General features: G+C 49.2%; 1 protein-coding gene across 2 annotated transcripts; it reads right to left on the bottom strand.

Annotated features, from left to right (window-relative positions):
• Positions 1-44,282: 44,282 nt before the first annotated feature.
• LOC125543814 (suppressor of mec-8 and unc-52 protein homolog 1) lies at positions 44,283-66,917 on the bottom strand. 2 transcript variants are annotated; one of them, XM_048707294.1, is made up of 16 exons: positions 66,601-66,917; positions 66,245-66,323; positions 65,960-66,163; positions 65,821-65,869; positions 55,608-55,691; positions 55,403-55,506; positions 54,874-54,960; positions 54,746-54,799; positions 54,464-54,559; positions 53,909-54,036; positions 51,482-51,608; positions 51,287-51,346; positions 51,087-51,194; positions 44,870-44,970; positions 44,723-44,774; positions 44,283-44,631 (listed from the first exon to the last, which is right to left on the bottom strand). In XM_048707294.1, the coding sequence occupies exons 1-16, from the start codon at positions 66,639-66,641 to the stop codon at positions 44,533-44,535; spliced, it is 1,473 nt and encodes a 490-aa protein (XP_048563251.1). In that variant the 5' UTR covers positions 66,642-66,917; the 3' UTR covers positions 44,283-44,532. The 2 variants fall into 2 exon arrangements, with proteins under 2 accessions (XP_048563251.1, XP_048563250.1); XM_048707293.1 differs by having other exon boundaries at positions 65,960-66,323; positions 66,601-66,913.
• Positions 66,918-72,089: the final 5,172 nt, after the last annotated feature.

Genomic DNA, 72,089 nt, shown 5'->3' with positions numbered 1-72,089 from the left:
CTTCAACAGTGGCAGCTCCATCTGCAGTCACAACATATTAAAGATACTAGCATCATGTTGCTCTTCCTATGTGACGTTTACCAGATAATGACACTTACCCTGCGCCTCATCAAGCCTTTTGTTAATAAGCTCGATGTCGGCGTCTGCCGCATCCAACTGCCGTTCTAAATGGGCAAACTCGCTAGTCCGGCTAGCCACCGGAGCTTCCATCACCTGCACATAGAGGAAGTATGGTTATTACCTGGGAATATGATCCTCTGTTTGTCGTCGTTTCCGACGACAACCAGAGTCTCAGGGGCTACTATCTACACGGGGCACACCTAGCATGTGCAGGACTATCATACATTCTTTTACGTGCCTCAAAGCCTGTCAGTAGACTCATAAAAGCTTCATGCAATCCGCTTTCGGCGGACGATATTCTCTCCATCACTGTGTTCATCAGCACACGGTGTTCATCTGAGATGGCCGCTTGCCCCACCAACTCCCTCAGAACATCTGATCACACACCAGACGGTGTCGGACTCTTTTGTCTGCTCTCTTCGGGAGCCGGACACTGGGAGCTTCGGGGGTCAATGGGATTATCTTCTGGCCTCACCGGACTCGGAGAGGCCCTCCGCGACGACACTTCAGGGTCGCCCGCTTCTGGAGCGAAGGAATCCGGAGGAGGCATTTCGCTCTCCATCATCTCTGGAAGAAGATCCCCCGAAGACGAGCTCATTTGAGAGGGGCTAAGGCCCGAACTGCAAAAATATATGCGGTGGTTATTTTCTCAGAAGAAAAAGATGGCATATCTGTACTATTAAAAGTATTTCGGGTCACTTACGACTCACGGGAGAATTGATCCCCCCGCGGACTTTGTGCGGCAACGGCGCCCCCCGAGGTAGGACCCTCTGTGGGAGACTTCTTCTCCCATTTGGAAGCTTCGGCTTCCGAATCCCCGGGTGCAGTCCTTTTCCTCTTCTGGTCGTCTTCCTTCATGGAGACGCTCACTCCCTCAGCTAGAATGGGCAGCGTTGGGGGCCCGCGTCCGCCCGCATTATCCTCCACAGTGTCTTCCTTCAAGGGCTCCGGGCAAGGTGCGGTCTGGAGCATCTTTTCCAATACCAGATTTTCCAAACCCTCAGGGAGGGGGGCCGAACACCGAATCAACTTCGCCTTTGTTAGCCAGCCCTGGTCAAAAAGCGAACTTTCAGAAATAACTTCGTAACAAAGAGAGATAGTATGTTCGGCCGGAAGATGCCCTACCTATTCGGCGGCGCGGTTACTACTCAGGCCCATGTCCTCGATGATTTCCGGACACTCCACTTGAGGTCCAAAGAATGACTTGTACATCTCCTCTTGCGTCAGACCGAGGAAATTTTGAATGGCACGCGGTCCCTCGGGATTGAACTCCCACAGGCGAAGAGGTCGGCGTTTGCAAGGCTGGACTTGACGAACCAGCATAACCTGTATTACCGCAACCAAACTGAAATCTCCATTGAAGAGATCTCGAATGCGGCTTTGCAGTATAGGCACATCCTTGGCTGGCCCCCAGCTCAGACCTCTACTGATCCATGACATCAGCTGTGGTGGGGGCCTGAGCGGAAAACAGGGGGAGCCGCCCACTTGGCACTTCTAGGAGCTGTAACGTAGAACCACTCTTGTTGCCACAATTCGGACACCTCTGGGATGGAACCTTTGGGCCACGGAGCTCCCATCATCTTGCGTATTGAGGCACCTCCACACGCTGCATGTTGCCCCTCGATCATCTTCGGCTTCACTTCAAAGGTCTTGAGCCATAGGCCAAAGTGAGGGGTAACTCGGAGGAAGGCCTCGCACATGACAATAAATGTCGTGATATGAAGAAAGGAGTCCGGAGCTAGATCATGGAAGTCTAGCCCATAGTAAAACATCAAACCCCTTACGAAAGGATCCAGAGCAAGGCCTAGACCTCGGAGGAAGTGGGAGACGAACACGACGTTTTCGTTAGGTTCGGGGGTGGGGACGGCTGCCCTCGGGGAGGCAACCGATGCAAAATCTCGGCAGTCAGATATCTGGCCTCCCTCAACTTTTTGATGTCTTCTTCCATGACAAAGGAAGGCACCCATCGGCCTTGAAGGCCAGATCCGGACATGACTTAAGGTTCGGAGCGCCTGACCTGAACTTCGGGCGTTTGAGCTTGAGGTGGGGGAAGAATTCGATTGAGCATGGGAGGGAAAAATAAAGGCCTTGTCCCCTTTATAAAGAGGGTGAATATCAAGCGTCCTCTCCGTGTCCGTTTGGACTTGCATATAATCTAGGAGTCCTAGAAGCGGTTGGGTAGCCCACGCCCGTATTGATGAGAATCCCGGGATAAGGGGACACGATCTCTGCTTTAACAAGACGTGCCAAGGAAACCGCCTCGCATGATGCGCTGAGGTGGGATAATGAAGCGACTCGGATAAAGGCTTGGCCGTGGTGTGACACGCTACGGAATACGTCAGCGGACTAGATTGGCGTAAATATTATTCTCTCTATGGCAATATGTGGAAACTTATTTTGCAGAGTCGGACACTATCTTCGTGTTCAAAATCTTCTATGAAGTACTTGGAGGAGGAACCCGCCTTGCAATGCCGAAGACAATCTGTGCGCCGAACTCGTCGTCATTGACGACTGGTTCAGGGGCTACTGAGGGAGTCCTAGATTAGGGGGTGTTCGGATAGCCGGACTATACCTTCAGCCGGACTCCTGGACTATGAAGATACAAGATTGAAGACTCTGTCCCGTGTCCGGAAGGGACTTTCCTTGGCGTGGAAGGCAAGCTTGGCGATACGGATATGAAGATCTCCTACCATTGTAACCGACTTTGTGTAACCCTAACCCTCTCCGGTGTCTATATAAACCGGAGGGTTTTAGTCCGTAGGACAACATACACATCAACAATCATACCATAGGCTAGCTTCTAGGGTTTAGCCTCCTCGATCTCGTGGTAGATCTACTCTTGTACTACCCATATCATCAATATTAATCAAGCAGGACGTAGGGTTTTGCCTCCATCAAGAGGGCCCGAACCTGGGTAAAACTTCATGTCCCTTGCCTCCTGTTACCATCCGGCCTAGACGCACAGTTCGGGAACCCCTACCCGAGATCCGCCGATTTTGACATCGACAGACGGCGTTCCACGGACGTAACGGAGCACCCGCTTGATCAGATTCTGGTGACACACACGAGGGTCGTGCATGTGGAGGCAGATCTGTTGGACCGCATAGGAGAGCTCAGGGCGCGTGATGGTGAGATACGGCAGCGCTCCGGCGAGGCTGCGGTAGGCCGAGGCGTCGTCGACAGCAGGCCCGTCAGCCTGCGGCAGCTTGCTCTTGGTGTCCACAGGCGTGGGGGAAGGCCTGCAAGTGTCCATCCCGGCGCGCTTGAGCACGTCCTCGGCGTATTGCTGCTGACAGAGGAAGAAGCCAGCAGCAGTGCGAGTGACCCGGATGCTGAGGAAGAAGTGCAGAGCTCCCAGGTCTTTCATGGAAAACTCACTAGTGAGCTGGCGTACGATGTGTTGAAGAAGAGCCGGAGAAGATGTCGTGAGCACGACGTCGTCAACGTAGAGCAGGAGGAACGCGGCATCCGCGCTGCGTGCCAGCGTGAACAGGGAGGAGTCAGAGCGCGTGGCGACGAACTCGATGGTCTTGAGGTGCCCGGCAAACCGCAGGAACCAGGCACGGGGCGCCTGTTTGAGACCGTAGAGTGATTTGGCCAGTCGACAAACTTGATCGGGCTTGCTGGAGTCGATGAAGCCGGCGGCCTGCAAACAGTAGACCTCCTCCTCAAGCGTGTCGTGGAGGAACGCGTTCTTGACGTCCAGTTGGTGCACTGGCCAGTGGCACGACGCAGCGATGGTGAGAACGGAGCGGATCGTGGCCGTCTTGACGACAGGCGTGAAGGTCTCGCCGTAGTCGACGCCGGTGCGCTGGCGGAAGCCGCGCACGACCCAGCGGGCCTTGTAACGCTCGAGGGAGCCATCCGCCCGGTACTTGTGCTTGAAGATCCACTTGCCAGTGAAAAAGTTGGCGCCCGGCTGGCACGGCACCAGGTCCCAGGTCCGGTTGCTGACCAGAGCCGTGTACTCCTCGCGCATGGCCGCGCGCCAGTTGGGATCGCACACGGCCACATGGACAGAGCTGGGCACGGGTGAGATCGCCGTCGTGGAGGTAGCCATAGCTGCATCATAGTACCGTGGGTTAGGCCGGACGATGCCAGACTTGGACCGCATGAACATCAGCCGCGGCGGCACCGCAGGGGGCGCGCGAGCAGCGGGTGGTGAGGCGGCAGGCAAGCTTGAAGGAGCGGACGGCGCACTGTCAGCGCTGGAGCTAGTGGAGAGCTCACTACAAGCGCCAGTGCCACGCGAGCCGTCGATCCCAGATCCGACGCTGGCGCTTGAATTCGTCGAGCGCGCGTCTGGACGCGAGCCGTCGATCCCAGATCCGACGCTGGTGCTTCAATTCATCGAGCGCGCGTCGGGCGAGGAAGGCGCGGGAGCGTCCGATCGGGATCGTACGCCTATGCTTGAACTGCCAAAACATGCGAGAGAGTTGATGATGGTGCGAGGCGGAGCAGGCACCTGCAAAACAAGCGGTGCGGCAGGCAGTGGTGCGGGCGGTGCGCTGTCAGTGATGGCGGTGCGAGCAAAGGGAAAAGTGCCCTCGTCGAAGAGGACATGGCGTGAGGTGAGAACCCGGCGAGAGGACAGATCAAAGCAGCGGTAGCCGCGATGATCAGACGGATATCCGAGGAAGACGCAGGCGGCAGAGCGGATGTCGAGCTTATGGCGAGAGGTAGCGGCAGTGTTTGGGTAGCAGAGGCACCCGAAGACATGAAGCACGCTGTAGTCAGGAGCAACACCCAGGAGCAGCTCATGCGGCGTGCGCGGTGTGCTGGCATGGAATGGCCTGCGATTCAGCAGGTAGGTGGCAGTGTTGAGCTCCTCAGTCCAGAAGCAAGGCGGCATGGAGGCATGGAGCAGGAGAGCTCGAACGCCGTTGTTGAGAGTGCGCAACACATGCTCTGCCTTGCCGTTTTGCTGACTTGTGTAGGGGCATGAGAGGCGAAGGACAGAGCCATGTTCAGAGAGAAGAGAGCGCACGGAGTGGCTGACGAATTCACGACCATTGTCAGTTTGCAGAGAGAAGATGGGAAGCTGAAACTGGGTGCGAGCATATGCATAGAATTCGTGCAAAATAGGCAGCACATCTGATTTGTCCTTAAGTGGGAAACTCCACACGAAATGGGTGTAATCATCGAGGATGACGAGATAGTACTGATAACCAGAGATGCTTGTAACAGGAGATGTCCATACATTAAGATGTAATAACTGAAATGGAAAATAGGTACAACTCTGAGAGTTCTGAAATGGTAAACATGCATGCTTTCCTAAGCAACAGGCATGGCAGCTATGTGGAGCAGACTTGCTGAAACTAAACTGTTGCGGAGAGGCGATGTGCTGGACTGCGGCAGCGCCGGGGTGACCAAGACGCTGGTGAAGCAGATCGGTGGTGACCGCGCCCGTGAACGAATGCGCGCGCGATGGTGCTGGAGCAGCCACAGGGTACAGATCGCCGGTGGAATTACAGCGCAGGATCACCGCCCTGGTCCTGAGATCCTTGACAGAGAAACCAAAGAGGTCAAATTCAACAGAAACCGGGTTGTCTCTACAGAGTTGTCAAACAGAAAGAAGCTTTTTGATGAGAGAGGGAGCAACGAGCACATTGCGAAGTTGAATGGGGGAGGTGCCCTCGATCAGAGAGCCCATGCCAGTGTGTGTGATCGGAAGGTGCTCACCACTCCCCACAATGATGTGTGAATGATAAGAAGGAAGAAGGGAGTGGAGGTTACCAGAGGAGTTGGACATGTGAGAGGCCGCGCCAGAGTCCAAGTACCAGTCGAAAGTGCTGCCAGACAACGAGGGCCCGGCGGTGGCACTATGCAGGGTGGCTTGGAGGGACGCCATGTCCCATGGCTGAGGAGGCGGGCCAGCGGGCACAGGAGCGTACGTGGGTGGGGCGCCGTAGGCCGAGGCACCGTAGCCACCAGGCGGCGGCACGTAAGGCGTGGCGTACATCGCCTGCTGCGGTGGGGTGCCGGGCCGAGGGCCAAGGACACCAGAGCTCGGCGCGCGCCATGGCATGGGCCACGCTTGAACAAGGCCTGTCCAGGAGTTGGAGCCGGGTGCGGGAGGTGGGAGCCCCCCCTGGGTGCGAGCGGCGCAGACGACGCTGGAGAATTGGTGGAGACGCTGTTGCCACGCCTACGGCAACGCTGACGGCCCCGCCCACGGCCAACGGAGGGATCCACGGGCGCCGGCGGAGCAGGGTTGGAGGGCCCGGCGCCACGGCCGGCGATGAGAGCATGGGCGCCCTGCTGGCGGGCGAACTGCTCGGCACGATGTTCCTCGAGAAGGAGGAAGGAACGAGCTTGCAGGAAGGAGGGCAGCGGGGTACGCGCAGTGATGTGCGGGATGGCGCCATGGTACTTACGGTCGAGCCCGCACGGGAGGTGGAAGACCTGCTGTGTGTCCGACACGGGCTGCCCAAGATCGCGCAGCTGATCGGCGTAGGTTTTCAGCTTGGTGCAGTACTGCATGATGGTCATGTCGCCTTGGACGATGGCGTGTTACTCGGCGTCGACGTACACCGCGCGAGCGAGGTGGTTATCGCGGAAGCGACCGTCGATCACCGTCCACACGGTCAGCGCGGTGTCCTCATGCTGCATCACGGCGACTGTCGGTGTCAAAACCGGCGGATCTCGGGTAGGGGGGTCCCGAACTGTGCGTCTAAGGCGGATGGTAACAGGAGGTAGGGGACACGATGTTTTACCCAGGTTCGGGCCCTCTTGATGGAGGTAAAACCCTATGTCCTGCTTGATTTATTCTTGATGATATGAGTATTACAAGAGTTGATCTACCACGAGATCGGAGAGGCTAAACCCTAGAAGCTAGCCTATGGTATGATTGTATGTTGTCCTACGGACTAAAACCCTCCAGTATATATAGACACCGGAGGGGGCTAGGGTTACACAAGGTCGGTTACAAAGGAGGAGATATCAATATCCGTACTGCCTAGCTTGCCTTCCACGCCAAGTAGAGTCCCATCCGGACACGAGACGAAGTCTTCAATCTTGTATCTTCATAGTCCAACAGTCCGGCCAAAGGATATAGTCCGGCTGTCCGAAGACCCCCTAATCCAGGACTCCCTCAGTAGCCCCTGAATCAGGCTTCAATGATGATGAGTCCGGCGCGCAGTGTTGTCTTCGGCATTGCAAGGGCGGGTTCCTCCTCCGAATACACCACGGAAGAGTTCGAATAAAAGTATAGTGTCCGACCCTGCAAAATAAGTTCCACATACCACCGTAGAGAGAATAATATTTCCACAAATCTAATCTGCTGACACGTTTTGCCAACATGACATCATGCCATGGCGCGGTGATCATTCGAACCATTTTTCTAGCCCCGCACATAACGCGAGGCAGTTTCTTGACACGTCTTGTCAAAGTAGAGATCGTGTCCCCCTTATTACGGGATTCTCATCAATACGGGCGTGGGTAACCCAACCGCGCCATCAATTACGGCGCTTGGAGGATAAGCGAATTTTACCAGGCTAGTGGGGGCGCATAGCTTCCTCTGCCCTTATAAAGGGATAAGGTTTTACCTTTTTCTACCCACGCCTTCTTCCTCCTTGCTCATCCATTCTCGCGCACTCGAGCTCCAACACCCAAGTCCACATCCTTCTCCTCAACCTTCTCCAAACATGTCCGGAGTGGGAGGCAAGTGGATGGCTTCCTCCGTCACGGAGGGACACATCAAAAAGCTGCGCGGGGCCAGATACTTAGCCGCGAATATCGCGCATCGGCTGCCCGCTGTGGGGCAGATCGTCCCTACCCCGGAACCTCACGAGAGGGTATTTTTCCTCCACCACTTCCTCCGCGGACTGGGGTTTCCCCTCCATCCATTCGTCCGCGGTCTCATGTTCTACTATGGGCTGGACTTTCATGATCTGGCCCCGAACTTCATCCTCAACATTTTGGCGTTCATCGTCGTGTGTGAGGCTTTCCTCCGCATCTGGCCCCACTTCGGCCTGTGGCTGAAGAACTTCAATATCAAGCCGAAGGTGGTGGGAGGCCAACAAGCGGAATGCGGTGGAGCCATGGTGGGCAAGATGCCCAATGTTATATGGCTCGAAGGCTCCTTCGTGGAGACCATAAAGGGATGGCAATCGGTGTGGTTCTACATCACCGAGCCGCGCGACACCAACTGGGTGGTGGCCCCCGAGTTTCAATCCAGAATCCCCACGCGGCTCACCTCCTGGAAAGAGAAGGGCCTGTCCTGGGGTTCATCGGTGGAGCTGGACGGACTCCAGAAATGTATCCGGAATATGGCAAGCAAGAAGCTCAAGCTTGTCAACATAGTCCAGGTCATGCTCTTCCGCCGGATCCTCCCGTGTCAACAACGGGATTTTAACTTATGGGAGTTTGACCCGGCCTGGCACCAGACTCTAAGCGAGCTCTTCGACACGACGCACAAGGACGTCTGGAGGGTGTTGTTCAAGGGCGCCGAGATCCCTCCTTCTCTTACCGAGGACCGCGGTCTAAGCGCGAAGCACCTAGCGCATTCAGTGAGTTCTATACATCCGGTAGGATATTTATTTCCCCTAGCTTAACCATGTGTGGGGTCTGAGCTCCCATGCCTTTGACAGGGCTGGGTGGGGGCATCGGAGAAGATCAACTGTCCGGCCCCTCTGCCCGAAGACACTGCGGACGCTCTCCTGACGGAGATGCTGACTCCGGCTCCTTACGAGGTGCCGGAGAAGACCAAGAAGGCCAAGGGAACCCGAAAGAGTTCCCGACGCCAGGTAGTACCGGACTCATCGTCCGATGACTCTGCGACGCACTCCTCCCCCGAAGGCGAGGAGGAAGATGAAGATGCTCCCCCTCTAGTCGGGGGAGATAAGAAAAGGAAGGCCACCCCACCTGGGGGGTCGAAGGGTCCAAGAAGGGAAGGACTCTCCTTTCGGACTGCTCCACCACCACCGCCGAAGACGAAGACGAGTGGCTGCTCACGGCCAAGCCCCTGGCGAAGTCGTAAGTATTCGGATACCAGAGTAACTCATGGCATACCTTTGTTGCACAGCTTCTCCTAATGTCGAATATGATTATGCAGACCGCCCCAAGCCCGTATCGACGTATCTTCGTCGGGCGGCTCCTTGGACTCGTCGGATATGGATAGCGATCCACTTCCGACCGCCACCTCCCCTTTCCCTACGGACAATGCCGAGGTATTGTCTCAAGAGGCACCGGGTCGAGGGGAGACAATCCCGGAGGCGCCTCAAGGCGACCTTCTGGACTCCAGGAGCAGAGGGAGTAAGGCTCTCGAGGGCTCCGAGTTCGGCCCTCGACCGAACACCGCGCCGGAACCTCCAGTGGTTCCCGACTCGGGCAGGCGGCCTCCTTCCAAAAGGGGTAAGATGCCTGTGCCGGTGACCTCTGCCCATCCAGGGGCACTGGACAATCTGCTGGGAGCGCTTCGCAGCGCTTCCATCGACGAAGAGCACCGCACTATTATGAGTGCGGTGATCCAGAAGGTTCAGTCCACCAAGAGCGGACTGACTAAAGCCTGCGCCGGCCTTCTAACAGGCTTTGAGGTAAGTATTTGAAATATAGGAAAAATATTACTGCATAGACAGTAGCCCCTGATGCTCTGTTCGGTGTTCACAAAGAAAAGCCGAATAGAGGATCAAACAATATCGCAGGAGTCTAATATAAGTATGTCTATATGCGTATGCAGGCTTCGCTGCTGGCCTCTGCCGCACTGACTGCAGAGGTCGCCGCACTGAAGCAGGACCTCCAAGGGTCCAAGAAAGAGCTCGGCCTTGCAAAGAGGCAGCTCGAGGAGAACAAAGGTAAGTAATACCTAGTACGTCGATATGTATATATATAAAAGGGATGCGATTGCAAAATGACAGGATTATCTGTGATTTGCCAGGGTCCACGACCGAAGTGGCAACCCTGAAGCAAGCGCTATCTGAGGCCGAAAACAAAGCGGCCCAGGAGCGCACCGAGCGAGAAAAACAAGAGGCACGGGTGGGCGAGGTGCAGCAAGAGCTCCACGCTCTCGTGATGAAGCACGAGGCGTTGGAGCTTGACTTGAAGACGCGAGAGTCCGAGCTTGCCGTGGCCCTTGATAGTGCAAAGAGTGCCAAGGCTGAAGCCCAAAAGGCCCTCCAGGAGATTGATGCGATGAAGAAGATAGCGGCGGGTAAGGCATTCTATATGCAAAGCAAGCATGTGAAAGTAAATTACTTGTTACTTACCCGAATTCGGAGCTCTCTAGGAGCATTCACAGATTTGCCCCGCAGCGTGTCGGATGTCGCACAGTTTTACCAGGCCGGGGAGGGAAGCTCAATGGAGAACCTGTTCTGGTCTCAGTATACTGGGACCGAACACCCGATGCCTCTGAGCGACCAGCTGAAGCAACTGGTCGACCTGCACAAGGCGGCCGAAGAGGCCATGAAGGTCTTTATAGTCCGGATGTGGCCTGGCGACGCCCTTCCCAACAGCTACTTCGGCCTGGTGAGGCGGCTTGTGGATGCCTGCCCATGGCTGGAAATCATCAAGCGGTCCATCTACATCGAAGGTGCACGTCGGGCTTTCGCCCGTGCGAAGGTGCACTGGGCTAAGATGGACGTCGTGAAGCTGGTGAAGGAGGGGCCGCCGTAGGGCAAGGAGCATCGCCACCCCGAGATGTACTATGAGGGTGTCCTGAAGGGTGCCCGTCTTGTAGCGAACGAGTGTGCGAAAGATGTAATATTTGAATAACCTTGCTCGTGTAATCATGTATTATGAAAACTTGTTCATATGCGCTATGCAATGCTTGTCTGAATTTAAAATATTATCTTCTGTTCGGCTGTTTATCAAATCTGAGAGATGGCTAGTCGTCGGCTTCTGCCCCCCATGCCACGAGTGCTGGGGTGTTCGGGATAAACCTGAGCACTCTTGTTCCCATTTTTGGGTCCTTCGAGGGAGGTGCTCAGCACAACGAACAAGGCAATCGGACTATAATGCGTTATCACACTCACTTAGCCATAGAATTCTATAATTTTAAATTTCGGTGAAGCCCCTAGTATTCGGAAGGCCGAATTCGGGGCGCAATACACGCCTTAAGCCGGACAGGGCCGACTCCTCGCTCTAAGCGGCATAAGTCTTTAGGGACTTGAAACCTCTCGAACAGTGACCAGTCTCTCGCCTTATCATGACAGTCAGTTTTAGCTTTCTCTACTGAGGTGCTTAGCCCAGCAGAACCGGGGCACAATCGCAGTAGTTCTCCCAGTGCTACCTTAGCCGATATAGCGGAACGTAAGGTACCAAAACATGGGAGCCGGGCAAACCCAACTATTGACCCAAGACATGATTCGGAGCTGATGCATATAATGCTATAAGTTCGGGGTGCCGCACTATCGAAAGTGTTCGGACTTCTCACGTCATATTATGGGGTATGCTTAAGCCCCTAGCGTATTTGCCGTACCAGAGTGTACGGGTGCTAGATGTCATGAATGAACATATATATAGAGAGAGAGAAAGGAAGAATGCAATAGTAGTCTTAATGCTATGCATTGTTTATTCAAAAAGGTGCGTTAAAGCAGAATGAGTGCGATAAGCAAAAAGTAGGACTGTTTGACATGTCCCTTCCAAGGGCAAGCTTAGGAATAGTATTAAAGCAAATATTTCACTTGTTATCGTAATCCACATGGGAGTTCTGTGGTGTGACATAGCTTTCTGCCTCCTTGGTTGATACATCATGTGTTCGGCAATCATGCTGCCGGACAGGGTTTCCAGAGATTAAAGTCCTGAAAGAGAAAAATAACAAAGCGGGAAGCCCCTAGTGCGGTTTAAGCCGCGACTTGGAGCGTGCCGCAGTCGTGCCCCCTTCCCTGCCTGTGCCCATGGTATTTTTAATGCGTAATTATGTACGCGTGGCACGGATTTCGCCGTTTGGCTGGGACCGGGGTGGGGCCGCATTGCTATGCGAGCTCAGAACGTGCCAGGCGGTCCTGTTGCCGATTACTCCGGGCACGCTTGAAGGTGTCCGGGTCTTTAATCGCCGAACTAGTGGATTGCCTTAAGAGGCTGCTTTGCGCTTCTGCTGCGAGGGCCGCAGTGTGCTCCTCCGTGCGGAGAGAGCGCTCTGTGTTTCCATTGACTGTGATGACCCCCCGTGGTCCTGGCATCTTGAGCTTGAGATATGCGTAATGCGGTACCGCATTGAATCTCGCAAATGCGGTTCGCCCGAGCAGTGCATGGTAGCCACTGCGGAATGGGACTATGTCGAAGATTAACTCTTCGCTTCGGAAGTTATCCGGAGATCCGAAGACCACTTCCAGTGTTACTGAGCCTATGCAATGGGCCTCTACACCTGGTATGACGCCTTTAAAGGTCGTTTTAGTGGGTTTGATCCTTGAGGGGTCTATACCCATTTTGCACACTGTGTCCTGATAAAGCAGGTTCAGGCTACTGCCGCCATCCATAAGGACTCGAGTGAGGTAAAATCCGTCAATGATTGGGTCTAAGACCAATGCGGCGAATCCGCCATGACGGATACTAGTGGGGTGGTCCCTGCGGTCGAAGGTGATCGGGCAGGAAGACCATGGGTTGAACTTTGGGGCGACTGGCTCCAACGCATATACGTCCCTGAGCGCACGCTTCCGCTCCCTCTTGGGGATGTGGGTTGCGTATATCATGTTCACCGTCCGCACTTGTGGGGGGAACCTCTTCTGTCCTCCGGTGTTCGGCTGTCGGGGCTCCTCCTCATCATCGCTATGTGACCCCTTATCTTTGTTTTCAGCATTTATCTTGCCGGCCTGCTTGAACACCCAACAATCCCTATTGGTGTGGTTGGCTAGCTTGTCGGGGGTGCCGTGTATTTGGCACGAGTGATCGAGTATACGGTCCAAACTGGACGGGCCCGGAGTGCTTCTTTTGAATGGCTTTTTCCGCTGACCGGGTTTAGAGCCTTTGAATCCGGCATTAACTGCCGTATCCTCGGTATTGTCGCTGTTAATGCGGCGCTTATGTTTGTTGCGACGTGACCTGCCATTGCCATCCTTGGTATCTGAAGTACCATGGTTCTTTGATATGTTATTGCTGCGAGCCAGCCAATTGTCTTCTCCCGCACAAAAGCGGGTCATGAGTGTCATGAGGGCTGCCATAGATTTTGGCTTTTCCTGACCAAGGTGCCGGGCGAGCCACTCGTCACGGATGTTGTGCTTAGAAGCTGCTAGGGCCTCTGCATCCGGATAGTCGATGATTTGATTTTTCTTTGTTAGGAACCATGTCCAGAATTGCCTGACTGATTCCTCTGGCTGCTGAATTATGTGGCTCAAGTCATCGGCATCTGGTGGTCGCACGTAAGTGCCCTGGAAGTTGTCGAGGAATGCGGCTTCTAGATCCTCCCAACAACCAATGGACTCTGCTGGCAAGCTATTGAGCCAATGCCGAGCTGGTCCTTTGAGCTTGAGTGGGAGGTATTTAATGGCGTGTAGATCATCACCGTGGTCCATGTGGATATGCAGGAGGAAATCCTCGATCCATACCACAGGATCTGTTGTGCCATCGTATGATTCTATATTTACGGGTTTGAAACCCTCTGGGATTTGATGATCCATTACTTCGTCTGTGAAGCATAGGGGTGTGCGGCGCCTCTGTACTGGGCTATGTCGCGACGCAGCTCGAATGAGTCTTGCCCGCTGTGTTCGGCCTGGCCGGACTTACTTTTATTGTATCCAGCGTGACGATTATCGTCTCGCATAGTGGCGCGCCCTCATGATCCGTAGATCGATCCTGCATGTTTTTCTTTGTCCTCCAATACGTCTCGTAGGTCTGGCGTATTTCCCCATGCCTTGACATTTTTATGTGAGTGGCGTTGAAGTGCAGACTGAGCTTTTGGCTGAAATGCCTCTCTGTCGCGACCACGAGGTGGCCGGTAAGCCGCATCATGTGCTGGAGATGTGGGTTTGAATGCTTCCTCCTCCAGTCGGGGTAGCAACCTGTGCTTTGGGTAACTCTTGGAGGGATGTTTGAGTTTATATTTCTTGGCCGCAAGGACTTCGGTCCATCTGTCGGCTAGCAAATCTTGATCAGCTTGAAGCTGTTGTTGCTTTTTCTTAAGGCTATTAGCCGTGGCTATAAGCCGACGCTTGAAGCGCTCTTGTTTGACGGGATCCTCAGACACGACGAATTCGTCATCGTCGAGGCTTGCCTCGTCTTTGGAGCGAGGCATGTAATTATCATCCTCCGCCTCTCCATCTGCCGCTCTCTCTGGAGGGCTGGCTTCTCCATCCTCCTGCCCTAAATCTTGCTGGAGGGGATTGTTGCCGTCTTGGGCACTGTCCGGAGTGCTATTATCTCCTGTGCTGGTATCACCGTTTTTGCCTTGGCGGGACTTAGAGCGGCACCGCTGACGCCGGCACTTGGGTTGCTTCTTGGAGGGGTCATCCTCCATTGTCTCGTCGCCATTGCCTTCTTTGGGTGTGTCCACCATGTATATATCGTATGATGAGGTGGCTGTCCAGTTCCCTGTGGGCAGTGGTTCCTCTTCGTCTCCCGCATCATCGTCCATACCGTCAATGTCTTCGGAGTCGAAGTCGAGCATGTCGGTTAAGTCGTTGACAGTGGCTACTAAGTGGGTGGTGGGTGGGTGGCGAATTTCTTCGTCATCCGCATCCCAATCCTGCCGGACATAGTTCGGCCAGGATCCTCCTGACATGGAGAGAGACCTTAATTAGTTCAGTATGTCGCCGAAGGGCGAGTGCTGAAAAATATTCGCGGAGGTAAACTCCATGATTGGCGCCCAATCGGATTCAATAGGAACGGGCGCAGGCGGTTCAGAGTCCGTGGCCGGAGAAGGATCCGGCATTTTGGCAACATGGCTGTCGTGAAGGGTAAGGTTGATATTCGGCTCGATCGCCGCTGAGGATACGGCCTCCGTGACGGGGTCTATCCACCCGTCCATGGATGGCGCAACTGGCTCCGAATTGAGGCTCGGAGCGGCTGCCGGTGCGATCTCCTAAATATGATCCGATGGTGGAGCTAAATCATACTCAACGTGACCGCGTGGCGCACAAGGCAGGGGCTCGAATCCGTCGAAGATCAAGTCTCCGCGGACATAATCCGTGTAATTTAAGCTTCCAAACCTGACCTGGTGGCCAGGGGCGTAACTTTCGATCTGCTCCAGATGGCCAAGCGAGTTGGCCTGCAGTGCAAAGCCGCCGAACACAAAGATCTGTCCGGGAAGAAAAGTCTCACCCTGGACTGCATCGCTATCGATGATAGTAGGAGCCATCAAGCCTAACGGCGACGACACAGAGGAACTCTCAATGAAAGCACCAATGTCGGTGTCAAAACCGGCGGATCTCGGGTAGGGGGTCCCGAACTGTGCGTCTAAGGCAGATGGTAGCAGGAGGTAGGGGACATGATGTTTTACCCAGGTTCAGGCCCTCTTGATGGAGGTAAAACCCTACTTCCTGCTTGATTTATTCTTGATGATATGAGTATTACAAGAGTTGATCTACCATGAGATCGGAGAGGCTAAACCCTAGAAGCTAGCCTATGGTATGATTGTATGTTGTCCTACAGACTAAAACCCTCCGGTTTATATAGACACCAGAGGGGGCTAGGGTTACACAAGGTCGGTTACAAAGGAGGAGATATCCATATCCGTACTACCTAGCTTGCCTTCCATGCCAAGTAGAGTCCCATCCGGACACGAGACGAAGTCTTCAATCTTGTATCTTCATAGTCCAACAGTCCGGCCAAAGGATATAGTCCGGCTGTCCGGAGACCCCCTAATCCAGGACCAAAAGCTCGGGGGAGACGGTGGTGTTGAGCCAGTGAACGATGGCGTGATACGCCATAACCCACTCGGGGTGGTCAAAGCGCTGCACCGCGGTGGCGTCGATGTGGTCGCGAAGACCGAACATGCCGATCGCCGTGTCAAAGTGCCGGCGCCATTGCGCATGGTTGACGGCGAGGAGATCGAGAGTCACCATCACATGGCGACGGATGTCGAGCGTTTGAAGAAGAGAGGCCGACAGGACCGGAGCAGGCTGCTGCGGCCGGGGTGGGGCTGCGGCAAGAGAAGCGGGCGTGTCAGCGACAGCGGCGAGGGCAGCGGGCTGCGTTGCAGCGGGTGGAGAAGGGGCAATGGCCAGAGGAGCAATTGCATCGGCGGTGGGGGAGGAAGGTTGGGGCGGGTCATCCATGGTGATGGCGGAAGCGGGATCGTGGATCGGGGCAAAGGGATGGACCGGATCAGGAGCATCTGATACCATGTTCGAGGGAGAGGGAATTGGAGACTCAACGCACACTCTTCCATTCATCGATGAGGCCGTATATATACAGTTACAGAGGCCACCGTTGGTGGTGAGCATGCGCCACTACTCTAGCCATCGTGCTCCACTACGTGGGCATCGTGGCTTACATACAACAGGTGCTCAAGGCTATCTACGTATAGTCTATCAAATGTAATTAAGGAAAGACCTATTAGTGGTAAATGTTTCATTATTTTTCTTTCAAATTTTGGAAAAAAAAACATGTGATTCTTTTGAAGTGCTCTATAAGTGTTGAATGAGGTAGATAATAAGTTAGTGAAATTGTAAGAATGTAAGTATATGTGTGAGCAGACATACCAATGCAAACCCAAAACGTTGGATCATATAATCTAACTTTGCTCACATAAAGCAGTATGGAAATCTACTAAATGTCAATATAAATTAATAATAATAATTAGATTTAACTAAAACATGTACATCAAATAAGAACCAAACAAAGTACATTGTATATGTTAGTACAAATATGCGACAAATAATAAATAATTGGTAGGTTACAACTGAAATTGTGAGGCTTACATAGATATGCACTTGTATTAGGACCATAAGCAGTTCTTGAAAATGAATTATACAGTAGGGTCATGTTGTTCCCCGGGTTTAAAAAATGTCTTGAAAAGGAGGCAATAAGAGAAATAAACTAGTCTTGAAAAGGAGGCAATGAGAGAAATAAATCATTTATAGAATAGTAGACATGATTAATACTAGAATGAGATGGTGCTCTTGGGCTCTAGCGACTGCACGGGCGCTCCGCCCACGCCAGTGCTAGGGGCCGCCCCCGCCGCCTTCCCGTGCTCCAGCGTCGCCCCGGTGACCGCGCCCCCCTTCGCCCCGCAGGCCCCCGGCGTCGCCACCGGTCCTCTGTCCCCCTCGCCCGCCCCTGCTCTGGCCCCGCGCCTCCGCTGGGCGGATTTGGCTGACGAGGAGCCGTTCCCCCATCCGATCAACGCCTCCCCTCCCCAGGCCTCCGCTTCTCGTCACGCTGCTCTGCCCTGCAGGGCCGGTGGCCCAGCCCCCCACGTGCGGGGTCCGGTCACCGGCTCGCGGCCGCCGCAGTCGTCGACTCCGCCCTCGAGCTCGTCTCGGGCGTACGGGATGCAAGGTGCGCCCTTGCAGGTTGGCGGAGCGCACCGCCGGAGGCTCCGGGCCTGGGGCGTGGTCGGCCGCTCTGAGCAGGGTTGCGCTAGCGCGTCCTGGCGCCGAACGGCCGCATGTTGCTCGCCGGCGATGCCCCCTGGTCCGCCTGCGGCTCGCTGTGACTTGCACCCCGCGACGCTGCCCGTTCGATCGTCGCCGTTTCGCCCCTTCATCGCGTCCTTCGGCTCCTCCGCCATGTGCCTCCGTGTCATTCATTCCCGGCAGCGTGCTTGGCCAGCCTCCCCCTCGGGCTCACCGGCGGAGGCGGCGGTGAGTCTCGCTCCCCGGGGAGAAACCCTACGGGATGCGCCTCCCCCCGCTTGCTGGGCTGCGGCCCGGCCGGGCGAGGCATTCTGGGCCGCGCGCCGGCCCAACCGCCCTGTCCCCCTTCTGGGCCCGCCCCCCTCCTGTTGGGCTGGATGGCCTCTCCCGGGCTGTGCCCGCGCCCTAGGCCCAATGCCCCGGGCAACTCGATCTGGCTCCCTGGAGGCCTCCCTACCGCTCCATTTCCTCCCTCCGCCGCCACGCTCGACTCCGCTCGCTCCGCCCCCGCGCCGCCCCCGAACGCTTCATCCGCTGCCATCTCTCCCCCTCCTCCCGCGTCTCCTCCTCCCCCACCGCGCTCCGCCATGCCACGCGACTGGGAGGACGGGACGTCCCGGCCCAAGCGGCGGGCCGAGGACCACCGTGACGCCCCTCGCCCTTCCCCCGACGCCCTCCGCCGCGAGGAGGAGCTCCGGCGCGATCTCCGTGAGGGCCGCCGGGACGACCACTGCTCCCCGGCTCGCTGCGATGGTCGGGGCCGCTCCCGTTCCCCGCGCCCTACCGCCTCGAGGGACTGGAGACCGTGACGCCGCTCGCCCTCTCCGGCGCCTCGTCGGGGCCGCAGCCCGTCCCCGGCTCGTGCTGCTCGACCCCCGTCCCCCCGCGTCCAAGCCCCTTCTGCAGCACCGGCTCCCCGAAAATATGTGCCGCCCCTCGGCCCCTGCCACGGCAGCCACCTCGGGCGGCGCCCCCCTCGTAGCCGCCAAGGCCCTGCCAAGAAGAAGAAGCGTCGCGGCATGGGCCGTGGCAACCCGCCTGCACCGCCGTCCTCGGCTCCGGGCACCTCCGCCGCCCCAGGCCCCGACTCCAACCTCCCTCGCCCCCCGTGCTTCAATTGCGGGGTGCCGGTCACTCGCAAATCAACTATGTCAACCCCCAGTGCTGCTACATCTGCATGGACCCAGGGCACCCCGCTCCCTTATGCCCGGACCGCCCTGGGACATCCGAGCTCATGATGTACGGCCACGACATCGCGGGGCTAGGGTACTTCCATCTTGAGGTCCCAGATCTCCCCCCGCCCACCCCCTCCCTTCAGGTGATCGTTACGGTGGTCGACGGGGTGGCATCCCCAGAGATGATTGAGGCTGAGCTCAACCACCTCTACCGTCGCCAGTGGGACTGGGCGGTCACTCCCACAGCCGGCCACATCTTCACCGTGATCTTCCCCGACACCGTCAGTTACGGCTACGCCACTCGTAGTGGCCAGATCACCCTCGCCCTCAACCAGCTTGTCGTCGACATCATCGAGCCGGTCCTTGACGCCCCTGAAGTGGCTGTTCTGGACACCACTTGGATCTTTGTGGCTGGCCTCCCCGACATCGCCCGGTCAGAGCTCGTCATCCGCCAGATGTCCCGGATCCTGGGCAAGGTGGTGGTGGTTGACGAGCTCTCCCTCTGCAAGGAGGAGGAGGTCCAGGTCAAGGTCAAGTGTTTAGACTCCTCCAAGCTCCGCGTCACCGTCCGTGTTTTCTTCAACGACCGGGGCTACGACCTCCGCATCGCCCCCGAGCCCCCCAACCACGTCGATCGCCCCCGCTTCACCGACGATGGGCCCCCTGGCGGAAACCCGGGAACGGGGGGGGACTACCACGGCAGGCACCGCTCCCGCTCCCGCAGGTCGGAGGACGGGGAGGGTTCGGACGACTCGCCCTCCTGGTCACAGTCCCGATCGCCTTCGCCCCCAGCCGATGGGGGGGATGGGCGCCAGGCCGCGCCGGGTCCCCCCCTCGAGCCCCCCTCGATCCTGTGGCCATGTCTCCGGCCGCCAGTGACGCCTCCAGCATGGGCTTGGTCGTCTGCCCCGCCTCCTCACCATGCTCCCCGGTCTCCACCACTATAGACGGGCCGGTCCTGGACCTGGTTCTCCTTCCTACAAGGTCGGTGTTCTAGGACCCGCCCTCTCCGCTTGTCGGGGGCATGGCGGCCGCCCCTGATCCCTCCCCCGGCGCTGCTCCTGTCGTCGCCTCATAGGCCGCCATGCCGTCTTCGGCCGCGGCACCCCTGTCGTCCCCGGCCCCGCCTGTGGCCCGGGTGGATCTCGTCACCGACCCTGCTCCACCACCGCCATCGCCGTCTTCCACTCCGACCTCGGCTCTCCAGATACTCCCCGCGGCGGTCTTTGGCCTGTGCCGGGAGTCCCAGGTGACCACCTCCCTGGCTGCCCCGCCTCCGCCTCCATGCGTCGTGGCCTTCTCCCGGCGCGCCCGATCGGCCTCCTCTCCGGCGACTGCTTCTCGCCGGAGTGCTCGGCTGGACGCAGCGCGCCCGGAGGGTTGCCCGGTGCTGCCCATCCACGATCAGGCCGAGCTCCATGTCGCTGCACGAAACCTGGAGCCAGGTACCCCTTCAGTCCCTCCCTCGGCAGCTACTTGTTCCTTCTCTGCTCTTGAGTCGGTACCGCTTGGAAACCTTGTGAAGATCGTGACCAACTCCGCCATCATCTTTAGGGGGGAGGTCGGCCCCCCCTTAGCCATGATCGAGGCCATTAGGGCCCGCGAGATCCTCGACGGGAGGCTGGCTGCAGCTAGAGCAGACCTGCTCTTGGCCCCCGACTCGTCGTCCGAGTCGGCGGAACTGAGGCTGCCCCCTCCTTGTAGGATTGGTGGAATTCCCCCCCCCCCTGACCGCTACCGAGCTTTGGGTCGTACCTGCTCTCGGACGGCCGCTCTCCGCGCCCAAAGCGCATCTCGTGTCCTGGGGTCAAGCAGCCCCTCAATGGTTGCGTGATGCGTGCCCTCTTCTGGAACATCCGCGGTTTCGGCCATGATGGCCGCCGCCGCCAACTCATCGAGTACATTCATGAAGAACACATTGATATTGTGGCCATCCAGGAGACCATGCGTATGGATTTCTCCCTCCCGGAGCTTGACCGCCTGAGCTCCCACCTTTTCGCCTGGCACTGGCTCCCTTCTAGTGGGACCGTGGGCCATTCCGATGGCATCCTGTTAGGTGTGAAGGATGCCACCTTCGAGGTGGGTAGTATGGACCGGGGTTAGTTCTTTGTTAGCATGGAGATTTTTGAACGCTCCCTTAACTTCAAGTGGGAGGTCATTATTTTCTACGGCCCTGCCGACCACAACCGATTCGCACCCTTCCTCGAGGAGCTTCACCGGAAGGTGTCAGCTGCATCACTGCCGGTTGTTGTGGGGGGTGACTTTAATCTCCTTAGGTGTGCGGAGGACAAGAGAAATGCCAATGTCAACTTTGCCCTTATGCAAATGTTCAATGATTGCATTACTGATCTTGGCCTCCGTGAGATCGACCGGGTTGGTGCCAGGTTCACCTGGACCAACCGTCAGGCTGCCCCGACCCAGTCCGTCCTGGACCGGGTCCTAGTTTCCCTGGAATGGGACTTCCGTTGCTCCCTCGCCTCCCTCCGGGCCATCACCCGGATTGGCTCCGACCATGTCCCCCTCCTGTCTTCCGCTGATGAACGCCCCCCGGTCCCCCCCCCCTCCCCCGTTTCCGGTTTAAGACATTTTGGCTGTCCCAAGCTGGCTTCATCGACGCGGTCGGCGCCCGTTGGTTGGAGACTCGGGCTCTCTTGCAGGCTCTTGCTCGCCCTCCCTCCGCTGTCGACTCCTGGCACATCTGCGCCAAGCGAGGCCGACAGTTCATGAAGGGGTGGGGCGCCAACCTGGGGCGTGACCTCCGCGGGCGTAAGAAGGTTCTTCTGTCTGCAATCCAAGCCTTGGACCTTCGTGCCGATGCTACCGGCCTTTCTCCCGAGGAGTGGCTCTCCCGCTACGACTTGGAGGATCAGCTCTCTATCATTTACACAGATGAAGAGGCCTACTAGCGGTTGCGTGGGGCTCAGAAATGGGTCCTGAAGGGTGACGCGAATACGGCTTACTTCCAAGCCATTGCAAATGGCCGACGCAGGCGCAACACCATCCCCCTCCTTTGGGATGGCTCGACCTTCCTGCAATCCCCGCGGGACATTAGGTCCCACGTCGACGGCTTCTATAGGTCCCTGTTCACAGCCGCTCCTCAGAGCGGCTTATCCCTGGCCCCTGACTGTTGGTCCGGGCGCCAGCTTGTTTCCGAGCCTGAGAACGCGGCTCTTATGGCCCCCTTCTCTAAGGGCGAGGTCTGGGCTGCCATCAAGGGCATGAACCCTACCTCGGCCCCTGGCCCGGATGGCCTTCCAGTTAAGTTCTTCCAGAGCTTCTGGAATGTGATCAAGACGGAGGTCATGGCCATCTTCGACGAGTTCTACGTTGGGTCCATCGACCTTGGGTGCCTTAACTATAGGACGATCTCGCTCATCCCCAAGGTTTCTGGCGCTGCTGACATCCGTCAGTTCCGCCCAATCACGGTGATTAACGTGATCTTCCAGATTCTGGCTAAAGGGTACGCCAATAGGGTGACCCTGCTCGCGGACCGTATTACCCACCCCAACCAATCGGCTTTCGTCCAAGGCCGCTATATTCTGGATGGGGTGCTGATCCTTCACGAAGTCCTCCATGAAGTCCGCTCCAAGCACCTCAAGGCGGTGTTCCTGAAGATCGATTTCCATAAGGCCTATGACACTGTTAGCTGGCCCTTCTGCGAAAAGGCTTTGATGACCGTTGGGTGACACGGGTTATGCAAATGGTCTCGTGTGGGCGCACGGCCGTCAACATCAATGGGGAGATCGGCCCCTACTTCCCCACTTTCTGTGGGGTGAGGCAGGGTGACCCATTTTCCCCGTTCCTGTTTAATATGGTGGTCGATGCTCTCGCGGCCATCCTGGACAAGGCTAAGGCTGCGGGCCATATTCGTGGGATCACCCCCCACTTGACCAGTGGTACTGGCATCTCCCTGCTCCAGTACGCTGACGACACCATCATCATGGTCGAAGGCTCGGATTCGGACATCGCTAGCCTTAAATTCCTCCTCCTTTGCTTCCAACAAATGTCGGGTCTTAAGATCAACTTCGACAAGAGTGATGTGATGGTGATGGGCTATTCTCCGGCTGAGGCCCTTGACATTGCCAACCGCCTCAACTGCCGCCTATGCTCCTTCCCAACAACCTACCTGGGAACACCCATTAGTGACTCCCGGCTCACTGTGGCGGACCTTCGCCCTACGGTTACCAAGTTGCAAACGCGCATGGAGCCTTGGCAAGGTTGATGGCTCTCGAAGGCGGCCTGGACGATTCTCATCAACTCCTCGCTCTCCAGTCTCCTCCTATTCCTTATGAGCTTCTACAGCCTCCACGAGACCCTCCATCACGAGATCGCTAAAATTCAATCTCGCTTCTATTGGGCTGGCGACAATAACAAGCAGAAGCATCATATGGTCAGTTGGCCCGACATCTGCAAGCCCCGGGAGTAGGGAGGCCTTGGCATCATGTGCTCGAAGCGCATGAACATTGCCCTCCTTTCCCGCTGGCTCTGGTGCATCTCACAAGGGCTTGGCGGTCTGTGGCTAGACATCATCCGGAATAAATACTTGCATGGCCAACCTCTGGCCTTCTGCCAACGGTCGGGTGGGTCCCAGTTCTGGCAGTCGGTCATCCAACTGCTCCCCGTCCTCCGCATTGGGACCTCCATCTCAGTTGGATCGGGAGCAGCAACCTTGTTCTGGTTTGACCGACGGGCAGGTGACGCCCCCTTCGCGGCCCACTTTCCCGACCTCTTCTCCATCGCAGTCGTCCCTACAATCTCAGTTCAACAGGCCCTTATTGACTTAGGGCGCCTCGCATTCCAGAGGCCATTTGGGCCTCCGGAAGTGGCCGCCTGGCATGAGCTTCTTGATTGTATTGCTCTCCATGAACCGACTGTTGATGCTGGCCCGGATGAGGTTCGGTGGCGCATTGAGCCTTAGGGTCAATTCTCCACCAAGTCCCTCTACGCGGCTATCGCCCCTTCCTCCGCCCCGCCGCCCCTCCAGACGGTTTGGTCCATTCGCCTGCCCCTTGAAATCCGGATCTTCATGTGGCAATGGATCCGCGGTCAGCTTCCGTCGAGAATTGAGGTTCGCAAGCGCAATGGCCCGGGCTCTGGCCTCTGCCCCCTATGTGATACCCCCGAAGACTCGAACCACATTTTCTTCTCTTGCGTGTCTTCTCAGTTCGTTTGGAGCTGCTTTAGAGAGGCGGTTGGTGGGGATTGATGCCACTCCAACTTCCCCGACCTCTTCACCGAATTACAGGCCTCCCTGCTGCCCTCTCGCCACATTAGGTGGCTTGAGATTGGGGTCCTAGCATGGACGCTCTACACGATTCGCAATAAACTTATGATTTAGCGCTCCCCTCTTCGATGCTCTACTGACGCCCTCTTCAAACTGTCTGGTTACTTGCAGCTCTGGCGGCCGCTTAGCCGCCCTCGGGATCGGGACACCATCTCCGCCTTCATCGCCGACCTCCGCTCGATGGCCGTCCGCCTGTCACCGCCCCCTCTGCCGCCTCCTCCTGAGCCTGATTAGTCGTCTGTTGCCCTCCGGCTCCGGCTCCGGCTCCGGCCTTGGCCCCGGCTGAGCCTTGTTTCTTATTTCGTGTGTGTTTTGGGCTTGTTGAGCTGTGCCCTCAGCAGTACCTCTGGTTCTATTGTTGTGAGACTTGGGTGTGTGTGTGTTTTGAACTAGTCCCTGTATGTGCTCTTGGCGGTTTGCTTTATTTATAAAGCGGGGCGAAAGCCTTTTTCGGTAATAGTAGACATCAATAACCACATAAGTAGTCAAGAAGAAGCATGTATATTGATGGTCTTACATATATTCCATTCTCTACTTACTCTGATAACCTAGTAACTCAAGATTCAAGTTCAGACACAACTCAAATGCAAATAATGGCTATTGAATAATCTCAAATCTTTAGCTTCAAGAATTGCTCATGAGACCTCTTGCATGGCTCTAAATTTTTTTCTCAACAACCCATGATGACTTAACCTGAATGAAGAAGTGCGTAACCCCACCTATGATTAATTTGAGTTCCTTTCCTATTGGTTCTTCTGGGTAGTGGAGATTAGCGAATTTTATTATGATAATTTGAATGCAGAAATCGTTTTTCTTTTCACTTTGTGATTAATTTTTTTCAGCATGTCCATCTTTCCACTATCCAACTTCTGTGCACACTTCTTTACATAGATCGACATCACAACCCATTTTTGGAAAAAAAAAGAGGCAATAATATAAAGTAAGCATTCATAGAAGAGAACCTGGCTTGATTATTATTTACAAATATATATATGTGGGGATGTAGAAGCATTAATACCGATTTTCTTTTCTCTCTTCCATCTTATGTGTTTGTTTGTGCAACTTACACATACATGCAAGTAGTGTCCATCACTACATGCAAGAAAATAGAGATATATACCTACAATGTTATGGTCGAGTACCTACCTCGGTAATCAGGCATATATTTTTCAGCAAACTTGTCGTTGAAGTTCTCCATCCCTGAAGATAAGACTGTCGTCAAACGTAACACTGTTGCCTAAAAAGTTGAAGACACGCAATCATTTGTTATAGAAAACACAAATTGACTTTACAGACTGAAGATAAGACACTGAAGTTTCAGGATTTCAAGCATCTTGTCACATCATATTAAAAACTAATGAGATTACCTGATCAATATTTGTTCTAAGAGAATATTCTATTGCCTAAATTGTACGAAATGACATATATTATGTCCCAAGGGGCTAAAGCTTTATGCATTGACAGATTGGAATTAATCAAGGACGTCTAGAAATAGCAGAAGTGTGGAAGATTTAAAACATTTTCTAACCACACCTGATCTGCTAATGGATGACAACAAACATTAAGCATCTCAGTCTTACAATAGTTTTTTTTTACTTCCATTCAAGAATGCTGACCTTCCTATCTAGACCATAGTGGCCCGTTCGCTACTTCTTTTTGCTCCACATACTGATGGGTTGTGCTCGAAACAAATTTACAGGAACCCGGTAAGTAACTAGATGCCACTATAAAAACACAAGCTATAACTTGATGTCTCCACCTATAGTAAGTTGTTCCTATATTTCTCGCATCAATCTGACTACCTTCATAATGCACTATTGTGTTTCAAAGAAGGTGTGACCGAGGGCTATGAGTTGTACCATTGTAGACATTGACAACGATGTTGAGAGGATCCATACCTATGCACATCAAGTGCGTCTGGTTCTCCAATATCCAAACACTCTGGTTAGTGGTTCTCCAATATCCAATTGCGCTGGCTAGTGGTTCTCCTAGCGGAATTGGCTGCCATGACCAATATGGTGATTGTACACTGGTGCAGGTCCATCATCCATCATAGTGGTTCTCAAAGCATTCTTCACCAAGTGTTCTTCACCAAATGATCTTCGCCATCTCCTCTGGTAGGTATGTGGTATGAACATGAGCAGGGAGCGGTGTAGCATACGCTCGGCTGGGCATCCTTGAGGTCGTCGGTGGCGAAGCCGACCTTGTCAAGGTTGTAGGTCTTGTTGTCGAGCCGGACACAGGCGACACACACTTGGTGGTTGAGCCCGACGTAAGGCATGCGATAGGTTGTTGAGCTCTCTGTAGATCTGTGTCTTTTCTAGTAAACAATTTAACATAGGTGGTATGCATGAATAGATATAGCATTATCTTTTTCTGAATCCAATAAATAGAAGGGCTAAATTAGTACAAACGCGCAATCAATATCTATGCATTATGATCTAAATATAATATAAAAATAGGTTTTTGCTAATAGACAGAGTAATTCGAAACAACCTCAGATTCACTAATGATTAAAGATTAGTTTTTCATCTAACTTGTTCAAGGCGTAAGAAAAAGCAAAACTAAAAAAATAAAATCACTTGCATTTATCTTATTCACCTTATCTTGCTAACTCGCCCCTCTTCAGATATATAGTCGGTGTAGTGACCCTAGCAAGCTGCAGTAGAGCTATTGGATGAAGTTAGCAATTGGTTGTATGGTTGCATGTCTTTAGACCGAAAAGGTTCACTCCAAGAAGTGAATCATGTCGGAGTGCTGATTGATTTGTGTATGTAATCGTAATCAAACATCCATGATTGATGATTCTTCTAGCTATTAGGAGGAATCTAAGGTAAGCATGTATGGACAATTTTTCTATTTTTCAGAGGCTTGAGTACAGCACGTCGACGTCCACCATCTTGGACCTGTAGCAGATTAGATGAGGCAGCAACATAAGGAAAACAGGGGCCTCATAACATCGACAATTAGATAGGAGATTTTTAGGAAAAACAAAGACCTAACAATAGCGACAAATACAGAGGAGTTTTTTCTGGTCTTCATGCATCCTCAGCATCCAGATTACAACATCAACAAAGCAGTGGTGACGGCGGGAGTGATTAGGCGGCTCTAGCCTCTAGGGCAAGACATATACGTGAATATGTGTATAGTTGGTCTTTATGCATCCTCGGCATCCAGATAAAAACATGCGCAAAGCAGCAGCGGCTGCGGGAGTAATCGGGAGGCTCTAGCCTATAGGGCAAGATATACACGTGAATATATGTAAAAAAATGTTAAACCAAGGCCAATTTCCATGTATGTAATGGCAATGGTGGGTAATTTTAATCACTTAAATCTAATGGCTATTAATCATTAATCCACCAAATAGATGGTTAGATCTTTCTAATTATTGTGGCAATTTTAATCTATTTTTCTTTTTTGTGGCTAACCCATCAATCACTTTTTATATATAAATAGATAGATATAAATGATGCTACGGTGTTTGTATTTTGTTTTTATTGACACCTCTCTCTCTCTCTCTCTAAACATGTGGACATGATTTTCGATATTGACTTTCGCTTGAGGACAAGTGAGGTCTAAGATTGGGGGAATTGATATGTCCATTTTGCATCATGTTTTACTACTATTATTTATAATTTTTTATGCATAATAATGCTTTATGGAAGAATTCTAATGCTTTTTCTTTCATTATATGCAAGGTTTATACAAAGAGGGAGAATGCCGGCAGCTGGAATTCTAGACCTGAAAAAGCTACATCAGAGTTACCTATTATGCACTTCTCCAAATGAGCTAAAAATTTACGAAAAATTATTTTGGAATAAATAAAAAATACTTGAGAAAATAGTTACCAGAGGGGGGCTGCCAGGTGCCCACAAGACACCAGAGCGTGCCAGGGCCCCCAGGCGCGCCCTGGTGGGTGGTGGGCTGCCCAGCCCACCTCTGGTGCCCAGCTTTTGGTATATAAGGTCTTTTGACCTACAACAAATAAGTAGAGGACTTTCGGGATGGAGTGTCGCCATCTTGAGGCAGAACTTGGACAGGAGCACTTTTTCCCTCCGACGAAGCGATTCCGTCGGGGAAACTTTCATCCCAGAGGGGCAAATCGACGCCATCGTCATCACCAACAACCCTCGCATCCTTAGGAGGCGCATCTCCATCAACATCTTCAACAACGCCATCTCATCTCAAACCCTAGTTCATCTCTTGTGTTCAATATTTGTACCGGAACCTCAGATTGGTGCGTGTCGGTGACTAGTAGTGTTGATTACATCTTGTAGTTGATTACTATATGGTTTATTTGGTGGAAGATTATATGTTTAGATCCATTATGCTATTTAATACCCCTGTGATATTGAGCATGAATATCATTTGTGAGTACTTACTTTTGTTCTTGAGGTCATCGGAGATGTCATGTTGCAAGTAATCATGTGAATTTGATATGTGTTTGATATTTTGGTGATATGTATGTTGTGATTCCATTAGTGATGTCATGTGAACATCGACTACATGACACTTCACCATCTTTGGGCCTAAGAGAATGCATTGTGGAGTAGTTATTAGATGATAGGTTCCTAGAGTGATAGAAGATTAAACCCTAGTTTATGTGCTACTTCGTAAGGGACCGATTTGGATCCATATGTTTAATGCTATGGTTAGATTTTATCTTAATACTTTTGTCGTAGTTGCAGATGCTTGCGAGGGGGTTAATCATAATTGGGAGGTTTGTTCAAGTAACAACAGCAACCAAGCGCCGGTCCACCTACATATCAAATTATCAAAGTAGTGAACGCGAATCAAACCAACATGATGAAAGTGACTAGATGAAATTTCCGTGTACCCTCAAGAACGCTTTGTTTATTATAAGAGACCGTTTTGGCCTATTGATACGTCTCCATCGTATCTACTTTTCCAAACTCTTTTACCCTTGTTTTGGACTCTAATTTGCATGATTTGAATGGAAGTAACCCGGACTGACGCTGTTTTCAACAGAATTGCCATGGTGTTATTTTTGTGTAGAAATAAAGGTTCTCAGAATGACCTCAAACTTCACGGAGATCATTTTTGGAATAAATAAAAAATATTGGTGAAAGAATCAACCGAAGGGGACCCACACCCTGTCCACAAGGGTGGAGGGCGCGCCCTTTGGTCTTGTGGGTCCCACGGACCTCCACCGACCTCAACTCCAACTCCATATATTCACGTTCAAGGAGAAAAATCAGAGAGAAGGATTCATCACGTTTTACGATACGAAGCCACCGCCACCTCCTGTTCTTCCTCGGGAGGGAAGATCCGGAGTCTATTTTGGGCTCTGGTGAGGGGAAATCGTCGCCATCGTCATCATCAACCATCCTCCATCACCAATTTCATGATGCTCGCCGCCGTGCGTGAGTAATCCCATCGTAGGCTTGCTAGACGGTGATGGGTTGGATGAGATTTACCATGTAATCGAGTTAGTTTTGTTAGGGTTTGATCCCTAGTATCCACTGTGTTCTAAGATTGATGTTGCTATGACTTTGATATGCCTAATGCTTGTCACTAGGGTCCGAGTGCCATGATTTCAGATCTGAACCTATTGTGTTTCCATGAATATATTTGTGTTCTTGATCCTATCTTGCAAGTTATAGTCACCTACGATGTGTTATGATCCGGCAACCCCGAAGTGACAATAGTTGGGACACTTCCCGGTGATGACCGTAGTTTGAGGACTTCATGTATTCACTAAATGCTAATGCTTTGGTCCGGTACTCTATTAAAAGCAGGCCTTAATATCCCTTAGTTTTCATTAGGACCCCACTGCCACGGGAGGGTAGGACAAAAGATGTCATGCAAGTTCTTTTCCATAAGCATGTATGACTATATTCGGAATACATGCCTACATTATATTGATGAATTGGAGCTAGTTCTGTGTCGCCTTATGTTATAACTATTGCATGATGAATGCTATACGACATAATTATCCATCATTGATCCATTGCCTACGAGTTCGTTTCATATTGATCTTTGCTTCGTTACTTTGTCGTTGCCACTGTTACAATTGCTACAAAACTTCTACGGTTACTTTTGCCACTGTTGCCGTTACTTCCATACTACTTTGCTAATAAATACTTTGTTGTAGATATTAAGTCTTTCGGGTGTGGTTGAATTGACAACTCAGCTGCTAATACTTGAGAATATTCTTTGGCTCCCCTTGTGTCGAATCAATAAATTTGGGTTGAATACTCTACCCTTGAAAACTGTTGCGATCCCCTATACTTGTGGGTTATCAAGGCCTTTTTCTGGCGCCATTGCCGGGTAGCATAGCTCTATTATCTGAGTCACTTGGGATTTATATCTGTTGATCACTATGAGGAATTTGAAAGATCAAAGAACCAAGATTTTTCCCTCAACTACGAGGGGAGGTAAGGAACTACCATCTAGCTCTGCACTTGATTCTCCTTCTGTTTTGAGTAAACTTGCGACACCCGCACCTGCTATTGATTCCGATATACCACATATTATTGATGATGACACTTCTGCTATGCATGATGCTTATGATGAAACTACTTCTTTGCTTGATAATATTGTGCCACTTGGTGAATTTCTTGATGAACAAAATGCTAGGGCTAGAGAGTATGAAATTACTGAAACCGATGATATTATTGAAACTAAAGATTATGATTCTCCCCCTAGATATGAATTGTCTATTGTACCTGAGGGTTATATTATGGATGAGGAAACTGTTAGACTTTCTTGCTTGTAATGATACAGATGATCTTAAGAAATTGTTAGCTAAGCTGGAAGAAAATTCTTTGAATGCTAGAATGCAATATGACCCTATGTTTGCTATTTCACCTATCTTTGTTACTAATAAGGATTATGAATTCCCTGTCGATCCTGAGTTAATTACTTTGGTAGAATCTGATCCTTTCTATGGTTATGAATCTAAAACTGTTGTGGCACATCTTACTAAATTGAATGATATAGCCACCCTATTTGCTCATGAGGAAAAAACGCTATTACTATATTCTTACATTGTTTCCTTTCTCATTAAAGGGTGATGCTAAGTTATGGTTTAATTCTCTTGCTCCTGGTTTCAGGATTCCACAATTTAAAACCTTTAACACTAGATTTCTAACCATGAAAGATGCACTTAACAGCCTTGCGCTCCAACTTCCCATTATCAACATGAGCATAAGAAGTGCAACCAAAAACTCTCAACTATGAATAATCAGCAACAGAACCAGACCATACCTTAATTGGAGTTCTCTTATTAAGAGCAATAGATGGTGATCGATTAATGAGATAACAAGCAATGGAAGTGGCTTCGGCCCAAATACGTTTATGCAAACTTGCATTAAACAACATGCAACGGGCTTTGGAAATAATGGTCGTGTTCATACGCATAGCAACACCGTTTTGTTGAGAAGTATAAGGAACGGTGTAATGTTTGACAATGACTTCAGACTTGCAATAATACTCAAATAGCTTAGAACAAAGTTCCATACCAGTATCAATGCGGAGTATCTTTACCTTCTTTTCAGTTCGCCTTTCAATCATAATATTCCACTCCTTAAAAGATGAGAATGCTTGATATTTATGCTTCAAGAAATAAGACCAAACTTTTCTCGGGTAATCATCAATAATAGTCAACATGTAACTAGCACCACCTAGTTTCTTTCTGCGAGATGATCCCCATAAATTAGAATGTACATAATCAAGCATATCTTTAGTTGTATGAACCAAAGTGTTGAACTTCAACCTCTTGTGCTTGCCGAAGATACAATGCTCACGAAATTTTAGTTTACCAGTTTCATATCAATCAAGCATACCTCTCTTATTTAACTCACCCAAACCAAGTTCACTCGTATGTCCAAGGTGCATATGCCAAAGATTAGCAGCATCACAATCAAAATTCTTTGAAATAACTGCAATAGCGCCACCTGAAACGATAGAACCACGAAGGTAATAAAGACCATTAGTCAAACTTAAGTCACCTTTCATTAAAATAAGAGAACCTTTGGTGACTTTCAAAATGATATCTCCACCTGAATACTTGTATCCTTTGCATCAAGGGCACTTATAGAGATAAGATTTCTCTTCATCTTCGGAATATACCAAACATCTGTCAAAGTTCTGATTGTGCCATCAAACATCTTGATTTGACTGGAACCTATGCCTTCAATCTTGCATGGTGAATTATCAAAACCCAAAACGGAACCAGCAACAATGGTGAAATCAAAAGTAGTAAACCAATCTCTATGCAGGCACATATGAAAAGTACATGCAATGTCAAGTACCCACTCATCATTGGTCTCAACACATCCAGCAATAATAACAAGAGCATCATCAAAACTATCATCACGAGCAACATTAGCAAAATTTTCACCTTGTTTGTTACCTTTCAGTTTATATGTGACATTCTTCCTTTCCTTGTTCTGCAGCTTGAAACATTATGAGATGTCATGCCCGTCTCTCTTTCAATATCTGCAATATTGTTTCCTATCTCTAGATTGCGATATGTCGTCCCTTGTAGCCGATTTTACTTTTGCCTCTGTTTTTATTATGCGAGTTCTTCTCCCTTGTCCTGCCATTAACACATAATGCCGCGAGTAACCTGTGCAGGAATAATTTTTTCTTTAGATGCATCTTGCTGGTAAGATCTTTTGCCATGGAAATCCCTTCCAGCTTTAACCATAGAGCGGCGGCAATTTTCTCGCTCAATACTTCATGCAAAATATTATTATGCAAATGGAGTTGAATTTGTGACAAAGCCTTAAGGTCTTTTCTTTTCTCCTCCCCAGTCCAATCCTGAATTCCATTCTTTCCAAAACTATCCAGTGCATCATCATAATCGGCTTGCACCAAGAACACCTACATCTTGACTTGCCGTAGGGTAAGCTTGTGTCATGATCCAGTAGCGGAAGATCGCACTTCATGGATGCCCTGAGTCGATAAATCCGGTAGCTCTCCGAGGTGGATGTAGCGGTTTGTGAATAAAATACTATCTGGAATAGTACATCAACCTTGCCCTCCACGTGAGAAATAGAGTAGTACTAGTTGCTTGGTCGGAGAAGCTAAAAAACAAATCTGGAGTAGCTCACGTAAGGGAACAGTGGTTGGACGGATTGCTCCTTCTTGGGACTTGATCCAATAGCAACAACTTGCGGATGAATGACTATAGCCTGGGCGATTTGCGGGTGTGTGTGAAGGAACTCCTGTCGGTCTCGGCTTCTTAATCGATCTGGCTTCGGAATGACGGATCGCAAGTCACGTGCGTCGGCGCACCACACAACCCTAACTTCTCTCCCAATCTAATCTCATATATGAACTTGGCTATGTATATTATTTGTTAGATCAAACGAGACAAGAGACACAGTTTTAACGTGGAAAATCCTTGCAGGGAAAAACCATGAACACACGAAGGTGCAATTCACTATGATAGAGGAGTATTACAAGCACGAGATGACGGGTCGTCTTTAGGAGCGACTACATGGGGTATATATGAGGGCAATACATAAGAGTCCTTGGAGGACAAGTAAACGAGTTGTACTTGCACGTGTCGACATCAACGCAATGCCCCACACCGTTTGTACTACGTCTAGTCCAACACGGTACTAGAATTTGGATCACAATTTAACAAGGATCTGTTCCATCTGCCCCTTTCTGTCAAGCTTATGAGGAGTGGAAAGATAATATCATCTTTCAACAGAAACAACCCTCATTTCAAAAGTGGAAAGACACATAATTCATGGATCTCAACATGTTGAGATATAGAATCAAGAAGAAATATGTTTTAATGTATAATGATTTTCTTAGACAACATGTTGTAATTTTTAGTTGATCTTCTTCTCATCTATTAGAATTATATTTATGATGCCCTTTAGCTTTCTATATTTTGTCCTTTGGTCTCCCACTTGTACTTGTATATATGATGGCTTTGGCCTCCGGATAATACCAAGTTGTTATTCATAACATGTTATCAGAGCCCTAGGTTTGTTTTTCTCGTGCGCAACTCGTTCTCTTTTGATCAAATTTCTCCTACCTCCGGTCGGTTGTTGTTTCCTGCTTCGGCTTCCGCTGCTCCTTTCACTCTAAATGATTGTCATATAGGTATGTCGATTGGTTCTGTTTTTGTCTGCGCCAGGACGCGGCCGCCTGGATCCAATTCGCCGGATCGAGCTATCACTCATCGGATCCTGCCGCCCCTCACCAAATCTCGCCGCCAGCTGGGCCGCTGGATCCACGACGGCTAATTGCCACATCATCCTTAGTTGGCCATTGTCTCCACCACCCCGATTCATCTGCCTTCGTCCGGGTTCGGCTGCTTCTCGATCCTGATCGAGCCGCCAATCCCGATTGAGTCGATCTTGGACCAATCCCTCAGGATCGAGTAGCCTGATCCACTCCATCTCCATGTGGATCGCGTCACCCTGGTCTACTTCCTCAAGTTCCAGCAGCGCCGTTCATCTACCCGCAGGCTCGTGTGATCCACCTGTGTGTGCGTACCTCTTCACGCCCGTGAATCAATCTACCTGATTGGGATCCCTCAAAAATCTATCTGATTGGGCTGTTGGTGGGCCACGGTGCTACTCGGTTGATTGGCCAGCCTCATTCGGCTGGTTGAGACCTGACTTTGGTCCGCTGTTGACCTGAAGCTTGATTGTTCCGTTGTTGCCTAAAAAATCTGATGCCTTTGTCATCCAGTGTTCCCTATGTTGATCCTGACTTGCACGCACGCCGTCTTTCGGTGCTTGGTCCTCATCCACATGTGATGGTGTCCTCTCTGGCCTCTTCAACCATATGTGGTGGTCGCTCTTCCACGACTCGTCTTGCGGCTTCTGCTCGTGGTTATGGTCACTCTTCGTCGACACCTCTCACGGCTTCTGCTCGCGGTTGTGGCCGCACTACGTCGACTCCTCTGGCGCCTTCTGCGCGCGGTTATGGTTGTCCTATGTCGACTTGTTTGATGGCATCCACACGTGACGATGGACACTCTACATCGACTCCTCTGGCGGCGACCATACGTGGTGGTGGTCTCTCTAAGTCGACTCCCCCGGTGGCTTTCACATGCCACTCTATGTCGACTTGCTGCTCTCCGTCCACTCTACGCACGGCTTCCACGGGTGGTGACGTCCACCTTTCGTCGGTGAGTGTTTCTACCTCGACCTCTTCCTATGTGTCACTGTCTACGCATGAGATTGCACAACTCCGCTGACTGCTGCTTGGGATTCTGCATCAGCAAGATCTGCATGTTCTGCAACTGAATTTTCTGGCACTGAGAGACCACCATCTCATTCAAGTACATCCCCATGGATTTTTTATATTGGAGCATCTTTTCATATGACTTATGATTCTTCATTTTAACCTTTGTTTGACCTATTAAGTCTCCTGTTCATGTTCTTACTAATGATGATACTCCCCTCCCTGTCGCTAGTCGAGGCACTCTTAGCACATCTTCCTTTCATGTTGCCTCTGTTCCTCACGTTCCCCGACTTAGCATGCAGCTCTTTTCAGCTAGTTAGATTGTTGACTCTCATTGTAGGGTCAACATCGACTTTGATTCATAGTCTGTTTAGGATCGTCGCACGGGCACTCTACTTGGTGCTGGGCCCCGACACCATGATGGGCTCTGGGAGCTTGTCTGGCTTCGTCTTCCCTCCGATGCCACCGCTGCCAGTCTCATGGCCTCTGTTGCCACATCTACTAGCTCTTTTCAGCAATGGCATCATCGTCTTGGCCATTTATGCGGTGCTCTCTCTTGTCTTTAGTTTATCGTGGTGTTCTAGGGCCTGTCTCCAGTAAAGCTTCATTAGATTGTCTGGGTTGTAGGCTTGGTAAGCAGATTCAGTTACCCTATCCTCACAGTGAGTTGGTGTCCAAGCGTCCTTTTGATCTCGTTCACTCAGATGATTGGGACCGGCTCCGTTCGCCTCGAAAGGGGGTCATCGCTACTATATTCTCTTTATAGACGATTTTACTAGCTGCACTTGGATCTATTTCATGTCTTCTCATGGTGACGGTTTATCTATATACAAAAAATTTGCTGCCATACTTCATACCCAATACTCCACTCCTATTCGTATTTTTCATGCAGATTCTACTGGTGAGTATATATCTCATGCATTGTGAGGATTTCTTGCTGAATAGGGTACTCTTCCCTAGTTCTCTTGTACTGGTGCTCATGCTCAAAATGGTGCAGCTGAACGCAAGCACCACCACCTTCTTGAGACCGCGCGTGTGATGATGATCGTCGCCTCTCTTCCGCCTCACTTTTGGGATGAGGTTGTATCCACTTCTACCTATCTCATCAATATCCAGCCATTTGTTGCTCTGCAGAGTGGTATTCCTTTCGAGCGTCTTTTTGATCGTTCTCCTGATTATTCGACACTTCGTTTGTTTGGTTGTGTTTGCTATGTTCTTCTTCCTTCATGTGAACGCACCAAACTGACCGCTCAGTCTGTTGAGTGTGTCTTTCTAGGATACAGCGATGATCATAAGGGTTATCGGTGTTGGGATCATGTTGGTCAACGGATGCATATTAACCGGGATGTGGCCTTTGAGGAGTCTCGACCTTTCTACCCACGTCCATCCTCGACCTTCTTTGTGGAGGACATCTATTTTCTCATGTTTCCCGATACACCTCCCTTTATGCCCCATATCCCTACCCCTCCTCCCCCTGTTGTTGCAGATATGTCGCCGTCCTCTCCCACAGATTCTTCTCCTCCATTGTCACATGACTCTCCACCTTCATTACTGATACCTTCCTCATCTCCACCTTCATCGCTGATACCTTCCCCATCTCCACCTTCATCAACGATGCCTTCCCCATCAACATCGATGTCTTCCCCGTCTCCACCTCATGTGATCCCTACTCGTCCCTCTTTTCCTTTCCATTACACTCATCGTCCACGTGTTGTGGATGCATCCACTAATGCGCCATCTACTTCTAGTGTGTCGTCTTCCTCTTCTCAACCGACTTATGGTCTCCGGGCTCGGCCTTGTCCTTCTCCTCGCCGCTATTCTCCTTCCCGATATGGTTTTTTGGCTATACTTGAGCCTACCACTTATCGCGATGATGTTGTTCATCCTGCATGGAAGTTTGCGATGGCAGAGGAGATTGTTGCACTTGAGCGCACTGGCACGTGGGATATGGTTTCTCTTTCTCCCCATGTGCATCCCATCACTTGTAAGTGGGTCTATAAGATTAAGACTCGCTCTGATGGTTCTCTTGAGCGTTATAAAGCTTGTATTGTGGCTTGTGGCTTTCAGCAAGAGCATGGTTGTGATTATGATGAGACATTTGCTCATGTGGCCCATATGACCACTATCCGCACACTTCTCGCCGTGGCCTTTGTTCGTCATTGGTCTGCATCTCAGTTTGATGTTAAGAATGCCTTTCTTAATGGTGAGTTGCGTGAGGAGGTTTGTATGCAGCCACCACCTGGGTATTCTGTTCCTAATGGCATGGTTTGTCGTCTTCGTCGCTCTCTCTATGGTCTTAGGTAAGCCCCCTGCATAGGGCTGGAATTCAAGCCGAGTCGAGCCAGCTCGGCTCGACTCGGTAGAGCTCGTTTCATTAACGAGCTAGCTCGACTCGACTAGTTATTATAACGAGCTCAAATCCAGGATTGGCTCGACTCGTATAACTCGCGAGCTGGCTCGTTTAGCTTGTTAAGCTCGTTAAAGATATGAACATAAAACCATCAAATATTAAAAATATGATTATGTATATATTGAACATATATATCACTAAATAATAGTAATTTCCTTGTAACACATGAGTCTCCTAGACGGCTGGGCCTTCAACGGCTAGGCCTTGTGTTGTGCGCCTGGGACATAAGGTGCTGAGTGGCTGATCTTTTTTGTATTGAGAGTAGCTGATCTTTTGTGCCGAGCCTAACAAGTTACACGAGTACTCGTGAGATTGGCTCGTTTAACTTGGTCTATAAACGGTCTTAAACTAAAGCTCGGCTCGACTCGTTATTCTTCGAGTTTGAGTTGATTCGAGCCGAGTCACGAGGTACTCATTTAGCTCACGAGCTTCGAGCTTTTTTTTAGCCCTACCCCTGCGCTTGGTTTGAGTGTGTTTGCCTCTGTTTGTGATCTAGCACTGTTTGTCCACCTTTCTGCTCGCGGTCGCACTCTTCTTTCTCTATATGTTGATGACATGATCTTCACTAGTGATGATCTTGAGTACACTGCCTTTGTCAAGGCCCATCTCAATGAGCAGTTTCTTATGTCTGATCTTGGTCTTCTTCGTTACTTTCTTGGGATTGAGATTTCCTCCAACTTCATCTTCTTAGCTTTCATTCATTTTCTTTTGTTTTCCTTTTTATTCTTTCTTTCTTCTTTCTTCTTATCTTTCTCTGAGGCTTAGCTCAAGCCTTGTAAGACATATTTACTGTAATTTTAAGCCTTGTAAGACATATTACTGTAATTTTATTTAAAAAAAGTGAATGTCACTGGGAGTCATATAACTTGCGCTCGATGTTTAGTTTGGCTCTAAAACTTGCAAAATACGAAATTGTGGTCATATAACTTGTCCTCATGTTTAAATACGGTGCTTCCTCTTGTATCTAAACGTATGGCTTGCATATATGGCCTGCCAGCGAGGCATAGGTCCACCTGTCAGTGGCTTGAAACATTTTTTTATAGATGACTCATGTGCATTTTATTTATTTCCGTACAAAATTGGTCAATTAAAATGAAGAACATGTTGCCGATGTGGATCGATCCCACGATCGCCTACTTAGGGCCTAACATGGGCAACCACTAGGCTGACACTGGTTCACGTCTAAGTGTTACAACTATATTTCATATGTCCTTGATTTGAAGATAGTACAAATTAAAATTAAAATCTAAACAAAAAATAGGAGCCCCGCAGTTCAAACCTTTGTCATGTTGGTCGCTCGATGCATGCGCATGGGCTAACCACTGAACCATGATGATGCTCGGTACTATAAAGGGACCCAAACCTTTGTTACCCAATATTCTTTTATTTATGTAAAAAAATCTTACATTCTTTTTTTCAAAATTTTAACAACTTACATTCTAATGTATCTTGTGTTTTCTTTATGTTGTCTTTGCATTTACATTGTTTAGATATCCTTTTAGCAATTGCAGTTTGAGTGTAAGTATCGTCAATTAGCTAATGATATACTTGATTTTATTTTTCTTATAGATAAATATGAGCCCCAAATCCAGCCAGCAATATATAAATTTTCTTCTGTGGGGAACCTATTTTTAAAGTTAGTTACTGTGTGCAAATTTGTAGTCTTACTTACCCTCTTATTATCTAGGGATAGGTGCCAATTCAACCTAAATATAGTAAGTAATCTTAACAATCTTCCTCACGATGAAAAGTTTCACTATTATCGAAGAAAAGCCCGTAAAATCATAAATTTAGTTTTGGATATACATGACATAAGAACTAACAACATAAAAACTTTAACCACATGACACATGTGGTAGGCAATTCAAATTATTCAAAAGAATGAAATTGCGAGAACTAACAACATAAACGTTGTTTGTCCCACGCACAAAGTGTAACATGGTCTGCTGCTTAGCCCATGCACGCGCGAGGTTTGACCAGGAGGTCATTGGTCCTCGTATATAATATAGCAATGTTTAGTTGTGCCCATTAAGCGTCCGGCGCGTGTGGTCTAGTGGTTATCTGTGCAATTCACTTACCTTTACATCATGTGTTTGAATCCCATTAATTGCAGTTTTTTTTCATTTTATTTGACTGATTTTGTACGTGAATAAATAAAAAGCACAAGACTTATCTGCAAAAAAACGTTTCCAACCACCAACAGGTGGACCTATGTTGCACTGATAGGTCACTTGTGCAGGCCGTACGTCCTGATACGAGCAGAAGCACCGTATTTGCACTCTAAGACAAGTTAAGTGACCACAATTTCATACTTTATAAGTTTTAAAATCAAACTGAACATCGAGCACAAGTTCTATGACTTACAGTGATAATACCTCTAAAAAATTGTAGCGGGTTTTTACCCTACTGTGTATAGTAAAAAAAGACGGTCGACGAGGGAAACGAGATCCAGCGACATGCCCATGGCATGTCATGTCGTAACATGGCCATTGATCTACAATGAACAACCCAGACCAAATATTGTAGAAATAGATTGGTTACTGTTCATGGGACCCTATAGATTGGGACATTGGGTACTATATATGCGTCCTATGGCTCGACATTATTTATTTCGATTTGGGCGTTGTTTTTTGATCGGGTGGTTGTTAGAAGGGATAGAGAAGGATTGGTGGAATCGCTTGTTTATTGCTTGAGCCTCTTGGGCATATATATAGGAGTACATGGTCATCTTGGAGTACAAGACAAGGCAGAATAAATACTACACTATCATATGTTTCCTAAATAACAATGATACTCAACATCCCCCGCAGTCCCAACGATAGCGACGCAGACGGTGAGACCGGAGGAGAATCCAAAGGTAAGCTGATGGACACCCCCCACGGTCGTAACGGTCGATGTATCGCGCAAGTCGTGGCTGGAGTGAAAACCGACGAGGTTGCTCAAGCAATGCAATAGCCCTTTGTGCCGATGTCGATGTAGCCGAGAGCGTAGATTGGTGTAGTCGTGATTGAGGTAGTCGTGCGAGGGATGCCATGGTCGATGTCGAGTCGGGGTGGTCGGTGTCTAGGTAGTCGTCGTGGACCGGGAAGAAGAGCGACGGTGACGGCCTAAGGAGGCGGCGGCCACTAGGTTAGGAGTGCGACGACGGTGCTCGAAGTAGGCGAGGAAGAACCCGACAGTATGGCGAAGACCGGCGCGGACGGTGGCGCTCCCGCTCCTAGGAAGGCGGTGTGGCGCATACCACACAGAAATCGGCACGCGTGGACGGTGAAGTGGACTGCATTTCGCGACGCTAGGGCCCGAAGGGGTGACGCAGTAGCAACGCACGGATCGGGCCGACGACGGGGAAGACATTAGGACAGCAGCAGGAACCGCGTGCCACGCTCGTTAGGACCCGATGGGGCGATGCAGCGGCAGTGGAGGGTCGGTGCAGCCAAGGGGATGGCCTGGAGCGGGTGGCCTCAGGGCGACGATGGACCACGAGTCGTGGCACTACGACCCGAGCCCAATGAACCGTAGTCTCTGTGCAGTGTCATCCCTGGATCGATATGTTGACACACACAATACTAGAGGAATTGTAACAGAATTCAATCACACACTTATTACATCGAGGTCCTCATAAAGAGTAATTATTACAATAATATGGCTGAAGGCCATCTAATAAAATAAATGCGGAAGCTTCGAAGGTAAATGAGTCCATCCTACTCCACAGCAAAAACCGAGTGCAAGACAATGACCTGTCGCACCTTAATCCTCGTCTGAAAATTCTGCAACATGAGACGTTGCAGCCATGTAGGTCAGCACATGGAACATGCTGGCAAGATCACACTATAGAACAATGATGAACAATAGCTATCACTACATGCATATTTGGCTGGTGGAGGCTCTAAGTTCACATTTGCATAAAGCTAATTTTTCCCTACAGCAAAGGAATGGATTTTATTTTACTACCAAGTTTATACCATTATTGAGAAGGTAACCCCAACTCAATCCTAAAATTAATCAAGCATCAATAATAATATTAGCAACCCAACAAATTTATTAAGTAAAGTGATGAGATCAACCAATAACTCAAATACCAGATACTCAAAATTGTCCATAACCGGGGACACGGCTAATCATGATTAGTTTGTACACTCTGCAGAGGTTTGCGCATTTTTTCCCACAAGACTCGGTCGCATCCATGATCAGAAGATCGAGACATAGCCTTTCTAAAGAGGTCCCCTTAACCGATAGATAGGCCGGTACACCTACAATTCCCCTACATCTACTAGCCCATCATGAAAAGGATTCCCACAACTTACTCAACTATGCCAGAGCCCATAATGGCTTGTGGTTGCACACGAAAGTTTCTGAGCATGAATAATCTTATGATCCCTTTGAGTCTGGGTGGCATTCCATAGGATGATCACACGGGTACCCCGGGATCTTCTAGGACAACACTAGATTCCCCCGGTGCCCACAACCAATCCACCCAGATATGTATTAAAGTAACCACCTTAAGTTTCTCTTAGTTAATATCTCTCACAACTTGCATGATTCTCACATACCAATCCCCGTCTACGTGCATGGCTAAGCAATATGAGCATAACGTATATTCTCGGGTGATCAAAGGTATGAGGTTCCTACCTCATCAACTACATAACAATAACCACATGTTCCCAATCCTACTCATGCAATGTTTGAGGGTGTAACTAATGCATAAAAACTGGGTAATAAAAGGGTATGATCAAAGTGTAACTTGCCTTGCTGACATTGGGAAAACCCTAGAGATTCGTAGTAGCAAGCTTCGCACTCCGAAAAATCTATCATAGACAAACAATAGCATATATAAGCACTCAAGCATGAAGATGCAAAGAAAACCAAAGAAAAAGATCTTAACAGAAAGTTTAAGTCAAGAACTTTGATTTGCAAAAAGAATCAACCAAATCGGAATTACGAAACTCAAGTTATGATCAAAAGAAATTCAAATTCAAATCTGTTTGAAACCAAATTTTAAACTTTCAAAAATATGTTTAAGTTGGTTATCTGGATAGAGGGGATCATAACGAAGAATTTGGCATTGGTTTTATTGGATTTGGACAAATGGGCAAAAAGTTGTGACCGTTTGAAGAACAAGGACTTATCTGCGAAGAAAATAATTACGAATAGGTCCCTAGACAAAAATAAACAAAAAAAGAAAAATCTATCGGACGAACATCCGCTACAAAAACTAATCTAACAAATCTGTTCGTCAAAGATCATAAACGAACAAACGTTCAATAAAACCAATCGGGTTTTTAAACAAAACCAGGAAAAACCGTAATTAAAAAAATAAACCGGACCCGGGCGGTTTTACCGGTTCGGTCTTCGACGGTGACGGCAGGCTCCGACGACAGCGAGGCGAGGCGAGGCGGCGGCTCGAGCGTCGACGACGGCGGCTCGGAGATAGCGGCAACGGCGCGAGCAGCGACGACGGGTCGAGAGAGGGGGGGCGAGGAGGCGGCTTATAAGAAGGGGGGCGACTTGGAGAAGGGGCAGGGGAGGAGGAGTCCGACAAGGAGACGGCGCTGGCGAGCCGTGGCGGCGGCAGACTCCCGCCTGGAGTCGGTCGCGCGAGGGAGACGGACGGCTGGGCCAACAAGGCTTCGGCCCAGTTCGGTCCAGAAACTTTTTTTTAATAAAACATTTTTCTAAAAATACAAAAAAATAGAAAACACTATAAATATATTTTTTAAAATCACAGAAAAATTCACACATACTTAGGGCCTTATTATTGAACTAGTGAACATTTTTCTGAGCCTAAATGCCTAAAATAAAAATGAACTTTTTGCACTAATAAAAATAATTAAACACGCAAATAAAATATAATTTTATTCAAAAATAAATTTCCAATGTTTCTTTACTATTTTTGAATAAGTCATATTATCTTCTCTCTTTATTTTATTTATTTAAAATTATTGGAGAAATATTTTGAATAAAACTCTTTGATCCAATTTGACAATTTTGAAAATTCAAAAATGGATTTTTATGAAAACCTCCAACTCTCTCAATTGATTCTTGAGTTGCTTAAGGTTTTAGGATCAAAATTCAAATAATAAATAAATTCCAAAATGCACAAATGATGAATGCATATGAATGATCTAATTAACATCCAAATTAAAAATTAAGATGTTATACTAATGTCGCCGGCGTGCATGCACATAATGTGTTTGATAATGTCATGCAGAGAGAATGTGGTTATTTTGCAAGAAAGGGGAAGGTGACACTGACCGGACGTTTGGGGGTCCAAAATCCAATTAGTGCATCCCAATTGTTATTAGATGCTCCAAGGACACGCACCAGCTGGTCGGGAAGGCAACCTGCATCCAGTCTTTTTCCAAGCATTATGCAGTGTTGCAACAATGGGACACGTCAAAGCTACCCCAGCTTCCTTTTCTATCCATAATATACAATGATACTAGTGGTTGAGGCCCGCCATTGCAGGCCTCTTGAGAGAAAGTTGTGCATGTATTTCTCCGTCTCAAAGAAACTTAAAATTAAAAAGAAAACTTTCTCACAACACATGAACATCACATCCATCTCAAAAAGAAAAAGGAAAAGCCAAAAAAACATTCTTAAAATGAAAAAGAAACAAAATTCTCACTTTCATCTTTCAAAAATAATCTCAAAAAAACCTTTTCTCAAAAGAAAAAAGTCTCGATTTCATCTTCAAAAAAAAATCAAAAAGTTCACCAATTTCATCTTCCAAAAAAATCAAAATGTTTTTTGCCACGGCCAACCAGCATGCGGCCATTCTCCCGTAGCTTAATGTGTTTGATGATCAATCACTCCAACTGGTTTTATATATGCTACAGTACAAATATTACAAGAACCAAATGCATCCTCTAAAATACCACTCAGATTAATAAAACTGGAAATGAATGAATGTAATTAAGGCTTCCATATCTTCATCATACAATCTTCGGCATAGGTGGCAACCAAGTTCCTGTGAGGGTGGTGAGTAATGCCAATCACATCCTTGTCATGGGCCTGAAATGGTGTCAAGGTGTTTTTTAGCATTTCAATAAAAATCAGTGTAACACAACCAGGTAAAGATTTCCATTTGAGAAATCCTACAAACCTTCATTAGATGCTCAAGTTTACCGGACTGTTGGCTAAAGCAATACATGTTCCTACAAGATAAGTAGAAAAACTCTGGATCATCATCAAGAAACTCGGAAGCAGCATGAATGAATGTAGCAATTAGCAATAAACATAATATCCTCACATGTCTTCACCAACACAATATATCCATTCTCCTTTTGGTGAAACAGAAGCTGCAACAAAATCTCCTCCTTCCCGTTTACCAGATGAGAAGCTCTTTACAACCTGCAACAAATTTTCAAGGCAAGAATAACCATAAGATAGAATTCATCATAACGCTCAACACTAAGGGTAAATTTGGCAATGCATATCCATTCTCCTTTTATCGTTTGACTAACCAGTTTTTTCCTATTTTGTGGCTACTTCTCCATATCAGATTATACAATAATAAATTCAACATTAGCACAGTTACACCGCAAACTGAGCCTAAATTACAATGCACTTCCTTAGCGCCAGAACCACGAAACTCTTAGTCTCTAAGGGTCAAGAAAGATAACTTCCAAGGGTTCAAGAAAGATAATGTCAAGCCTTTGAGAAGACAAAGATCTACCTGATACTCTCAGAAAAATATAGGTGTATATTTCGTCCCTCAACTTAATCAGGTTGTGTAGGTTTCGCCCCTCATCTTTTTTGAGGTGTAATATTTAGCCTTAACTGTCAATAGTGGATATTTTGGTACCTCAAGCGACTACTCGGTGATCAAATCTGACCAGGACGTAGCACCACGGGAGAAGGCAGATGTGATGAGAGACCATATCTCCATGCTCCTATTGTCGTACACACAGACGTCAGCGTCCAAGGACCTGGAGCCGTTCATCTCCTCGCAGTTGTTCCTTTCGATCAATGATATCACGGCTAGGGTGCGTGACATGCTGCATGAAGAGGTTCAGCCTATGGTGATGCCCGAGGCCTGGGTCAAGCTGCACGGCATCCCCAAGAAACACCGCAGGGTGGAGCGCATCATGGAGGGGCTTAAGATGTTGGGCCGTCTGATTGTGGTCGACGAGCTCTCTCTCATTAGGTTGGGGCCTGTGAAAATGAAGCTTGCGTGTAAAGCGCCGGAGAAGCTCAACAGTGTCGTCGAAGTTTGGTTTAACCATGAGGGTTATCAGATCAAGGTGGAGCTCGAGCGCTTGCCCAAGCGCGGGGGTGACGGTGGTGCTCAGGGGCCCGGCCCCTCGGACAAACAACCCCCAAGCAATGTTGACAAGTCAGGCCGTTCCCTTCCCCCGGACGGTTACAGCAAGCATAGCTGTGGCGCTTCCGGAAAGGATAAAGATGCTGCTGTGGGAACCATGGCATCGCTGAGAATATCGATGTGGATATGGGGGTGCAGGAGGACGAGCTTGAGGAGGGGGTAAGAGGGGGGGGGGGGGGGGGTCCCTCATGCCCTCTTACCCTGTGGCAGTCAGTGGGTTTAGACTCCGGCTGCGTTCTGAACGAGGGGTCCGACATGACGCCTGCATCTGCACGGTGCGGCTTGAGTGGCTCGGGCAGGCAGCCCAAGAAGACGGCGGGGAGGAAGCCGGTGTCCAAGGGGGCGGCCTCTCTGGCCCCTGAACCGGCGACGACCCTGCGGGGCGAGCTCGGGGCGGCGGGGACAGGTGCCAAGGCCAAGCGCTCCAAGGCAACTCCAGTGGTGCAACATGCGCCCAGCGTCCGAGCCAAGGCCAAGCTGGGCGACATGACGTCCATGGAAAGCACCAAGCTCTGCCTCGCCGACAAGAACATGGAAGCCTCAGGTAACCCGTTGTCCTCTTTTAGGATTTTAAACGCCTTTTCGGATGAGCACCTGGCTTCGATTTTGAGAAATAGCGGCGTTGCGGTGACGGTTAGTAACGGCGATATCATATCCCTTGTACGTGCACGCGAGGAGGCCCAGGCCGCGCTTGCCGAGGCTGCTGCTAGGTGTGCGGCAGCACCAGATGGGTCCATGGCACCAGTTGGGGCTGTTGCTGGACCTGTGCCCGATGGGGAAGCAGAGGAGAGGGAGGCCTCTGCTATTCCTTCTTCTAGCCATGCCGCGGCTAGGAAGCGCGTGGCAAAAGTGGTGAGCTCTAGAGGAGTTCGCCTTCGAAACCGTATTATTTAATGCACTATATATTTTGAAATATTCGGGACTGCGGTCATGTAGGGCGTCGCACGCAGCTTAGAGAGTACATGGCTAAAGAGCCTATCGATGTAGTGGCGTTGCAAGAGACTATTAAAGCAGACTTTACTTTCAGAGATCTACTTGCACTGGACCCGCTTCAGCGTTTTGATTGGCAATGGGTGATCTCCACCGGTCACTTGGGTGGCCTCTTAATGGGTTGTAATCGTGATGCATGTGATGTAACTGTGTGGGGAGTGTGGTGCGTTCTTTATTGCTGTTACCATTCGACACCGTGTTTCCGGGCTGTCTTGGGTGATTGTATGTGTGTACGGCCCGGCGGACCATGCGAGATCAGCCGAGTTTCTGTCTGAGCTCACAGATTTGGTCGGGGCCAAACGAGCGGCCAGCCTCCCTTTGATCGTGGGTGGGGATTTTAACTTGATCCGCTCGGGGGCGGACAAGAACAACGACAATGTTGACTGGGCGAGGGTGTCCATGTTCAACAACGCAATTGCGGCAGCGACGCTGCGAGAAGCTGCGCGTACAGGAGCTAGGTATACCTGGACTAACAAGCAATTGCGACCTGTTCACAGCGTTCTCGACCGAGTTTTCTTCACACCTGAGTGGGAAGCTCTCTTTCCCCTTTGCTCCTTGGTGGCGGAGACACGGATAGGATCCGACCATCTCCCCCTCATTCTCTCCTCAGGAGAGGAATCCATTTGTCGTAGCAGTAGGTTCTACTTCGAAACGGCATGGTTCGAGGCAGAGGGCTTCGAGCACATGGTTAATGAGCGGTGGTCGCTCATTATGTCGCAGTTAGGGTACCAATGTGGCCCGGCGGAGTTCTGGACTGCCGCGGCTGCCATTCTGCGCGCTTATCTACGTGGATGGGGGGCTAATCACGGAAGTGAATCCAAGAAGGAGCGGGCTAGACTTGTAGAGGAGATTGCGGCGCTGGACATACAAGCCGATACCCTTTTCCGAAAGCGAGTGGGCACATAGATATGCCCTTGAAAACCAAGTTCTCGCTATTCTGAGAGTAGAAAAAGAATATTGGCGTCGTAGGGGCGGCGTGAGATGGATGACTAAGGGAGATGCGAATACTAGCTATTTTCACTCATATGTGAATGGTCGGAAGCGTAAATGCTCTATTTTGCGTCTTAATTCGGATAATGGCCTCCTAGTATCCCAAAACGAAATTGCTAGTCACATCTATGATTTTTTCATTGGTCTGTTGGGAACGGCCGAGGAAAAAGTTTTGTGCCTACAGAGGGTGTCGCAGGTTCAGTGTCGCAGGCAGGGAACGACGGGTTGGCCTTGTCCTTCCTGCTGGAGGAGATTGACAAGGCGTTGACAGATATGAAGACGGACACAGTGCCGGGCCCCGATGGCTGGCCTGTGGAGTTCTTTAAAAAGTTTTGGCCCAGCCTTAAGCATATCTTCTATGCGTTAGTTAATGGCTTTGCGCTAGGAACAGTGGACCTGTCCCGCCTTAACTACGGTGCTACCAGTCTTATCCCTAAGGTTAAGGGCACGGACAATATTAAGCTGTTTAGGCCTATCACTCTTATTAACATCCCATTCAAGCTATGTGCTAGGGCGTACGCCACACGTCTGGCGCCAATTGCACAACGAGTGGTCCTAAAAGGCCAAACCGCCTTTCTTAAGGGACGCAATATTCTAGAGGGACCAATCGCGCTCCTTGAGATAGTTCATGAGCTAAAGCGCACCAAGGGGAAGGGTGTAATGCTTAAGCTCGACTTCGAAAAACCTACAACCAAGTGAACCGGGAGTTTGTTCGGGAGGTTCTCCTCAAAAAGGGCTTTGAGGCAGGCTTTGTTCACCATATCATGCACCTCGTCAGCTGCGGACAGACGGCAGTTACGATTAACGGTGAGGTGGGCAAGTTCTTCCGCAACAAAAGGGGCCTTCGCCAAGGTGACCCTAGCTCGCCGCTCATCTTCAATTTCGTTGCGGACGCCCTGTCGGCAATGCTCGCCAAGGACAGAGCGGCTGGGCACATCAAAGGGTTAGTGGCCCACCTCATTCCAGGAGGGGTGACCCACCTGCAATACGCAGACGACACGATGCTTCTCTTCGAGCCTGATAACCATAGTATCGCATCGATCAAGTTGTTGTTGCTTGCTTTTGAACTCCTTTCCGGTCTTAAAATAAACTTTCTAAAAAGTGAGGTAATCACCATAGGGATGGGACAATTGCAAGCTTGGGGGCTTTCCGATTAAGTACCTCGGCCTTCCGATTTCCCATCGAAAACTTTCGATCTCCGAGTGGGAGCCACTCTATGGCAAGGTGGCTAATAGGGTTAGCCTGTGGCGAGGGAGGTTTATGTCTTCGGCGGCTAGGCTGATTCTTACTAATTCTAGCCTCTCCTCCCTCCCACTTTTCACCATGGGAATGTTTCTTCTGGCGGTGGGGTCCACTCGAAGTTAGACACCCCTCGCTCCAGGTTCTTTTGGGAAGGAATTGGAATCAAACAGAAATATCACTTGGACAAGTGGGCGGCGGTGTGTAGGCCAAAAAAATTCGGAGGCTTGGGGATTACCAATTCCAAGCTTATGAATGTAGCCCTTCTCACCAAGTGGTGGTGGCGCCTGGCCCAAAACGAGTCGGGGCTCTGGGCGGATCTCCTACGGGCAGAATACTTCCCGGATGGAAATCTGTTTAAGGCGACACCTTCGGGCTCGGCGTTTTGGAACAGGATCCAAGCGGTCTGACCGGCATTTTCGGTAGGGGCCCATTTTGATATTAATAACGGCATGTCCACTCGATTTTGGCTAGATAACTGGTTAGATGCGAGGCCTCTATGCCAATCCTACCCTCCGCTCTTCCAATTAGCCACGGACACTAACATGATGGTGGGCGATGCCCTTAGTACCTCACCGCCAGCAATAAACTTTATGCGATCCCTCTCTTCGCCGGAAGCGGTGAGCTGGGATGAGCAGGTGGCCAAAATCGGAAACAAACAACTCAGCTCGAGAGCTCATTTGGTCACCTGGGGCCTGTCCGCGTCTCACAAATTCTCGGTAAAATCCTTGTACTCCAACTTGACAGAGGGAGACGGCCATGGTGGTTGCTGCTTCTCGTCGTGGAGAACGCCGGGGGGGAGGTGGAGTCGAACGCCAATCGTCAGCCGTCAGGATGGGGCGGCGCCGCGGCGAGCTGCCGAATCATAGCGGCTAGGGTTATTTGAGGATAGATAATGGTGAGATAGGAATAGCGGCCGCTACAGCAGTTAGCAGCCTAGCAGGGATCGGAAGGGGAATAGCCAACTCCTATTTGACCATCGAGTACTAGCAGTGGAGCAATTGGGCTTTAGTGGAGCATTTGGGCTTTGGTTCAGATGTTGGGCTGTGTGAGTTGCGAAGACTCGGATTAGGCATGTGTCCTGACATTCTCGGGTAATTCGGTGTACTCGGGTACTTGACGTATACAACCGAAATCACCGATACATGTTCGGTTTTTTAGGATCACTGACCGAAGCTCTGACCAAAGAATTCGGTTTTGGTATCTTCGGGCTCGGTCCCGGTTAATCCTGTTCGGTACTTCGGTCATCGGTTTATATGCCCACCCCTAGGTCCAAGGAGGCGGGGCGGCGGCAGCCTGGCCTGGGTGCCAAGGCGACGGACTGGAATCAACGACCGGGACGGAGATGCGGACCTTTGATAGCAGATTGAGAATGATTTTGCAGACGCCGAATTCCTTGGGCGATGGGATGTGACCAGGCAGGCGGAGGGCAGCGGCAGCAAGGTAATACAGGAGGAAGCAGCGGACTAGGTACGGGCTGCCAGACCCGGCCACTTCGATCTGGACGAGGAGAAGCCTCTTCAATCTGGACGGGGAGACCAGAGAAGGGGAACCGACTTCCTGAGGAGCGAGGACAGCCAGGGCGGTGTGGCCAAGCCGGAGAGAATCGGAGGAGACGTTCAGCTGGCCAGAAAGAAGACAGCGGCAGCAGCAGTACTAGATGGATCCAGCACGAGTTGCAATCGTGCAAAAAAAAGAACCTAAGCTCCATACCATGTCAGGGAAATATGCAACTTGTATTATCCAGAGGCTAAAGCCAGAGGCTCCATACCATGTCAGTATGCTCCACTGAAATACTTAATTTTTCGGGGGAAAAAAAAGAACCTAAGCTCGATACCATGTCAGTATGCTCCACTGAAATACTTAATTTTTCAAAAAAAAAGACACTTGAAAAACATGATGGGATGTGAAGGTAACAGTATACCTGTCCTTGTAAAGTCATGATGTATATTGACGAAGTCTTATTGCAGACAACAATGTGATCACTATTCTTTGGAAACAAATGGACAGAGTTAACAGATGCATCTCCTCCCTGGAAATTTAAGAATACATATGCATAAGAAAAAGCATGGCTGAAAGCCTGAGTTATGGAAGGAGTCCGTTAATGTGAAAAATAATGATTACCCTCAGAGGAGGAGGAGGCTTGAATGATTGCAAACAGTCTGCTGTTTTCGCATCCCATACCTACATCGAGAAATTATAAATGATGCGCACACAATTGTCTACCATACAGAACAATAGATGTGGGAAATTAATGAATTAATAAATAATAGTTCTCATCGGAACAGAAGTTCAAATGCTGATACACAAGATCTGCACCTTAACAGTACAGTCACTGGAAGCTGTGATAACACGGGTGCCATCAGTAGAAAAGATGGCATAGTTCACGTAGGAGTCATGACCGCGAAATTCTTTTAGCATCTTCCCGGACTTAAGGCCATGGATTCTGCAGAAATGAAGAGAATAACCCTGTAATTATTTTCAGGGGCTAAAGCAGAAACATGATAGGCACGGAATATATAAGACCAAAACTATGAACACAGCAGCAGCAAAAGAGAAGAAAAAATGGCATCATGGAAATGGCAACATGCAGGATGTTGCAGAATAAAACACAATTCAGTATGCAATTCATGGTTCAGATTTGTGGTGCTTGCACAGGTTGTTTTCCCACTCAAAACAGGGAAAAATTCACCAACTACCCAATGCATTTAAGTTCTGGTTTATTCTTTTGTTAAGTCTGATTTATATAACTTTGTTAACATAGAGGGAGAGGAAGGCTGTAAACATAATTTTGTAAACCATCCACACTGAACGTTAAACAACAACAACAACAAAGCCTTTAGTCCCAAACAAGTTGGGGTAGGCAAGAGGTGAAACCCATAAGACCTCGCGACCAACTCATGGCTCTGGCACATGGATAGCAAGCTTCCACGCACCCCTGTCCATGGCTAGTTCTTTGGTGATACTCCAATCCTTCAGGTCTCTCTTAACGGACTCCTCCTATGTCAAATTCAATCTACCCCGACCTCTCTTGACATTCTCCGCACGCTTTAGCCATCCACTATGCACTGGAGCTTCTGGAGGCCTGCGCTGAATATGCCCAAACCATCTCAGACAATGTTGGACAAGCTTCTCTTCAATTGGTGCTACCCCAACTCTATCTCGTATATCATCATTCCGGACTCGATTCTTCCTCGTGTGGCCACACATCCATCTCAACATACGCATCTCCACCACACCTAACTATTGAACATGTCGCCTTTTAGTCGGCCAACACTCAGCGCCATACAACATTGCGGGTCGAACCGCCATCCTGTAGAACTTGCTTTTTAGCTTTTGTGGCACTCTCTTGTCGCAGAGAATGCCAGAAGCTTGGCGCCACTTCATCCATCCAGCTTTGATTCGATGGTTCACATCTTCATCAATACCCCCATCCTCCTGTAGCATTGACCCCAAATATCGAAAGGTGTCCTTCTGAGGCACCACCTGCCCATCAAGGCTAACCACCTCCTCCTCACACCTAGTAGTACTGAAACCGCACATCATGTACTCGGTTTTAGTTCTACTAAGCCTAAACCCTTTCGATTCCAAGGTTTGTCTCCATAACTCTAACTTCCTATTTACCCCCGTCCGACTATCGTCAACTAGCACCACATCATCCGCAAAGAGCATACACCATGGGATATCTCCTTGTATATCCCTTGTGACCTCATCCATCACCAAGGCAAAAAGATAAGGGCTCAAAGCTGACCCCTGATGCAGTCCTATCTTAATTGGGAAGTCATCAATGTCGACATCACTTGTTCGAACACTTGTCACAACATTATCGTACATGTCCTTGATGAGGGTAATGTACTTTGCTCGGACTTTGTGTTTCTCCAAGGCCCACCACATGACATTCCGCTGTATCTTATCATAGGCCTTCTCCAAGTCAATGAACACCATATGCAAGTCCTTCTTTTGCTCCCTGTATCTCCATAAGTTGTTGTACCAAGAAAATGGCTTCCATGGAAACCAAACTGATTTTTGGTCACGCTTGTCATTCTTCTTAAGCGGTGCTCCATAACTCTCTCCCATAGTTTCATTGTACGGCTCATCAGCCAAATTCCACGGTAATTAGTACAACTCTAAACATCCCCCTTGTTCTTGAAGATTGGTACTAATATACTCTGTCTCCATTCTTCTGGCATCTTGTTTGCCCGAAAAATGAGGTTGAAAAGTTTGGTTAGCCATACTATCGCTATGTCCCCGAGGCCTTTCCACACCTCAATGGGGATACAATCAGGGCCCATCGCCTTGCCTCCTTTCATCCTTTTCCATTACCACTTTAGACAAGAAAACTATGCACTGAGAAAAGGCAGTTTTGTTTCCCCCAGTTCAGGAAACAACCCATAATTTTATTTTGACTAACTCTCAAATGGATCAAATATTTCAATGATATGCAATTTAGCCATGAATACTGTGCGCAAACTAAACATCTTTTAACTGGACTATCTTAAAGAGACTGAAAAGAGAGCGCCCATATGAGAATAACAGAAGTGGTTAACGGGACAGCTGCACTATGTTACGAGTCCTCAAACACAAGGATGGACAAAAGCACGAGGATTTCCCAAATAATGCAACACTAGCTCACCACATGCAAAATATAATCTTTGACGATGCTTTGTCATGAGAACATAATATAACAGTGAAAAGCAAATAAGTATATATCCATTGTGAATTCAAATTGGTGGTATTGTAAGAAACCTTGCAGTAGTGTCAAAAGAGGTACTCAGTATCTGAGTTCCATCACGTGAAAATGTAACACTTGTAACACCTTTCGCGTGTGAACGCTCGAGGCGTCGCAAGCACTGGCCAGTTCGTATACGCCAAACCTGAAAAGCAGTGAAAAGAAACAGTTAAATACGGCAATGCAATTCTTCTCTCATAAACAGACTGAATGGCTGGTGAAATAATGACCCATAATGAAGGTCTAAGAAATTAGTTGGCCACATGTATTGACTAATGATGTACTTTTACCAACTGATGATTGTATGGTCGAACATGACCAATGATACCATGCATAAATGTACTCAATATGACTGCACTCCACAGGAGGAAGAAAAAATATAGCAATTAACACATGCCGGCACGTTAAACAATCAGAACTGTAAAGAGGTCAGGCTTTGTCTCTGAGCAAACACACTTACAAGCAGTTCACATGACTACAAACACAGTGACCACTAGGAACAGTGAACTTGCAATAAATATTGCCAAGGGAGAGGGGGTGTGGGGGGATGGGGGAGAGAACAGTGAGAGTACCTTAATTTTTCCATCCTGTGATCCAGATGCCAGCATCTCAGAATCTCTACTAAAATCAACACAGAGCACAGCATCCTCATGCATCATAAAGCTTTCCTGGAAAGTATTTTCAAACAAACGTTATGCAGAACCTAACAATCTTGTCAGTATCTAAATCAAATAACACGACATATTGATGTCCCTCAAAAGCTATTGATCTTGAATAGCTTGGCTACATGCACAATTACAGGGTTCATGTAAAATCCATGTTAAAGGCGAAAAGCTCCAATGCTAGGGCCTTACATCGGCTTGATATTGAAGATCCTTTTTCAGCTTGCCGCTGACATAATCCCAGACCTGAAAATGTTAATGAAATTTAGCCATGTACGACAAAAGAGCTAACCTGTAAAACACACTAGCAACCAACTTACTTCGATGATTCCATCCACTGAGCATGAAACAAGGTACTGGCCATCGGGTGAGAATCGAGCACACTCAGGGTGGGTTTTCTTCCCGAACTGAAATAAAAAACAAAATGTCGAGTTGTAACCATGAGGAAAAGCCTGAGAACAGCAATTCTCCAGGCAGTCATGTGTTTCTATATCCTCCTTTCAGCATGGAAGTGAAGATGGTAGAATCCTTAACTACATCTTACAGCATGTTAACATGTCCTAGTGTGTTTTGCATCGATATTTTCCAAAGAATTTTGGGACCACCATAATGTCCCAATGAAAGTCAGAGTCACATGCAATTAAGCCAACGCAAAAAATATCATTAATTAGTTGTGTCAATATTCTTCTGCTGTCAACTTAAGTAAGAAATCATCATTTTAGGCTTCTGAAAGTCATTGATATCAATTATCAAATATGTTTATCAATAATTTATCTTCTGCAGTTTCCAAAAATCCGGCGTGTACATGAAAAAGCCAATGTAAGCTCGCTGATACAGCCACAAGATAACCTTTATTTGATGTGACAAAGTAGTAGGATATGCCTCTTCTTCGTCTTGCTTCATTGCAGCGGTTCCTCTGAACAAATCAAACTGTGTGCCAGGGGGTAACAAACCTATGCAAGAGGAACAAAAAAGGAGCTAGGATGAGTTCGCAATTGGCAATGCGGGGATCGTCACAGTATCACAGGTTAAAAACGTGCGACCAAGAGAGTACCTTGGTGCTGTTGCCATTTCAAAGCCTGGGTAATCAGTGCCATTAGCCGAGCTGGTGGGACTACTGAAACTTCAGAAGCAATTGCTGACATCGGCAAGGCAGGTGAAGCGTTAGTATTGAGGATCAGAAAGGCAGAACTTCAATTGCAGCTATTATTGCAAAAGTAGGACATGTCTATGAGCATTGCACAACTTTAAATCATCAATTAATAAGTCCCTCGTATTCAACAGCACATGGAACAATAAAACTTATAATTTTAAAAAATGTTCAAGAAAAATATTCCCTCCATGGCTCCGTTCCAAAATATAAGGTGTTATTGGAAAAGTCAAACTTCTCTATGTTTGACCAATCTTATCTTTCCCTTAATAATAAAGCACGGATTGAGTCTGTCGGGTTCACCATCACGCCGTTTTTACAAAAAGGTCCCTGTCGTTTTTGATAATTAACCCGCGCTACAGTACTTAGTGGTAAACAGAGGAAAAACATTTCGTGTGTTTGGGCGTGGGACTCGCTTGGCCTTCAGGGAAAAAAATAGCACGGCAGCCTGTCCTCTCCTCTGCGCATGCACAACAGCACGGGTCCTTCTTCCTGGGACGGCACAGCACCGCCGCCATGAATCCCGCCGCCACGCGCGGCCGGTCTACCTCTCCAGCTACCCTCCAGCAGCGCCGCTGTTGCCCTGTTCTTCCCCTCCTCACCCGCCCCAACTCCTCACCCCTAGCCTCCTTCGCCTCAAGGCGGACGTCTCCGATTTGGATAGGATTCCATGGCGTGTTCACGCCGCCACGCACAGTCGGTCTTCCTCTCCAGCTACCTTCCAGCAGTGTCGTCGTTGCCCTGTTCTTCCCCTCCTCCCCTTCCCCAACTCCTCACCCCCAGCCTCCTCCGCCTCAGAGGCGGACGTCTCCAATTTGGAGCTCAAGTACTGCCTCCCCGGCACCTCCATCCCCATGTACGTCCTCCCGTCAGGTGTGTACAAATTTAAGATCTAGAATTAAAGGATTCTAAGGTTGAATAGAAGGAGGAACAGAAAGAATGGGTAGCAATTTGTTCGGGGATTTCATTTTTTGTGCCAACCTCTGAGACCCCTTCTCTGCCATGGATTTGGATGCTTGCAGATTTGGATTGGGGTGCAACAGAGATGAGGAAGGACAAAGCACGAACAGCTCAAGTGAGAGTGAACGGATATGAACACCACAACCCTCTCAGGTGGGATTGCCATATTCTATGCTCATATTCAAAGTATCATCTAATGTTTGGCCAAAGGCTCCATAAAACCACATGTGCCATTTGATTTCAGAGTATCTATTAATTTTTCCTGTTCTTCAGATCATTGAGAGGTAGTTAGGTTTGCCGTGGTTTTTGCAGGGGACGTTGGCTGATCAGGATACCCAATTCTCAAACAAGCATCCTGAGATGCTCTAGATATGGAAGTTCACCCCCAAGCTCGACCAACAAGTTTTTTGGTTCATGTTCAATGGGAGGTGAAGAGTGTCGAGCAGGTATTGATGCACGTCCAAGGTAAACTCTATTTTGCTTCTTTTATTGTGTTTAGATGAACATGTCAAAGGTGCAGATGGACATGATGAAGCCGTGAATTGTCACACAGGTCACTGAGCTTCTTGGGTTTGACAAACTACCTAACTGCTATTAACCTGAATTTAGTTTCATCTGAACTAAGAGGACCACATGTGCTTCTCCAACAAAGAATTACTCATTTGTTGTTCTCTTGCACTGTTAATTTTTGTTCAAATTGGTGTGAGTGCGACCTCTTTGTCATGTTAGATAAGCCTTTCTGTATCACATGGATGTGACCTGTAGTATGGTGTACAAAAGTGATGAAAGGTATTCGTTGGAATTAAATTTCTGCAGCTGTACTTTTGTGTCATCTCCCTCATGTAGATATATATGTATATATACTAGCAGACTAGCACATAAATTATTTACATCAAAACTGAGACGTATCTATTTATGATGAAGGCATCTTTTTTCTTTATATTTAGCAGTACCTCTTGCTGCTATAAAGAAAGTAGAAACATGGTTGATAAATAATCAGATTGTTCTGCCCATTTTTCATTTCACAATCCATTACAACTGCTATGTCCTTGCAATCATACCACTACACATGAAGCTTCCTAGATCTGGAACCCAACCAAAGAACAATCAAGTTTGATTCGTGCTCTTATTAGGCCTCGCTGCGACGCTGATGTTTTTTGGCCAGGTTGCGCAGAATCTACTCATGCTTATAAAACAAGTTTGTTAACAGATTAAATAGTCCCACCTTGCTTCTTACACCTAATTCCATCAAGTTAAAAAAAACTAATTTATCAATTTATATATGCCTGTAAGTATGTGTTATGACCAACATATTAGGGGCTTAGCCTAGTGGGCTGTGGCCCAAGTTATCTTATCATTATTAGGGGCTTAGCCCAATTATCTTATTGTTATTAGGGTCGTTTGCTTAGGAGTCGAGTAAACCTCTCTATATAAGGAGAGGAGATGTATCAATCTAATCAAGCAAGAAGCAATCAGTATTTGCTCGGCTTCCCTTAGGGAGCCGGGAGACCTAACCCTAGCCGCCTCTTGCCAACGCCGCCGCCTCCTCCCTCGCGCACGACGGCGCCCAGCCGCCAGCGACCGCGAGTTCGCCCTCGTCCAGCCCCCTCCTTCCCCTACACCCTCCGGCCTAGACCCGGTAGAACCCTAGTTTCTACCACTAAGGTGTTAGGAGCTAGGGTTCTGCCGGTTCTAGGGCGGAGACTATAGGGGAAAGATGGAGGAAGACGAAGCCGAGGGCGCGGCGGCCGGCGGCGCAAGAGGCGGCTAGGGTTAGGTCTCCCGGCTCCCTAAGGGAAGCCGAGCAAATACTGATTGCTTCTTGCTTGATTAGATTGATGCATCTCCTCTCCTTATATAAAGAGGTTTACTTGACTCCTAAGCAAACAATAAGATAATTGGGCTAAGCCCCTAATAACGATAAGATAACTTGGGCCACAACCCACTGGGCTAAGCCCCTAATATGATGGTCATAACACTTCTCCCTGCCTGCACAAACAGCTCGTCCTCGAGCTGTAAGGTGGGGAAGCGCTTGTTGAACTCCTCGAGGTGATCAACCAGCGTCAAACACCTTCGCGACAGTTGGGGCGGTCAGGTCGACGGCGACGGCGTCCTCCTCAATGTAGTCTGCAACCTCCAGGTAGAAGAGTGACGGGCAGACGTGGCCGGGCGTGTAGGGCTCGTCGCAGTTGAAGCACAACTCTTGGCGGCGACGCTCGAGTAGCTCAGCCGAGGTGAACCGGCGGAACGGGCGCGCCGCGGTCGCGACGAGGGGTGTCGCGGAAGCCTGAGCAAGCCGACCCTGCGCGGGAACATCCAGCCCGGGTAGCGGCCCAGCGGCCCGGGACGGTGATGCCTGTTGGATGGCCACCGCGCGGCGCTCGAACGCACGGGCGTAGTACATGGCCGTCTGGAGATCCTGGGGTCCCCGAAGCTCCACGTCCACGCGGATGTGATCCGGAAGTCCACCGACGAAGAGGTCGGCCCGATGCTGCGCTGTCACGCCCGACGCGTGGCATGCTAGGGCCTGGAAACGGTCGGCGAAGTCCTGAACCGTGGAGGTGAAGGGAAGGCGGCCTAGCTCTGCCAGGCGGCTCCCGCGAATCGGTGGCCCAAAACGAAGAAGACAGAGCTCGCGGAAGCGCTCCCAAGGGGGCATGCTACCCTCGTCCCGCTCGAGGGCGTAGTACCAGGTCTGTGCCGCGCCGCGGAGGTGGTAAGAGGCGTGCCAGGTACGCTCCGAGGCAAGGGTGCGCTGCCCACGAAAGAACTGCTCGCACTGGTTGAGCCAGTTGAGGGGGTCCTCCGTGCCGTCATAAGTGGCGAAGTCCAGTTTGGCAAACCGTGGCGGTGTCTGAGTCGGAGCGTCGTGGCCGACTGGCTCGGAGGTGCGAAGCAGCGAGGAATGGGGAGCCCGGTCAGCATGGCCATGGCCCGTGGAGTGCCCCGCCGAGCCGGAGGGATCACCGAAATGCAGAGTGGGTGCCAGCGGGTCTCCAGCCGACGTGTAGACGGGTGGCGGCGATGATCCGGTCAGCTAGGCCGGTATTGGGGACGGCGACGGCGAGAAGCGCACTTGCTGGATCGGTACGCCTCCCTGCGTGGGTGACCCGGGCCCCGTGCTGGGCGGTGGCGAGGCCGGCAGCTGCGGTTGCGGCGGCACGGACCCGGGTGGCGTGGGGGACGCAGCGAGGGCCGAGGCCGGCCACTGTTCCCGCCCTCGCCGTCCCAGCTTCCGGCCTGGTTGGCCGGGACGTCACCGCCGCCAGTCTACACCATGGCCGCGGACCAGCCGGCGCCCTCCCTATCGTACGACGGGCCCTCCGGCTCCGCGGGTTTCCACGCTGGCTTCAACGGGCCACCGCTTTCCTGCGGACCACCTGTGCACACCGGACCAACGCCATCCTCTTCGCTGCTCCGTACCGCCAAGCCGTACACTCACGGCGGTCATGCTCAGACACCGTCGCGCTTCGCCAAGCTCGCCTTCGCCACCTACGACTGCGCCGAGGACCCCCTCAACTGGCTCAACCAGTGCGAGCAGTTCTTCAGGGGGCAACGGACGCTCGCGTCGGACCGCACCTGGCTCGCCTCTTATCACCTCCGCGGCTCCGCGCAGACGTGGTACTATGCCCTCGAGCAGGACAAGGGCGACATGCCCCCATGGGAGCGTTTTCGCGAGTTCTGCCTCCTTCGATTTGGACTACCGATACGTGGGAGCCGGCTGGCGGAGTTGGGCCGCCTTCCCTTCACCTCTACGGTGCAGGACTATGTTGTTGCCGCTCTCTCTCTCTCTCTCACGCCGGACGAAGGTGGAAGAAGGAGAACACGGACACAAGATTTTCTGGCCGGCGCACGAACGCCGCCACGGGCGCACAAACGCCCCAATCCTTTTCTTCCTTACAGTGGCTACATGGCTACACACGGCTCAGATTACAACATACAGCAGTACAAATGTATTCAAGTCCCCGGCACACTCACACAGGGCACTGCCCACCCCTCCTACTCGCGCGTGCACGACCTGCATGCTCGGCCAGCCGCGCTAACTACGCGCACTACGTCCGCCGCTAGTGCAGTTCTCCTCAACGGCCACCCAGCCTGATCATGCGGGCTAACAAACCCATGCATGCATGGATCTAACAAACTTGCACTAACACACGAGACTGCATGCACCCACCCTCGCCCGAGCCCACCACGGTCGGACCCGACGCGGCCACCGCACGCACATACACGCACCGCGCCTGACCCGTCCTGAGCCGTGGCTTATTGCCTAACATTCTCCCCTCTAAGCCACGATCTCGCCGTCGCCGGAGTTGTTGCAGCTCCTGTCATTGTCGTCGTCACGACCGTGACCCAGCCCGCGGACCCGACCCGGCGCATCGACGCCGGTCGCACCGCCACGGACCCGACCTGGCGCACTGACGCCGGTCGCACCGTGCTCCGTCACGACCCCGGCGACATATGTCGAGCTCCTTCTCCGCCGGCGACACACGCCTGACGTCCCTCGACGCCCCGCACGTCCCGCGCGCACCCGACGCGCCCGACCGCCCCAGTGCGTCCCGCACATCCCGCGCGCACCCGACGCGCCCGACGAGCCCGACCACACCAGTGAGTCCCGCACGTCCCGCGCGCATCCGACGCGCCCGACGAGCCCGACCGCACCAGACACTCACCGCGCGCCCGCGGTCCCGACGCGTCCAGTGTGCACCCATAACACGCACCAGTCGCGCCCGGCTCGCCGCCGCGGCTTATTGCCCTGCACCGCCGCGGCCTCCATGCCGCCATGCAGTGCCTCCACGCCGCCACGCCGTGCTGCGCCGCCGCGCCACCACGCAGCGCCTCGGCGGCCTCCGCGGTCGCCGCACGTATGACGTCACCACCCGCCGCCTCTGCCGCGCGCCATGACAGCCACCGCACCGCCCACCTCCATGGGCCGACACACGGCCCGGAGCTCCGTCGCATAGCCGCCGGCGAGCGCCGCCATCACTGCCACGCCTCCGGCACGGCAAGCACGCCCAAGACACCAAGCTCATGATACCAAATGTTGTTGCCGCTCTCTCTCTCTCACGCCGGACGAAGGTGGAAGAAGGAGAACACGGACACAAGATTTTCCGGCCGGCGCATGAACGCCGTCGCGGGCGCACGAACGCCCCAATCCTTTTCTTCCTTACAGTGGCTACATGGCTACACACGGCTCAGATTACAACATACAGCAGTACAAAGGTATTTAAGTCCCCGGCACACTCACACAGGGCACTGCCCACCCCTCCTACTCGCGCGTGCACGACCTGCATGCTCGGCCGGCCGCGCTAACTACGCGCACTACGTCCGCCGCTAGTGCAGCTCTCCTCAACGGCCACCCAACGGTCATGCGGGCTAACAAACCCATGCATGCATGGATCTAACAAACTTGCACTAACACACGAGACTGCACGCACACACCCTCGCCCGAGCCCACCACAGTCGGACCCGACACGGCCACCGCACGCACGTACACGCACCGCGCTTGACCCGTCCTGAGTCGTGGCTTATTGCCTAACAGACTACACCGACCGCTTTCAGGCCCTGGCGTGCCACGCGTCCGGCGTGACAGCTCACTAGCAGGCCGAACTCTTCGTCAGCAGTCTGCCAGATCATATCCGCATGGACGTCGAGCTGCAGGGACCCCAGGACCTCCAGACGGCCATGTACTACGCCCGCGCGTTCGAGCGCCGCGCGGTGGCCATCCAGCAGGCATCACCGTCCCGGGCCGCTGGGCCGCCCCCCTGGCCGGATGTTCCCGCGCAGGGTCGGCCTGCTCAGGCTTCCGCGACACCCCTTGTCGCGACCGCGGCACACCCATTCTGCCGGCTCACCTCGGCCGAGCTACTCGAGCCACGTCTGCCCCCGACTCTTCTACCTAGAGGCTGCGAACTACATTGAGGAGGACACCGTCGCCGCCGGGCTCGGCGACCTGGCCGCCCCAGCAATCGCGGAGGTGTTTGACGCTGGTTGATCACCTCGAGGAGCTCAGCAAGCGCTTCCCCGCCTTACAGCTCGAGGACGAGTTGTTTGTGCAGGCAGGGAGAAGTGTTATGACCAACATATTAGGGGCTTAGCCCAGTGGGCTGTGGCCCAAGTTATCTTATCATTATTAGGGGCTTAGCCCAATTATCTTATCGTTATTAGGGTCGTTTGCTTAGGAGAAGTAAACCTCTCTATATAAGGAGAGGAGATGTATCAATCTAATCAAGCAAGAAGCAATCAGTATTTGCTCGGCTTCCCTTAGGGAGCCGGGAGACCTAACCCTAGCCGCCTCTTGCGCCGCCGCCGCCTCTTCTCCACCACGCAAGGACGGCGCCCAGCCGCCGGCCGCCGTGCCCTCGACCTCGTCTTCCTCCATCTTTCCCCTACAATCTCCGCCCTAGAACCGGCAGAACCCTAGCTCCTAACAGTATGAGAATTAACAAGCAGCCTGAGAATAAACTAACGGAGGGTGAGCTGTGTTTAGGAAAAAGTATCACCCGGTTGGCGTAATAAATAAAAGGAGTTGGGGATTGTTGGCTGCAAAACGAAAAATCTCGGCAGGCCTAAATGAAAGGGGTCGTGGGCTGCGAATCAAAAAACCACGGTTAGTATAAATAAAGGAAATTGTGGGCTCTAAAGCGAAAAATTCCAGTTGACATAAATAAAGGGGATTGTGGGCTACGAAACAAATATCTCAATTGAGCAGGATTGTTGTATGCTAAATGAAAAATAAAAGCAACTGTGGTCTGTGAAACGAAAAATAAGCAAAGGCCTCCCAGTTGGCATAAATAAACGGGCACTGGTTGAACAACTTCAGTATTTTATACTAATGCTATTTTCATTTAAAGGCTGAATTTTGTCACCCCGTTGCAATGCACGGGCATATGTCCTAGAATATATTTGGAAGGCAGAGTTCATGAAAACAAATGTCGGTCCTTTTTTTTCTTCTGAAAAGCTCTCTTCATTCTTTTTCACGTCTATTCTTATTGCTTGAGAATTGTTGCAGTCCGTACCATGTATCCACCGTTTCCTAAGGAGAGTGTTCCTATGCTAAAAGCTGTTGTTTTCTCCTCGCAGATTTTTGTTCTATGGGATTTGTGCGGTCTAAATAGTACTGTATTTAGTTTTCTGAAAGGATGCAAAAGCAATACTGGGCTTCCTGTGTATACTGATTGCTAAAGGATGTAATAGTATTTGTGTGGTGGGGAAGTGTCATTCCCTCTGTTTACCGATTGGCCTCACCCTCTTAAGAGATCTAACCCTTGTCACCGTAAGGAAAAAGCAAAGAGTATTATGACGCCATAAAGTTTGAATTCAGAGAAGTATATGCTGAAGAACACCAGAATTAGTCTTCATGAACCATCGTCGCCTTGTTGATGATGCTTCACATATAAGTTTTCTGGTCCTTTGACATGGTCTTCTAATTATTCAGAAGCGATGTCAAATGGTACGTGCCATTTTTAATTTTAATTTTCTTGAATTGTTAAGTTGAGAACGGATGCTTGCATTTCCATTTGGGAAAAAGAGAGGAGAAAGTGATGGATTGGAGCTTTCACGGAACATTATTACTGTCTAGAAAATTCATGGCAACAGGGCCAATGGTTGAACATATAAATCTTTTTGAAGTAAATCCTTTTGTAACTCTCAGTCTCAGTACTACCTTGTCGATTGATACTTAGAGGACCAGAGGGAAAAATCCAAAGCAAAGCCCTACACATGCAGGCCCTGCCCAAAAGGAGCAACTGCATTTTGTCTATAATGCATGTTTGACTGAAATTCCTGTTTCTATTTTTTGCAGAGCACTCACAAATTAAACAATCTATGAAATGGCTAGAAGGGACCGGATATCCTACTTGGTATGTGGTTTTAGAAGCAACTTAGGTTCCAGCTTGCTGTGAATTTTATGATTTATCACTGCTATACTGTTAATTAATTAACTCGATACTGAAACATTGGAGCCATAGTATTTGCAGTGGAATTCCGAACAGGCTTCAACAATTCAGTAAAGGCCTATGAAACATCTATGACTTCACTAGAGAGTGGATTTGCACTCGAGGAGCAACTCGAGCAGCTTTGCGCACATGCCTAGACCTATTTTCCTGTCGGTGCTGTTCATATGTGTGTTGTTCTGTATCATTCTTTACCTCTAGCTTGTGATTATAATCCATTTTCAAACTTTTTCTAATAGATGCTCATTGAGCTTATTTTCATGTAAAAGTGCATATACATTCTCAGAAAAAACAAGAAAGTGTGGTGTGCCCGACCTTCTCCCAGTCCAACCTTGACCAGGAAGCATGTCAAACAAAAACGCCAATCTTTACACCAGCATCAAGCCCCTAGAAATAGTCTATCACCTGTATATTTGCGTATCACTGAGACGGAGCCAGAAGACAGTTTTTTTATCAGTTTAGGTGTTAACTCCGTGTGACAGGTATATGTGAGTATCATTGTTGTGTAGAGATAGAAATATTCAGATTAGCAAACATTTAGCTTAAGGTGTAACTAGTAACCAATTACTCTTGGTCTCACTATTTTATCTTTTTGCTGGACATTTTACATCTCTTTCGATTACTAAGTCTTTTATTTTCTATTATTTTTCCTTCCTGTTCTGATGTCAGCTGAAACAAGAACACGAGGCACATCACTTTGCTTCTAACCTCACGCAATTAAGGGAATTTCTTTCTTTCTTTAAACATCACCTGATTTTCTCTCTTTGTTTCGAGAATATGGTCCTTGGTACTTTTGATTATATTAAATGTTGTTTTGCTACTTGCAAAGTTGTTTAAGTGGTGAATTGTTTTTCAGGTTTCTAAGCATTTTTCTTTTATACCCGTTGCAACGCACGGGCCTTTGTGCTAGTAGAGAAAATATCAATATCCACAATACAGCATAATTAAGTTCATCATGATATATAATTTATATTTTATTTATTTGGTACTGTAGATATTGATATATTTCTCTACTGAAGTTGGTAAAACATAGAAACTTTTGACTTTTTGAAAAAAATCAGTACACCTTATATTTTGGAACACAGGAATTATGTTACATTCTGAAAGTGTAGCATATCTCAGAATCAAGAAGCACTCAAACTTCTCTACTAAGTATGAGAATCATTAACATATATGCCTCAAGAAAAGACAATCAGCAGCCTAACCTTGGGCAATCTGCGCACGTCGCTTTTCCTTGGTAGATTCTTGGTAAGCCTGTTGGCAGAGTGACATCCCAGCATTTCACAGTTAAGAACAATAGCACAACAAATTAACAATAACTAAATAGCAAAGCAGGCTACCAACCTCATTCGGGTCAAAGTATGTCCGGACAAGGAGGTGCTCTAGTCGGAGGTATCGTTCGGGTTCCTCCTGTTTCATGACCCCCATCACCTGTGTCTGGCGAAGGATTGCACGGGCCGTGTCAAGCTCACGGAGCTCTGCCATCTCCAGCACAATCTGCTCGTAGAGGTCCTCGAGCTTCTTGCGCGGCAGCTTCAGCTGGGCAACCTGCGGCAGCACGGCATCCCAGCGCCCAGCATTAATGTCGGCAATGAAGGTGTCCATGCTGTCCACCGTGTTGAGCGAGACCTGGCACTCGTTCTGCAGGGTCTGGAACGTCTGATGAAGCGAGTTTTCCTTGCAGAACTGCAGCATTATCTTCACCACGCTGCATCAATGGATGCAAGAAACAAATCAAACCCAGCTTTCCAGATTGTCCTCTTCAAACTAAGTTACTACTAGTATAGATTTAGCAAACATCATGGAAATCACAATCTCCCGCTTCACTGTGTAAGCCGCAGATGGGCTGCAGAAACATTAAGCACTAGAGGGGTTCGTGTGAGAATGGGCGGATTCAAGAAAAGGCGCGTAGGGTTTAGGGTTCTTTGGTTGCCTTCGTTGCCGTAAGGTGTAGGGCACGAAAAGAAAGAAGGTTTTGTGCGTACTCGCGAGCCTCGATCTCTAGGGTGGACGTCGAAGACGCCATCTGCGGCTCCTGCGGGTGGCAGCACGCGGGCACCAAGTCTGAGGCGGCGGCCAGAGAAGAACGGGAGGAGGTGGCGGTGGCGATGGCGAAGGAGAGGACAGGGATTGTGGTTGTAGGCCAAAGCTCGATAGCGAGGAGAGTCTACTTGCTGGGTCTGTACATCAAGACAGAATTGGACTTGAGCATCTCCAATCGACGAGGAAAGTCTTCTTGGGCTGAACAAGGGGCGACCTTCAGGTCGCTACCCGGCCTTGGAAGGGACCCGTTGTTTCTTGGCAGGCCTAGGGTTAGGTTTTTTTCTTCGGTGCGGGAGCGATCTGTCTAGGGTTTTGCCATGACGAACCGAGGCAGCTCTTCGACAGCAAACAAGGGGAAGGGAAACCTGGAGAACATGATGAAGGAACTTACCCTCGAGGAGGGTGATCTGGACGATGTGGTTTTTGAGGACGAAGATGCGCCGGTAGATGAGAACCTCCGCTGGATGATCTTGGTCAGAGTTCACATGGATAAGGACTTCAGCAACTAATGGTTTTTCCGCACGATGCATGCAGCATGGGATCTGGCTAGGCCGGTTAAGATCAAAACTTTGAAGGAGAATCTCTCCGTCATGCAATTCGATTGCCTGGGAGATTGGGAAAGAGTAACGCAAGGAGGTCCGTGGCACTCCAAAGGCAACCCAGCGATCATCGCCCCATATGACGGATTCACCAAGCCATCTACAATTGAACTCTTTAAATTTGAGATATGGGATCGGATCATTGATCTCTCTCCGGCGTATCACGGAAAGGTAAAGGCACTAGCCTCCAAGATTGATGAATTTGTGGATGTTGAACCCGTCTCCTTCAATTTTGAAGGAAATTTCCTCAGGGTGAGGGTCCATCTGCATGTGCGCAATTCTCTGAAAAAGGCAACTTCACTGATTCGAGGCAGGGAACGAGAGATATTTGCAGTCCGCTATGAGAGGCTCCTGAATTGGTGTTAGGTGTGTGGTATGATGGGGCACCCGTTTAAGGAACATGGTGACGGCATTCACCCCTCGTCTGCTTTGGTCTACAAAAGTCTGCGTGCACCGGCCACCACCGGCTGGGCTACCAAGCGAAGAAACAACAGTCAGAAGCAGCAGCCTTCGAGAGGCGACAACTCTGAATCTGTAAGGCGTAATACTAAGGAGGCCGAGATGGTCTACAGTGGGGTGGATGATCCTGATCTGAACCGCAGGAGGTCATCAACTGCGATAGTGATCAATAACCCGACGGAGGTGACAGGCATGGAGCTAACTCTGGTCGCTGAAGATACTGGAGGGGCGTCGATCCCCCAGATCAGCGGTGACAGAGTATAAAGCTAAAAAGTACTTTAGGTTATGACAATTCTTTTGATGTTGATTCCTCTGGTAGGAGCGGAAGTTTATGTATCTTCTGGAACAACGAAATAAAGATTCATAATTTAGGGTATTTCAAGTATCACATAGATGTAAAGATTACTATGCTTGGGGCGGACCATGGAGACTCTCTTGTTTCTATGGGGAGGCCCAAACGCACTTGCGATATCACACCTGGACCACTATGAGAAATCTGGCCACCCTACATGACATGCCTTGGTTGTATTTGGGGGACTTTAACGAGGTGCTACGCCAAGAGGAGCATGATGGGATTGGAACTCGAAGTCAATCCCAGATTCAAGGGTTCAGGGACGTAGTGGATGTGTGCGGTCTTGTAGACCTTGGTTTCACTGGAAGGATGTGGACGTATGAGAAGAAGGTAGTCGGGGGGTCCTTTACACGTGTACGGATGGATAGGGCTCTCGGGACAGCCGAATGGTGCACGCAAATTCCTAGTGCGGCTGTAGAGCATCTCACCGCAGCAACTTGAGATCATTCACTGATTCTTGTACACCTTGCGCCACGGATTCCACCCTTGTGGACGCCCCGTGTCTCTTTCGAACTACTTTTAATTTTCCTAAATTTTTAAACATTTCAAAACAGAGAAAAAATGCTATTAGAACAGTTCTGGAGTCGGTTTACTTACCGTACCACATACCTATTCTTTTTCGGAGTCTGAAACATTCTGAAAAGTATCCCTTATGTACTCCTCTGATGTTATGGTATTAATTATATTGGTCTCAACATTTATGGGAGTACCTGAGATATAATGTTTGATTCTTTAACCGTTTACCACCTTCGGCGTTATTGATTTTTATGGCACCGGAATGATAGACCTCCTCGATGATGTAAGGACCTTCCCATTTAGAGAGAAGCTTTCCTACAAAAAATCTTAAACAAGAGTTGTATAGCAAGACATGATCACCTATATTAAACTCACGCTTTTGTATCCTTTTGTCATGCCATCTTTTAACTTTTTCTTTAAACAACTTAGCATTCTCATAGGCTTGGATTCTCCATTCATCAAGTGAGCTAATGTCAAATAATTTCTTCTCACCGACAAGTTTGAAATCATAATTGAGCTCTTTAATAGCCCAATAAGCTTTATATTCTAGTTCAAGAGGCAAGTGACATGCTTTTTCGTAAACCATTTTGTACGGAGACATACCCATAGGATTTTTATAAGCAGTTCTATAAGCCCATAATGCATCATCAAGTTTCTTAGACCAATTCTTTCTAGATATATTAACAGTATTTTGCAAAATCAATTTAATCTCTCTATTACTCAATTCTACTTGACCACTAGACTTAGGATGATATGGAGATGCAACTCTATGGTTGACATCATATTTAGCAAGAATTTTACAGAAAGCACCATGAATAAAATGTGAACCACCATCAGTCATTAAATATCTAGGGACTCCAAACCTTGGAAAAATAACTTCTTTAAGCATCTTAATAGAAGTATTATGATCATCACTACTGGTTGGAATAACTTCTACCCACTTAGTAACGTAATTAACAGCAACTAAAATATGTGTATACCCATTAGAGGGAGGAAAATGTCCCATATAATCAAAGCCCCAAACATCAAATGGTTCAATAACAAGTGAATAGTTCATAGGCATTTCCTGACGTCTACTAATATTACCAATTCTCTGGCATTCATCACAAGACAATACAAACTTACGGGCATCCTTGAAGAGAGTAGGCCAATAAAAACCGGATTGTAATACCTTGTGAGCAGTTCTATCTCCAACGTGGTGTCCTCCGAAGACTCAGAGTGGCACTTGCGTAGGATCTGTTCCTGTTAATGCTCAGGTACACAACGTCTAATGACACCATCTACTCCTTCATAAAGGTGTGGGTCATCCCAGTTGTAATGTCTTAAATCATAAAAAAACTTTCTCTTTTGTTGGTATGTGAAACTAGGTGGTATAAATTTAGCAACAATGTAATTAGCATAATCAGCATACCATGGAGTATTATGAGAAGCATTTATGACAGCTAGTTGTTCATCAGGAAAACTATCATCAATAGGCAGTGGGTCATCAAGAACATTTTCTAACCTAGACAAGTTGTCTGCAACAGGGTTCTCAGCCCCCTTTCTATCGATAATATGCAAATCAAATTCTTGTAACAAGAGAGCCCATCTAATAAGTCTAGGTTTAGCATCTTTCTTTTCCATAAGATATTTAATAGCAGCATGATCACTGTGAACAGTTACTTTGGAATCAACAATATAAGATCTGAACTTATCACAAGCAAATACAACTGCTAAAAATTCTTTTTCGGTGGTAGCATAATTTCTCTAGGCACTGTCTAGAGTTTTACTAGCATAATGAATAACATTTAATTTCTTATCAACTCTTTGCTCGAGAACAACACCAACATCATAATCACTAGCATCACACATAATTTCAAAGGCTAAATTCCAATCAGGTGGCTGAACAATAGGTGCAGAAATCAAGGCTTTCTTAAGTATTTCAAATGCTTCTACACAATCATCATCAAAAACAAAAGGAACATCTTTTTGTAAGAGATAAGTGAGAGGCCTAGAAATTTTAGAGAAGTCTTTAATAAACCTCCTATAGAAATAGCATGACCAAGGAAACTCCTTATACCTTTGATATCTTTAGGACATGACATCTTTTCAATAGCATCTACTTTAGCTTTATCAACTTCAATACATCTTTCAGAAATTTTATGCCCCAAGACAATACCTTCATTAACCATAAAGTGGCACCTCTCCCAATTCAAGACAAGATTAGTTTCTTCACATCTCTGCAAAACTCGATCAAGGTTTGTTAAGCAATCATCAAAAGAAGTTCTGTAAACGGAGAAATCATCCATGAAAACCTCAACAATCTTTTGAGAATATAGCAGTCATACATCTTTGAAAGGTAGCAGGTGCATTGCATAAACCAAAAGGCATACGTCTATAAGCAAAGGTACCGAAAGGGCAAGCAAAAGTGGTCTTCTCCTGATCATCTTTTGACACGGGTATTTGAGAAACACCAGAATAACCATCTAGAAAGCAAAAATGTGTATGTTTGGATAGTATTTCTAGCATTTGATCAATAAAAGGTAGAGGTTAATGATATTTTCTAGTAGCTTTATTCAATTTATGGAAATCAGTTACCATTCTATAACCTGTAACAATTCTTTGTGGGATCAATTCATTCTTATCATTAGGAACTACAGTAATACCTCCCTTCTTAGGGACTCAATGAACATGACTTACCCATTTACTATCAGCAATAGGATAAATTATACCTACCTCCAAAAGCTTTAATATTTCATTTCTTACCACTTCTTTCATCTTAGGATTTAACCGTCATTGGTGATCAACAACTGGTTTAGCATCATTCTCCAATTTAATTTTGTGCTGACATAGAGTGGGACTAATGCCCTTAAGACCATCAAGAGTATATCCAATAGCGGCATGGTGCTTCTTCAGAGTTTTCAATAATTTCTTTTTTTCATGCTCTGAAAGGTTAGCACTAATAATAACAGGATATATCCTCTTTTCATCAAGATAAGCATATTTCAAAGTATCAGGTGATTGTTTAAGCTCAAACACGGGATCACCCTTGGGTGGAGGAGGATCTCCAAGGATTTCAACAGGCAAACCGTGTTTCAAAATAGGCCCTTGATTAAAGAATACTTCATCTATTTTCCTTCTTTCATTCATAAACATATCATTTTCATGGTCTAGCAAATATTGTTCTAATGGATCAGTAGGAGGCACAAAAATAGAAGCAAGACCAATAATTTCATCCTTACTAGGTAATTCTTTATCATGGGGTTGTCTACGAAATTTAGAGAAATTAAAATCATGAGATATATCCCCTAAACCAACTGTAACAATATCTTTCTCGCATTCTAGCTTAGCATTAACAGTATTCAAGAAAGGTCTACCAGATATAATAGGACAAAAATTATCTTGTGGGGAATCAAGAACAAGAAAATCAGTAGGATATTTAATTTTCCCACACAAGACTTCAACATCTCTAACAATCCCAATTGGTGATATAGTATCTCTATTGCGAAGTTTAATAGTAACATCA

This window comes from Triticum urartu, chromosome 3 (assembly GCF_003073215.2).
Source record: "Triticum urartu cultivar G1812 chromosome 3, Tu2.1, whole genome shotgun sequence".
In the NCBI taxonomy this organism is placed as follows: Eukaryota; Viridiplantae; Streptophyta; class Magnoliopsida; order Poales; family Poaceae; genus Triticum; species Triticum urartu.
Note: the sequence above shows the minus strand (reverse complement) of the source record. Positions and strands in the feature narration are given on the sequence as shown.

Coding starts and splice junctions, on each gene's coding strand:
- LOC125543814 (XM_048707293.1), bottom strand. CDS start 66,641: ATGGCGTCTTCGACGTCCACCCTAGAGATCGAGGCTCGCGA. Junction 51,347..51,481: donor CCAGTGACTGTACTGTTAAG/GTGCAGATCTTG, acceptor TTCTCGATGTAG/GTATGGGATGCGAAAACAGC. Junction 44,632..44,722: donor AACTTGAGCATCTAATGAAG/GTTTGTAGGATT, acceptor ACACCATTTCAG/GCCCATGACAAGGATGTGAT.